We start from the raw sequence: 72,089 nt of genomic DNA, 5'->3' as shown, positions 1-72,089 counted from the left end.
AGTGAGCCGCAAGACTGCCGCTCCAGTGCTCGCTTCGTCCCTTTATACTCGTGTGCCGCGCAACTGCACATGCGGCCACAGATGCAAATGCGCCAGAGACGTTGCTTGGCGGCAGACACGTCCACAATGTGCGAGTTACATCTATGACTCCGCAGTCGATCTTTGCTGATACGTCGATGTATCATTGTGAGCTGCACTGTGACGACGTCTTTGTGAGTTTATTACACCAAGTGCCGGATTCCATGATTTATGAAGGTTGAAACCACTATCTCTACTAATTAAATTGGTCTTCATGCGAATCTCAATTGCTTCCTTCACTACTGAGTCCCAAAAAGATGATGTAGTTGCCAGAATTTCGACGTTGTCGTACAACATACTGTGACAAGTGTCAATACAGTGCTCTGCCACTGCCGACTTGTAAGGTTGTAAAAGTCGTGTGTACCTCCGGTGTTCTGTACATCTTTCTTGGACAGTACGAGTTGTTTGTCCACAGTATGAAAGGCCACATTCACATGTAATTTTGTAAACTCCAGATTTTCGGACCAGCAAATCATCTTTGAAAGAGCCCACGGGGCGAACCTTTGGGATTAAAGACACCACATCGAAACAGAGGTTCCCCTTCCAGAATCTCTATAACATATTGAAATAAGTTTTGACGAAGGGATTTCAGCATTATTCAAACATGTTCTGACCTCTACATACTTCGTATTTAACAACGTATTTTTTGAACAGACGGAAGGAATCGCCATTGGTAGTCCCTTATTCCCTCTGGTGGCCAATTTATTTACGGAAGACTTCGAGGAACAGGAGCTTGAATCTGCTGACTTGAAACCAACGGTGTTCTGGAGGTATGTTGATGATACCTTTGTAGTTTGGCCCCATGGTGAAGATAACTTGCAAGACTTCTTAAGACATCTGAACTCCCTCCACGATCAAATAAACTTTACAACTGAAAAAAATGTTCAAGTGTGTGTGAAATCTTATGGGACTTAACTGCTAAGGTCATCAGTCCCTAAGCTTACACACTACTTACCCTATATTATCCTAAGGACAAACACCCATGCCCGAAGAGGACTCGAACCTCCGCCGGGATCAGCTGCACAGTCCATGACTGCAGCGCCTTAGACCGTCGGACCGAGCGGCTTAACAATTGAAATTGAAAAGGAGAGATACCTTCCATTCTTGGATGTTCTGGTTCGGCGCAGAGAGGATGGCACTTTGGGACATTAAGTGTATTGGAAACCGACGCACACGGATTTGTATTTCCATGCAAATAGCTGCTTCCATCCCGCCCAGACGGTGAGTGTTCTCCGAACTTTGACCCACAGAGCGCATATTATTTCTGACGAAAGCAGTCTGCAAGATGAATTTTCCCACTTACAAAGGGTGTTTGAAGACAATGGGTACTCCCCACAGCAAATACAGAAGGCACTGAAAATGAAACAGAAAGAGGCCACAAAGAAAGCAGAAGAAGACGAAAAAACCTTTAAATCGATGGCCTTCCTGCCATATGTAGGTAGCCTCTCATCAAAAATAGGACGGATTCTTAGCAGACACAAAGTAAAAGTGATTTTTCGTCCTTCACCCAAGACAGCTGCACTCGTGGGCTCTTTCAAAGATGATTTGCTGGTCCGAAAATCTGGAGTTTTCAAAATTCCATGTGAATGCGGCCTTTCGTGCATTGGATAAACAACTCGTACTGTCCAAGAAACATGTACAGAACACCGAATGTACACACGACTTTTACAACCTAACAAGTCGGCAGTGGCAGATTTTTTTTTTTTGTGGTTTTTTAGGGCGCAAAACTTCTATGGTCATTAGCGCCCAGCCCGTGACGTAGGAAACAGGAAAAAAACGAAATTTAAAATCAGCAGCAAGGGGAACAAAGTCATAAAATTTGAGAAACTAAAGGCAGAAGGAATGCTTAAAAATCCACTAGAGAAAGGGGTTGGTTGTCCCCCAAAAAAATCAAATGACTGACGTCATTTCACTGTCACTAATAAACTGTAGAACGCGGTCAGCTGAGCGCGTGTCATCTGCTAAAATCAACGATAGATCAGGCGATAGCTGTAGACGGGATCGTAACGGATTAAAATAGGGGCATTCAATTAAAAGGTGTCTGACCGTCCACAGCTGAGAGCAGTGGGGACAGAGTGGGGGAGGATCACCGCTTAAAAGATGTCGATGGCTAAAAAGACAGTGCCCTATCCGGAGTCTAGCTAAAATTACCTCCTCCCGACGACGCGTTCGGGAGGAAGAGGTCCAAGCGCAAGGAAGGGCTTTCACTTCCCGCAATTTATTATGGCGAAGTGTTGACCAATGCGCATGCCATAAATGAGCAACTTGGCGACATAAACCGCTCCGTAGATCGGTAAACGGAAGAGACTGAATAGCTGGCCGAGGAAGACAGCTGCAGCCTTGGCAGCTATATCGGCCGCCTCATTCCCACAGATACCAGCGTGTCCCGGGAGCCAGAGGAACGCCACTGAGACGCCCCCCAGGTGGAGCAAGCGCAGACAGTCCTGAATCCGGTGGACCAGAGGGTGCACAGGGTAAAGAGCTTGGAGACTTAGGAGAGAGCTGAGAGAATCTGAGCAAATTACGTACTGTATCCGCTGATGGCGGCGGATGTAGTGGACAGCCTGGAGAACAGCGTAAAGCTCCGCAGTATAAACCGAACACTGGTCGGGAAGCCGAAAGTGATTTGGGGTGTCGCCAACAATATAGGCACTCCCTACACCTAACGATGTTTTCGAGCCATCGGTGTAAATAAATGTGGCTTCCGTCATTTGTGCACATAGAGCAGCAAATGCCCGACGGTAGACAAGTGTAGGGGTACCATCCTTGGGAAATTGACATAGGTCTCTGAGCAAGTCGATCCGGGGACGGAGCCAAGGCGGTGCTGTACCCCAAGTTGTCAAGAAGGTTTTAGGAAAGCGGAAGGAGAGAGAATGGAGCAGTTGACGGAAGCGGACTCCCGGGGGTAGTAGGGAGGAGGAGCGGCCCGCATACCCGACATCAAAGGAGGTGTCAAAAGAAAGGTCATGGGCTGGATTAGCAGGCATGGAAGACAGATGGCTAGCATAACGACTCAGAAGGACTGCCCGCCGATTGGACAGCGGAGGTTCAGCAGTCTCAGCATAAAGGCTTTCCACAGGGCTGGTGTAAAAAGCTCCAGACACTAAACGTAATCCACGGTGGTGGATAGAGTCGAGACGCCAAAGAATAGACGGCCGAGCAGAGGAGTAGACGATGCTTCCATAATCCAATTTCGAGCGCACTAAGGCGCGATAGAGGCGGAGAAGGACCATTCGGTCCGCTCCCCAGGACGTACCATTCAGGACACGGAGGGTGTTAAGGGAACGCAGACAGCGCGCCGAAAAATAGGAAACGTGGGAGGACCAGCACAGTTTTCTGTCAAACATAAGACCCAAGAATTTAGCGACGTCGGAAAACGGAAGGTTGACAGGACCTAGATGTAAGGAGGGCGGAAGAAACTCCTTACGTCGCCAAAAATTAACACAAACGGTCTTACTGGGTGAGAAACGGAAGCCGGTTTCGATGCTCCACGAGTGGAGGCGATCGAGACATCCTTGAAGACGTCTTTCAAGCAGGCTGGTCCGTTGAGAGCTGTAGTAGATCGCAAAATCGTCCACAAAGAGGGAGCCCGAGACATCAGGAAGGAGACAATCCATAATTGGATTAATGGCGATGGCAAACAGTACAACACTCAGCACGGAGCCCTGGGGTACCCCGTTTTCTTGGGAGAAAGTACGGGAGAGAGTAGTGTTCACCCGCACCCTAAATGTGCGCTCTGCCATAAATTCGCGAAGAAAAAGGGGCAGCCGACCTCGAAACCCCCAAGAGAACAGTGTGCGGAGGATGCCTGTCCTCCAACAGGTATCGTATGCTCTCTCCAGATCAAAAAATATTGCTACCGTTTGGCGTTTCCGGAGAAAATTGTTCATGATACAAGTGGAGAGAGCAACAAGATGGTCAACAGCAGAACGATGCTTTCGGAATCCGCATTGGGCTGGTGTTAAAAGACTGCGGGATTCCAGCCACCAAGCTAAACGGTAATTCACCATACGCTCCAAAACCTTACAGACACTACTCGTGAGAGAAATGGGGCGATAACTAGAGGGGAGATGTTTGTCCTTTCCAGGTTTCGGAACGGGAACGACAATAGCTTCCCGCCATCGCCTGGGAAAAGTACTGTCGGTCCAAATTCGATTGTAAAGGCGAAGGAGGTAACGCAGGCAATGGGATGATAAATGCAGCAACATTTGGACATGGATACCATCCGGTCCTGGGGCGGAGGAGCGAGAAGAAGAGAGGGCATGTTGGAGTTCCCGCATGGAGAAAACAGTATTGTAGCTTTCGCGATTTTGAGAGGAGAAAGCAAGATGTCGCACTTCCGCTGCACGTTTCTTCGGGAGAAACGCTGGCGGGTAATTTGAAGAGCTCGAAATCTCAGCAAAATGCTGACCCAATGAGTTAGAAATTGCGACGGGGTCGACTAAGGTATCATGCGCGACAGTGAGCCCAGAGACCGGGGAGAAACTAGGCGCGCCTGAGAACCGTCGAAGCCGACTCCAAACTTCCGAGGAGGGAGTGAAGGTGTTAAATGAGCTAATAAAGAATTTCCAGCTTGCCTTCTTGCTATCGCGGATGACGCTACGGCATCGCGCACGGAGCTGCTTATATCGGATACAGTTTGCCAAAGTTGGATGGTGACGGAAAATGCGAAGAGCACGTCGCCGCTCACGTATTACGTCACGGCATGCCTCGTTCCACCAAGGAACTGGGGGGCGCCGGGGCAATTCGGAGGTACATGGTATTGAACGTTCCGCAGCTGTGAGAATAACGTCGGTAATATGTGTGACCTCATCGTCGACGCTGGGAAAGCGACGGTCATCGAATGTCGCTAGAGACGAAAAAAGTGTCCAATCGGCCTGGGCAAACTTCCAGCGTCGCGAGCGCATATATGGCAGTTGAGGCTGCAGTCTAAGAACACATGGAAAGTGGTCACTCGAGTGTGTATCATCAAGGGCGAACCATTCGAAGCGCCGAGCTAGCGGAACAGTACCGACCGCAAGGTCCAAATGAGATAAATTTGTCGTGGAGGCAGACAAAAATGTGGGGACCCCAGTGTTGAGGCTGACTAGATCCGCTTGGTGGAAGACGTCTAGCAATAGTGAGCCACGTGGACAAGGATGTGGAGATCCCCAAAGCGGGTGGTGGGCATTGAAGTCCCCAACCAGCAAATAGGGGGGTGGAAGCTGACCAAGAAGATGAAGGAGATCAGCTCGTGCCATTGGTGTGGACGATGGAATGTATACCGTACAAAGAGAGAACGTATATCCAGAAAGGGAAAGACGGACGTCGACAGCTTGGAAGGAACTGTTTAAGGGGATTTGGTGATAATGGAGAGTATCGTGGAGCAGAATCATGAGTCCTCCATGGGCTGGAGTGCCTTCAACAGAGGGGAGGTCATATCGGACGGACTGAAAATGAGGGAGAACAAAGCGGTCATGGGGACGCAGCTTTGTTTCCTGAAGACAGAAGATGACCGGCGAGTAGGATCGTAAGAGGATCGACAATTCATCCCGATTGGCTCGAATGCCGCGGATATTCCAGTGGATAATGGACATAGGGTGAACAGAAAACGGAGGAACGTGACCAAGGGTGCTGTCAACTCAACGACTGCTCAGAGCTTGCGACCGACAGCATGGAATGGCATTTAGTTGAAGGCAGAGGATCCTGATCCATAGGTTGGTCAGGAGCAGCTCCAGCCACCAACGATCGGCCAGTTGACCGGCCACCAGCAGTGCGCCTCGGCGACACAGAAGACGGCCGAGGGCGATTTCCGCCAGGTGGTGCTGTAGATGGGACACGCCTTGGCGGAGAAGGAGAGGAACTGTGTTTCTTCGTAGCCTTCTTGGAAGTATGATGTTTAGATGAAGGAGGAACCGATGGTTGTGAAGTTGCGGTACGTAAAAACTCTTCACGAGAATGCTTTTTTCGAAGACTTGGCGTCTGACTTTTGGGCTCGAGATTTAGCAGAACCCGACGAAGGGTGAGCCATTGAGTGGGCAGGCGAAAGTGGTGAGGTTGAACGGGCGATCTTTGCGCTGGCCGATCTGACGACCGTGGTACTAAAGGTGAGGTCGCAAGTCTGCGTGGCCGCCTCCTTTGTTGGCCGAGGAGAAGCAAGGACAGCGCTGTATTTTCCTTTCTGAGGCACAGTGGGCTGTCGACTGGCGAGTAACTTTCGAGCAGCAAAGGTCGACACCTTTTCCTTCACTCTTATTTCCTGGATGAGTTTTTCGTCCTTAAAAACGGGGCAATCTCGAGAGGAAGCAGCGTGGTCACCCATACAGTTGATGCAGCGAGGGGATGGAGGTGGACAAGCACCCTCATGGGCATCCTTGCCACACGTAACACATTTGGCCGGATTGGAACAGGACTGGCTGGTGTGATTGAACCGCCGACATCGATAGCAACGCGTGGGGTTTGGGACATAAGGGCGAACGGAAATTATCTCATAGCCTGCTTTGATTTTTGATTGGAGTTGAACTTTGTCAAATGTCAAGAAGACAGTGCGGGTTGGATTGATGTTCGAGTCAACCCTTTTCATAACCCGATGAACATCTGTGACGCCCTGGTCAGACAGGTAGTGCTGAATTTCTTCGTCAGACAATCCATCGAGGGAGCGTGTATAAACGACTCCACGCGAGGAATTTAAGGTACGGTGCGGTTCCACCCGGACAGGGTAGGTGTGGAGCAGAGAAGTACGCAGCAATTTTTGAGCCTGGAGGGCACTGTGTGTTTCCAACAACAGGGTGCCATTCCGTAATCTGGAACAAGACTTTACAGGACCCGCAATTGCGTCGACACCTTTCTGAATAATGAAAGGGTTGACCGTGGAAAAGTCGTGACCTTCGTCAGACTGAGAAACAACAAGGAACTGTGGCAACGATGGAAGAACCGTCTGTGGCTGAGACTCAGTGAACTTACGTTTGTGAGCAGACATAGTGGAAGGTGAGGAAACCATTGCGGAAGAATCCCCCATGATTACCGGCGTCTCCGATGGCGCGCTCCTTCCTTGTGGGGGCCCTCATCGAGGGCACACCCGCCTTAGGTGATTGTTCACACCTCAGGTCACACCTCCCGACAAACGGACGGAGGGACCAATCGGCACTTTCGGAAGGTATCAGCTCGGGTAATCACCCCTCCCTGGGCCTGGCCGTTACCAGGGGGTACGTACGTGTCCTACCTGTCTACCCGGGGCGGGGAATTACGCGTTACCCCGTCACCGGCTACGCATGGAAGTGCGTGGGTCGGCCTTCAGACACGCACAGGGAGGAAGAAAGAGACAGAGAAAGGAAAGAAGAGAGGTCTCAAACGCCGCAGCGGAGAAAAGGGTAAAGAGAAGAGGTAAAGAGAAGAGGTAAGGAAAAGAGAAGGACGAAGAAAGATGAAGACATACAAGCAAGGAAGGCGAAGAGTGCGGTACATTTACAAGCGTCCGTCTCCGGACGTAGGCACAAACCATACTCCCAGAGGGGGAGAAAGGGAAGGAAAGAGCCAGTGGTGAGGGGGGGGGGCGAAGATGGGAGATGGGGAAGGATACGGAAAGGGGGGGTATGCAGCCCGGAAAAGAAGGAAGGCCACATTAGCTCGGGGTCCCGTGCTCGCTACACACGTATCCACAAAAGTGTTGTGGATCCCCTGGGGGGGGGGGGGGGGGGGCAGTGGCAGAGCACTGTATTGACACATGTCACAGTATGTTGTACGACAACGTCGAAATTCTGGCAACTACATCATCTTTTTGGGACTCGGTAGTGAAGGAGGCAATTGAGATTCGTATGACGACCAATTTAATTAATAGAGATAGTGGTTTCAACTTTCATAAATCATGGAATCCGTCACTTGGTGTAATAAACTCACAAAGACGTCGTCACAGTGCAGCTCACAATGATACATCGACGTATCAGCAAAGATCGACTGCGGAGTCATAGATGTAACTCGCACATTGTGGACGTGTCTGCCACCAAGCAACGTCTCTGGCGCATTTGCATCTGTGGCCGCATGTGCAGTTGCGCGGCACACGAGTATAAAGGGACGAAGCGAGCACTGGAGCGGCAGTCTTGCGGCTCACTCTGAAGATGGCTGGACGTTATGCAGCCGAAATATTAGAAGAAGAAGGAGATTTCTTGCGGCTGCACACCCGAAGCTTAATGGAACAGTCTTTGAGCCGCCAAAACCTGAAGATTCACATGTTTCATTATGTTTGTATGGATACGTTGGCTTAGAGGCATGGAGGGAACATTCTAGCCAATCACAGCACTCGTTATTAAGAGAGGCGTATATAGGTTGGGGTGGAGCATCGTTTCCAGAGAGGACACGGGGGAGGTCGGAACGGTGCTGCGCGAAGGACAGTCGCACAGGACACGTAAAGTGCTGGACGCGGAAAGACTTGGAGTGGAGCAGTTTGCGCGTGGTCGCGAGAGATAGAAATACCTCGGAGTGCCCACTTGTGCTCTTGTGTGATTTCCGTGGCTTCTGCAGTGAAGACGTAGTGTGCGTTTAGAAGTGAATGTGTTGCGAGCTATGTTATCGTTCATATCTAATTACGTGCTGTAGGAATCTATTGTTTCCCTGTTATTCAACTCATATTTTATTTAATTGCTGCACCATCGACACCAATAGCTGTTTTGCATCAGCATACCGCATTCTCAAAAGTACTTCTACTACCGTACTCATCATTCAAAGACGTTAAGATAGTATCTGCAGATTTTATTTAATTGCAATCATTAATTTATAAATTTATATGTTACATTCATAATTCGCAATTTCCGAGTGATAGAAACCTTCGACCATTCGATTCATGTGTGTATTCTTATCGTATACTGTACACACAGCAGTACACTAGCCAAAACTCTTAACATTGCAACGTTGAGTCGGGGCGTGCGTAGTCTTTTTGAAAGCCCGCAGCCTGATCCGTTGAACAGGCAGCGTCAAGATGAGACACGTTCTCACTTGTCAGACAGCGTCCAGAGGCGCTCGAGTCACGTTGTATTTACCGTGTCTTTCGCGCATCACGGATTTCGAACATCGTATGGACATTGTGTTTTAATTTGTAAAAAAAAGTACCAAAGAAACGCATGAAATGTTGAAATTAGTGTATGGCGATAATTCTGTAGCTCTGAAGACGTTTAGAAGTGGTATGTCCGATTTAATAGCGGAAATGTGTCGGTAGAAGACGAGCAGCGTTCAGAACGTCCATTAACTTCAAAAACAGAAGAAAATGTGCAAAAAGTGACAAAAATTGTTCGTTGAAAAAGCCGAGTAGCTATTCGAGAGCTTGCAGAAGAATTTAGCATCTCGTACTCGTCCATGCAAATCATTTTAACCGATAATTTGCAAATGAGACGTTACCAGACTTTTGTGATGAAAAGAAGGAAAATTTCGTGCTAGATGATGGATAATCTCCATTCATATCCGGACTTCATGTCTGAAACTGTAACAGGAGATGAATCTTGGATATATATGACGCTGAGACGTAAACTCAGAATTCACAGCCGAAAACCAGTGAATCTTCTCGCCCTAAAAAGGATGCTCCTTTTCTTTCGATATTCAGGGAATAGTGCGATCGAAGTTCGATCGAAGGGGAACATCCAACTCCGATTTTTATAGGGTACGGACAAAGAGACAAGAAAATTGGCCAATGGCCTCCTTGTTCAACATTACAACGCTCTACGACGTGCATTCAAGTTCTAAGGCCTCCGATTTTTTTTGTAATTAACTACTCACCCGAAATCGATGAAACTGGCGTTACTTCTCGACGTAATCGCCCTGCAGACGTACACATTTTTCACAACGCTGACGCCATGATTCCATGGCAGCGGCGAAGGCTTCTTTAGGAGTCTGTTTTCACCACTGGAAAATCGCTGAGGCAATAGCAGCACGGCTGGTGAATGTGCGGCCGCGGAGAGTGTCTTTCATTGTTGGAAAAAGCCAAAAGTCACTAGGAGCCAGGTCAGGTGAGTAGGGAGCATGCGGAATCACTTCAAAGTTGTTATCACGAAGAAACTGTGCGTAACGTTAGCTCGATGTGCGGGTGAATTGTCTTGGTGAAACAGCACACGTGCAGCCCTTCCCGGACGTTTTTGTTGCAGTGCAGGAAGGAATTTGTTCTTCATAACATTTTCGTAGGACGCACCTGTTACCGTAGTGCCCTTTGGAACGCAATGGATAAGGATTACGCCCTCGCTGTCCCAGAACATGGACACCATCATTTTTTCAGCACTGGCGGTTACCCGAAATTTTTTTTTGGTGGCGGTGAATCTGTGTGCTTCCATTGAGCTGACTGGCGCTTTGTTTCTGGATTGAAAAATGGCATCCACGTCTCATCCATTGTCACAACCGACGAAAAGAAAGCCCCATTAATGCTGTCGTTGTGCGTCAACATTGCTTGGCAACATGCCACACGGGCAGCCATGTGGTCGTCCGTCAGCATTCGTGGCACCCACCTGGATGACACTTTTCGCATTTTCAGGTCCTCATGCACGATTCTGTGCACAGAACCCACAGAAATGCCAACTCTGGAGGCGATCTGTTCAACAGTCATTCAGCGATCCCCCAAAACAATTATCTCCACTTTCTCGATCATGTCGTCAGACCGGCTTGTGCGAGCCCGAGGTTGTTTCGGTTTGTTGTCACACAATGTTCTGCCTTCATTAAACTGTCGCACCCACAAACGCACTTTCGACACATCCATAACTCCATCACCACATGTCTCCTTCAACAGTCGATGAATTTCAGTTGGTTTCACACCATGCAAATTCAGAAAACGAATGATTGCACACCGTTCAAGTAAGGAAAATGTCGCCATTTTAAGTATTTAAAACAGTTCTCATTCTCGCCGCTGGCGGTAAAATTCCATCTGCCGTACGGTGCTGCCATCTCTGGGACATATTGACAATGAACGCGGCCTCATTTTAAAACAATGCGCATGTTTCTATCTCTTTCCAGTCCGGAGAAAAAAAATCGGAGGCCTTAGAACTTGAATGCACCTCGTATGTCACGCATCGGTTTTTTCGCGAATTTCTGGCCGGAAAAAGTGTCCCTGTCAATCTACACCCGCCTTAGTCAACAGGTTTAGCACCATGCGAGTTCTAGCTCATCCCAAAAATTGGAACCGTGCTTGAAACAAAAGGTTTTGACACCATACCTGGCACTGAAAGGGCTACTACAGAGCAACCGAACGCCCTTGCAAAAGAAGTCTTGCAGAAATGCTTCAATTCATGGATTCAGCGTGGGATAAGTGCATTGCTAGCGACGGACAGTACTTTGAAAGTGAGTAAAACAAATTCCACGCAAGCTTATTACTTTATTTCTAGTAAAATTATTCACTGTATTTTTTGACAACATCTCGTAGGCCCCACAGTCGAAAAAAGTGTGACTGACACTTCGTTTTGTCCCAAAAATTTTTCGGTCCTTGAACAGGCCCGTCGATCAGGTCAACATCGTCTTGTCGCGAAAACCATTGCTGAAATATTCGACAAGTGTGAACCGGTAAGCAGTCTTGCTGGAATTATATCAGTCGACTGGGGCAGCACGTGCTCACACTCCGCACCATAATATGTGCGTGTTCCATCCGATGGCATCCATTCCCGCACTCTAGACAGTTCTTGTGCAAAACGTCCCCGTGATGTAATCAGTGCTGTCGACAAGGGATCTCAAATCGATACCATATTCCTAGATTTCCAGAAGGCTTTTGATACTGTTCCTCACAAGCGTATTAATCAAATTGCATGCATATGGAGTATCGTCTCAGTTGTGTGACTGGATACGTGGTTTCCACTCAGAGAGGCCACGTTTCGTAGTGATAGACGATAAATCATCTAGTAGAACAGAAGTGATATCTGGCCTTCAACAAGGTAGTGTCATGGCCCTGTGCTGTTCCTGATTTACATGAATGATCTAGGTGATAGTTTGAGCAGCCCCCTTAGATTGTTTGTAGATGACACTGTAGTTTACCGTCTAGTAAAATCGTCAGCCGATCAATTCCAGTTACAAAATGATCTAGAGAGAGTTTCTGTATGGTGCGAAAAGTGGCAATTGGCACTATACAAAGAAAAGTGCGAAGTCATCCACATGCGTACTAAAGGAAATCCGATAAATTTTGGGTATACGATAAATTCCACAAATCTAAGGGCAGCAAATTGGACTAAATACCTAGGAATTACAATTACGAGAAACGTAAATTGGAAAGACCTCATAGGTAATATTGTGCGGAAGGCGAAACATAGATGGCCCTTTGTTGGCAGAACACTTAGAAGATGCGACAAACCCACCAAAGAGACAGCCTACATTACACTTGTCCGTCCTCTGCTGGAATATTTCTGCGCATTTTGGGATCCTTACTTGGTAGGATTGTTGGACAACATCGTAGAAGTGCAAAGAAGGGCAGCTCGTTTCGTGTTATCGCGCAATAGTGGTGAGAGTGTCACTGATATGATACGCGAGTTGGGGTCGTAGTCACTGAAACAAAGGTGGTTTTCTTTGCGGCGAGATCTATTTACGAAATTTCAATCACCAACTTTCTCTTCCGAATGCGAAAATATTTTGTTGACACCCACCTACGTAGGGAGAAATGATCATCGTAATAAAATAAGAGAAATCAGAGCTCGAACGGAAAGATTTAGGGGTTCCTTTTTCCCACGCGCTACTCGAGGAGGAGGAGGAGGGGATTAGCGTTTAACGTCCCATCGACAACGAGGTCATTAGAGACGGAGCACAAGCTCGGGTTAGGGAAGGATGGGGAAGGAAATCGGCCGTGCCCTTTCACAGGAACCATTTGCCTGAAGTGATATAGGGAAATCATGGAAAACCTAAATCAGGATGGCCGGACGCGGGATTGAACCGTCGTCCTTCCGAATCGCTACTCGAGAACGGAGTGGTAGAGAAGTAGTATGAAAATAGTTCGATGAACCCTCTGCCAGGTATTTAAGTGTGAACTGCAGAGTAACCACGTAGGTGTAGATGTAGACAGTGACGCGGCCAACACGAACACTGATAAGGCAAGCGTATACTGTTTGTCATCGTCAGAGGCGGCCACTTATTTAGCAGCACAATGGGCTATAAGGTCAGCATTCCGTAGGTGGTTCTAACCGGTTCCCCAGCATCCACAGCAATTGGAGTTAGTCTTGAGTTGGACAGTGTTTGAAATCGTGCATTATATGCAGGTGTCAATTAACGCAAAGTCTTATTCATGTATGGCCACATTTCATTAGCTCGGTTCTTGTGGCTGGCCAGTTATACATGTCTCGCACCTCTGATTTATCCACTTCTGGACACAATGAGATTGACTTTCTCTAACAGTGTATTGAAACCAGCAGAATATGCGAGTTCGAGGACGTTATCTCTCGTTGCCCGTGTATGCTGAGACATCCTGCCTGTAAATGACTGTAATTTACCCGTCTTTGGCACTGTGTGTTACCGTGTTCGGTATGCCTCTGCTGCATTCGTGTTGCGTTTGCAACAATACAAAACGAAAAGAAGTATTGAAAGAAATAGGTTAAAGTGCGGACGCGAACCCTAATTACTCAACTGGAATTCCAGGATGTCAGACGCTGCAATGAAGCTACCACGGATTTATTCTTGTTTATTCGTGTTGCAGAGAGATAAATAAGTGTTGCAATGCCCGTGCGAAACGTTCTGCGATAATTATAGGCAATACAAAAAATCGAAACGGAATGTAAATAAAATCGTACCAACAAGAAGGGAAGAATTACAGTATTAAAAGTGTGGAGCGTATGGTGCTGCCGCCTTTGCTAGTGAGTGTAGCGTCACAGCTTTTGCGAGCTGGAAACAAGGCAAAGTATCCGAACTTATAGAGAAATGTCGACAGTTTCATCCGATTTCTCAGGTAACTAAATTTTGTGGGTAACTGATTGTCGTTTCGAGATACAGGGCTGTCGCTGGCAACTGTCTGTGACTTAGAAAGGACGTTAACCTCTTGCCATACCATTAAGTGCCCAAGTGATGTGAGACGAACATTGCGAAACTGGCCAGCGTGATGCGCGAGACAACCACAGTATACAATTAGGTGACAAAAGCCGTGGGATACGTCCTAATACCGTGTCGGACCTCCTTAGTGCATCACGTCGACGTGGCATGGACGCAACAACTCGCTGATATCCCCTGCAGAAATATTGAGCCATGCTGCTTTTCTATAACCGCGGAAGTGTTGCCGGTGCAGGTTTTTGTGCAACGAATTGACCTCTGGATTGTATCCCATTAATGTTCGATGGGATCCATGTCGGGCAATCTGGGTAACCATTCACGCCAACTGTCCAGAATTTCCTTGAAACCACCCACGAATAATTATGGCCCAGTGAGATGTTTGGTCCCACGAAGTCCATGAATGGCTGCAAATGGTCTCCAAGTAGCCGAAAATAACCATTTCCAGTTAATAATCAGTTATCGGTTCAGTTGCGGTAGAGAACCCAGTCCATTTCATGTGAACACATCCCACACCAGTATAGATCCACAACCAGCTTGCACAGTGCCTTGTTGACAACTTGCGTCCATGACTTCGTGGGACCTGCGTCGCACCCGAACCCCACCATCAGCTCTTACCAACCGAAAGCGAGGCTCATCTAACCAGACCACGCTTTTCCAGTCTCCTAGGGTCCAACTGATGTGGTCACGAGCCCAGATGAGCCGCTTCAGGCGATATGGTGCTGACAAGGGAACCTCCCCATCGCACCCCCTTCAGATTTAGTTATAAGTTGGCACAGTGGAAAGGCCTTGAAAAACTGGACACAGATCAATTGAGAAAACAGGAAGAAGTTGTGTGGAACTGTGAAAAAATAAGCAAAATATACAAACTGAGTAGTTCATGGCAAGATACACAATATTAAGGACACTGGGACCGCAGCAGCGCCGTGGTCTCGTGGTAACGTGAGCAGCTGCGGAACGAAAGGTCCTTGGTTCAAATATTACATCGAGTGAAAAGTTTAATTTTTTATTTGCAGTTGATGTGACAAACTCTTATGTTTTCATCACTTTTTTGGGAGTGGTTATCACATTCACAAGAAAACCTAAATCGGGCAAGGTAGAAGAATCTTTCTACCCATTCGCCAAGTGTACAAGTTAGGTGGGTCGACAACATATTCCTGTCATATGACGCACATGCCGTCACCAGTGTCGTATAGAATATATCAGATGTGTTTTCCTGTGGAGGAATCGGTTGACCTATGACCTTGCGATCAAATGTTTTCGGTTCCGATTGGAGAGGCACGTCCTTTCGTCTACTAATCGCACGGTATTGCGATGCGGTCGCAAAACACAGACACTAAACTTATTACAGTGAACAGAGACGTCAATGAACGAACGGACAGATAATAATTATGCAAGAATAAAGAAAGTAAAATTTTCACCCGTGGGAAGACTTGAACCAAGGACCTCTCCTTCTGCAGCTGCTCACGCTACCACGGGACCACGGCGCTCCTGAGCTCAGATTCTCCTTTATGTTTCATATGTGGCCAAGATTGATGACCAGTTTGTATATTTTGCTTATTTTTTCACAGTTCCACACAACTTCTTCCTGTTTTCTCAATTGATCTGTGTTCAGTTTATCAAGGCCTATCCACTGTGCCAAGTTATAACTAAATCTGAGGGGGGTGCGATGGGGAGGTTCCCTTGTGAGAACAAAGGCACTCGCGTCGATCGTCTGCTGCCATAGCCGCTTAACGACAGATTTCGCTGCACTGACAAGTTCGTGGTACGGTCCACGTCAATTTCTGCGGTTATTCATGCACTGCAGCTTGTCGATCAGCTCTGGAAACTTTACGCTAACGCCGCTGCTCTCGGTCATTGAGGGAACCACACCGTGGTTCAGCTCGAAATATATCGATTTTCGGTTTTCATCATATTTAGATAGATTAAGGTTTTATTTAAGTTATGTGAAGAGGATTTTGCTGAAAAATATTTTTTACATTTAAACAGCATTTTCCTACCACGTGTGTTTATGTGCCACGTCCACTTTTCTGTCACCCACTGTCAACCCACACACTGTCAACTCTAACAAGGGAACCTCCCCATCGCACCTCCCTCAGATTTAGTTATAAGTTGGCACAGTGGATAGGCCTTGATAAACTGAACACAGATCAATTGAGAAAACAGGAAGAAGTTGTGTGGAACTGTGAAAAAATAAGCAAAATATACAAACTGAGTAGTCCATGGGGGACATAGGCAATATTATGGAGACCGTCAGCTCACGAGCGGCGTGGTCCCGTGGTAGCGTGAGCAGCTGCAGAAGGAGAGGTCCATGGTTCAAGTCTTCGCTCGAGAGAAAATTTTACTTTCTTTATTTTTGCATAGTTATTATCTGTCCGTTCGTTCATTGACGTCTCTGTTCACTGTAATAAGTTTAGTGTCTATGTTTTGCGACCGCATCGCAAAACCGTGCGATTAGTAGACGAAAGGACGTGCCTCTCCAACCGGAACCGAAAACATTTGATCGCAAGGTTATAGGTCAACCGATTCCTCCACAGGAAAACACATGATATATTCTATACGACACTGGTGACGGCATGTGTGTCACATGACAGGAATATGTTGTCGACCCACCTAACTTGTACACTTGGCGAATGGGTAAAAAGGTTTTTCTACCTTGCCCGATTTAGGTTTTCTTGTGAATGTGATAATCACTCCCAAAAAAGTGATGAAAACGCAAGATTTTGTCACGTAAACTGAAAATAAAAAATTAAACTTTTCACTCGATGGAAGATTTGAACCAAGGACCTTTCGTTCTGCAGCTGCTCACGTTACCACGAGACCACGGCGCTCCAGCGTTTCCGGTGTCCTTGATGTTGCATATCTTCCCATGAACTACTCAGTTTGTATATTTTGCTTATTTTTTCACAGTTCCACACAACTTCTTCCTGTTTTCCCAATTGATCTGTGTTCAGTTTATCAAGGCCTATCCACTGTGCCAACTTATAACTAAATCTGAGAGGGGTGCGATGGGGAGGTTCCCTTGTAAGCCATATGGAGATGCCATTATTATCAAAATACAATGATACAATGTGTAGGCCATTTTCAAAAACGTTTGGGAACAAGGCTGAGAAAACTTGCAGATATACTATGGGAAGGCAATTAGGAGAAATAAAGAAAATCTGGAGGCAATGAAGAGAGATGTTTGGGCCATATTCTACCGAAAGTCTACTGATGATAGGCCATGTCATGGATTGTGTGCATCAGGAGAAAATTCGTGGTGCAAATACAATAGGGCTCAGGCCACTGGAGAATCTTATTCTCACCAGCATTCTCTTCTTGCTGCTGTTATTACAGCAATTAAATCTATTTTCGGAGACTTGGCTCGTCCTGACCTTCTAAGGAAATGTCTGCATGGGCAGACACAGAACCGAAATGAGTGTTTCAACAGCATAATGTGGAACCGCCTTACTAAAACTGTATTTGTGGGCATGCATACAATGAAACTAGGAGTTCATGATGCTGTTATTACATTCAATTGTGGTAATACTGGAAAGTGTTGAGTACTGAAAAAGCTGGAAATTAATCCTGTTGAAAGTATTATCATTGGTCTGCAATATTACGATAGCCGATGCGGACAGGTCTGCATCTAATATGGCCAAGAAAGCAAGACAAACATCCAGGAAGGTGAAAAAGAAGCTGGAAGACCTGCTAGAGGCCAAAGAAGAGCCATCATATGCAGCAGGACAGTTGTAATTAACCGTAAGTAACAAATTTCAAAAGTTTTTTCTTTAAAGTCAATTTCTCGCAAACTAAAATTTTCGGTACATATGCCCCAATATATCAGAAACCATCGTAGATAAACGAATGAAATTTTCAGAGGCTCTGCATAACATAACAATCCACCTCTGGTACTACATTCATTAATATTCCCCCATTAGGAAGTACACAAAAAATATTTTCTACAAAAATTTAGAAAAGTATTTCTTAAAAACTGTAAAATGGATAAAGTAGATTTTAGTACAGTTGACTCTATTAGCATCATGTAACATACAGTAAAAATATTAAGGTCGTGCATCAAATAGTTTTTTCAGAAATGGGTCAAATACTTGCCTAAATTAACATGGTTTAGATAGTCAGGGTGAGGTCCCCTTAACTGAAGGCTGCTGGCCAGTGCGTTGACCGGGGTGGAAGGTAATGCCTGAAATCTGAAATTTGCTATTCGCAGCACACTCTTGACACTGTGGATGTCGGAATATTGCGTTCCGCAGTGATTTCCGAAACGAAATGTCCCATGCTTCCAACTCGAATTATCATTCCGCTTTCGGTGTATTCATTCCCCTTGTGCGGCCACAATTACCTCGGACACCTCTTCGCTTGGCGCACCTTAGTGTAAATAACAACTCCGCCAATATACTGTCCTATTAAATCTTGTTTATGCGATACTAGCGCCACCTTTATATGTGCGTATCGCTATCACATGACTTTTGCCACCGTGTAAAACGTTAAGCGATGATTATAGAAGGTCACAGAAAATGAAAAAGGTCTGTAAGCAAAATTTTTGCAGTAGGAAGGGAAGATATACCGTGTTCAAAGGGTGCTTCTGGTGGTGCTTCCGCCTTTGCCAGTGTGTGTTGCGTTACGATTTGTCCGAGCTTTACTCGAGCTCATCAAGACATGAGAACAGAGTCCTCCGAATACTGACGAAACTTTTAATTCCGGAAGTAACTAATTGTGGTTTCGAGAAAAAGGACCGTAGCTGACAACTGTCTGAGTTTCCGCTGTTTTACACCGTGTGACTCAAGAGAGGACATTGTATATATCTGTCTTACTGAGCCGTGTGGCATGATCTCTGGCCCTAAAAACACTGTGTTTAATGCGTTGAATACATTGCGCTTAATATTTTAAAACACTTTAAGTTATTTAATTACAGCAAAGAATTTCCAACAGGTTGTTTTCGACTTTTGTACATGTCACCCCGAGCAGTATTTTTATACACATAATCTGTATATGATATACCAGATTTGGTTGAATAACTCCATGTGTTCTTGAGTTACGCCTGTATGCAACATCATTGCACCGCAAACCCTCAGCCACAGAGCCAATTTAGGTAGAAATTCGTTCAGGCGTTACACAGATATGCTGATATGTCATTGCCGGCCGAAGTGGCCGTGCGGTTAAAGGCGCTGCAGTCTGTAACCGCAAGACCGCTACGGTCGCAGGTTCGAATCCTGCCTCGGACATGGATGTTTGTGATGTCCTTAGATTAGTTAGGTTTAACTAGTTCTAAGTTCTAGGGGACTAATGACCTCAGCAGTTGAGTCCCATTGTGATCAAAGCCATTTGAACCATTTAATATATAATTGTCTTTGCACCCCTCGCCGTACGTCCTACTAGGGTTGAGACGTGCTCGCGACTGTCACCAAACAATCTAGCTATTCCAAAAGGTGCTACTTGGAACTAACACGGGTAGTTATCGAATATTTTTTAATGTCACGTCTTCGTACCCCCATCCTCATCCCTAGAGGTGGCTGGGGCATATTATCCTAAATATATTTTTGTACATGTATTTATACGGGTAATAAGTCATAGCCAAACAAAACCCGATTGAAATTGCTCCAGATATACCTGAGTTAAGCTTCTAACCCTTCTCACCCGCCGGCCGCGGTGGTCTAGCGGTTCTAGGCGCTCAGTCCGGAACCGCGGGACTGCTACGGTCGCAGGTTCGAATCCTGCCTCGGGCATGGATGTATGTGATGTCTTAGGTTAGTTAGGTTTAAGTAGTTCTACGTTCTAGGGGACTGATGACCTCAGATGTTAAGTCCCATAGTGCTCAGAGCCATTTGAACCTTTTGAACCATCTTACCCTACACTTTCGCAAAATTCAAATGGCTTTGAGCACTATGGGACTTAACTTCTGAGGTCATCAGTCCCCTAGAACGTAGAACTACTTAAACCTAACCATCCTAAGGACATCACACACATCCATGCCCGAAGCAGGATTCGAACCTGCGACCGTAGCGTTCGCGCGGCTACAGACTGTAGTGCCTAGAACCACTCGGTACACTTTCGCTTTCCACCCGTATGGGTGATAGCGGCTTCTTAGCCACACAGAAGCCAACACAGCCGCAAGCACAACGAAGCACCGAAATTTGATAGTAATCAGATGAATACTACTGGGACGCATATAAGACGAACAAACATTCAATTATATACATTACCAGCGGACAAACCTGGCCTTTCCCGAGTATTTCTTTATTCTTCAGTTATTTCACCTTCTCCTCCCTCCTCTCTCTATCTCCTTCTTACCCCCTCTCCGTCCATCTCCGCTTGCACCTCTCTGTTCATCTCCTCCTTCCCCCTATATATACCTCCTTCTTCCCCTCTCTCTACCCATTCCTTTCTCTTTATCCACCTCTCCGCCCTCCTCTACCCATACGCATGACAAACACACCTCCCTCTATCCGTCTCCATCAACCCTTATCTTTGTCCATCTCATCCATTAACCTCTCGCTGTCCATCTCTTCCTGCCCTTCCTCTCTCCTCCTCCGCACTCTGTCAGTCTGCTTCTCACCCCTTTGTGTCAAAATTCTCCAATCCGTTCATTTCCTTGTTCTTCGGTTTCTCTGCATCTCACGATGCTCGTTTAAAGTGCCTCGCGCTCTGTGCCTGTTTCGTCTTTTCGTTGTTGTTTATGTTTTGTTTTCGCCATCTTGATTCAGCACTGGGAAGATCTCCTCTTTTGTATTTGGACATTGCGTAAAATATATATCAAATCAACTTTTTTACTAACACATATACTAAGTAAATTTTAAAGACTTTTCTTACTTTATTTTCGATTTAAGTTCAGTTACTGTATCACTTTGACTACTCACACTTCACTGTTTGTCTTCATTGAATACTTTATCTGTTCCTCCCTTCTTTACTGATAAGAAATTGATGTTCATAACTGTAGTGTCCTGCTGTCGGCAGGAAATAAGTAACAGTTAATTTGATTACACTTTATTACAATTAAAGAAAAACGCCTTCTTGGCATACACTGTTTTAAACGCAAGAACAACCAGGAAACCCCACAACTCTTGTGGTGGCAAACCAGATAAGGAAACAAGCAATGGAAGAAAATTTACTGTACAAAATACAACGTGCTACTACAATGCTACGGTGAGTGAATACAATGCTAGGTCCGGCATGATTACTGACCGGAGATGTTCCTAGCGGTTGGTAAACACTGCCGGTCTGACTATCAAGGGGTGTTTATAAAGCCATAAAGCCAGTTAGATGGAGTGCTACATGAGTCATATGAGTTTGAGTTCCCTGTTGTTGGAACACTGTCACATGTTGTCTGGTGAAGTAGTTCCGTTTTTTTTTTTCTGTCAAACGGCGATGTTTCTTTCCTGAAAGGGGGTCTGTTCTTATATATTCATATAAGTATATAGTTCAGGCAATACCGACCATGACCTTCACTCTTATGGAGCTTGGTAAGAATGTCTTCCAGGAGTAATGAGTGTGTTGGAAGGGACACTACGAATGTAGTGTGTGGACATATAGGGGGAGAATGTGGGTCTCGCGGGAGTCGTCCGCGAGATAATCCCTGCAGTCGCCCTATCCTCTGTGCCCTCGGTGGCTGAGATGGACAGAATATCTGCCACATAGGCAGGAGAACCCGGGTTCGAGTCCCGGTCGGGGCACACTTTTTTACCTGTCCCCGTTGATAAGTATCAACGTCCGTCATCAGCTGAAGGTATTAATATACATTTGTAATAACCCACGAAGGGTCTTGCTTTATACATCCCTACCAGTGGGTCACCCCACCAGTCGCGAATTCCAGAATATGTCAAAAAGGCTTCAAATGGTCCACAATGTTCCAAAACATTCCGCAATATTCGACAGTGTCATGGAGTGTTCCACAATAGTCTGGGATGTTCCTGAACATTCTGTAATCTTTCAGAATGTTTCAGACTATTCCCGAACATTTCAGAACATCCCAGTTCATTGTGAAACATTCCGAAACATACTAGAATATTGTGGAAGGTTTTCGAATACTGGCGAATGTTCTCGAATCCTCTAGAAATTTCTAGAGAGCGATGGTTTCCAGCACTTATATGGTCAAAAGCAAGCCCTTGAGGTAAAATCGGGAACATTCACGCTGGGCGATAGAGGGCTAGCACACCATATAACTACTTTGATCGTACCGGGACTCGTTTCTGAGTTTTAGCGGCACTTACGTTGTATACTAACTCTGATTATATATATATATAAACTGAATCACTATTTTCCCTTAGTTTCAGCAGTACTCTTTGGAGAGGTGAAATTTGACTGTCGAAGTGAGCTCATCGTTGCTTTGCGTAGTCATATTCGTATTCTAGCACCACAGTTCTCTTTTCTTTTTTAGATTTGTTAATTAATAGTTCCACGGGATTTTCATGTAAGAGTGCTAATAGTCCTGGTTCAACAGAGATAATCTGTAATTTTTAATGCGCGCTCGGGACCTGGTTCTTGAAGTACTTTCAAACTCTATCAGTCATACAACAAGCGTACCACCACTTGCTCCTTGACCTTTCACGGACCATCTCATCAGTTACGCTACAGAAACGTTCCTCAACACTAACGCACAATTCTTCGTTAGTCTTAAACCGAAATAGAGCCACACTGAACTTGATTATTCTCCATACTGCGTTCTTTGTCGTTGTAAGAGCGCGTTTTTATTTATTTACTAGCTGACAAACCCGGCAGTGTTCGAGTATTAATATTGCCAACTATGTATTAGAAACTAAAATAAAAATGAACCGCATTTATAGTGTAATATCCTGGACATTCTCTCTACGCTAGACGCAGCTGCTGCACGTACCTGCAACACGATTTTGTAAGCGTCTTTCTTGCGAGACCTCTTAATAGCTCCGTAAACGGAAATTGTTTTCATCAAAAGCCTTTAGCGCTCCTTAGCTGAAAGCTGTCAAAAACGAAACTGGGTGTTAGGGATTTCCTTAAGCTGTCGTGGCTGCTGAAGTGCCTTAGAAGTAAATAATAAATCCATTAAAACTTTGTCGATGATGCACTATTTTCTCACTAATCTCGTAGTTTATGACGAAATATCTCTTGAATTATGTGTCATACAATTATATATTTGTGTATGTGCATCAGCGGCATATTTAGACACTGTCTGCAAAATATGTTTCAAAGAGAGTTAAAACCAAATAAGGAATAAATTTAAACGTCACGCACAGTGTAGCAGTTTTTCACGAATGTGATTATGACGTCATATCTGCTGAACTATATGTGGTATCATGATATTTCGTAGGTGCATGTAGCAGCATATGTGGATACTGGTGTGTCTCCGAAATTTATTGCGAATAGAGTTAGTAGCACTGAAGTAAAAAATGTAAACATCATAGAAGATGTGGCATATCATCCTTTGTGACGTCGTATCTCCTGATGTAAGATAGGTAGCGGGTTCTTACCCACAGCGGTTGTTCCACGACAACAAGGGATATGCGTACCAAGTTTGGTTGAAAGTGGTCCATTGGTATAGGAGAAGATTTGGAACTAACATACATTCACATACACACGATATATATATATATATATATATATATATATATATATATATATATAGTAACGACATGTTTTTAAAATGAAAGCTTCTCCCAATTTTTTTTTCTTTAAATTTCTTCTGTGTTACCTAACACTATTTACTAGAAAATGGAGTGCAGCTAACGTGTGTTAGTATTGATTTAACACTGTTTACTTGCTGGGCGAGTTAATGTATAACGTATCATTGTTGAGAAACCTTTAAAAAATACAAACATAAAAAATTCGAGTAGGTTCTGTTTCTGCTACTAAGATAGCCATTAACATTTTTTTGCAATAATAAAGTGTAGCAATTTCAAATATTAATCATGATTCAGGATTAAGGATCATCCTTAGCAGTTGTAACGTCATCCTGTTACGTTAATTGACGAAAAATATGGTAAGACACACAGCATAACTACCGTAACTTGGCTAAATAAATATTCTCATTTGTTTGATTAGCGTTAACTATAGAAGTGATTTTGCGTTCTTGGACGTATTCAGGATCTTTATTTGAGTCGTAGTTATTCGCATTATCCTAAGACTCGTACAAATCATCCCAAGAAAATATTTTCTGGTACGAACAGCTCACGCAGTGTTACAAAAGGCAGCTGTGATTTTGACTCCTGCCGTTGTTTGCATGCACACATCGTGACAAAGTTGCCATTAGCGAAAATCTTAAATCGGAGCTTCCATCTCTGGTTTATCGCTGAACTATCAACTAATGCACGTTACTTACCATGTTATTCATGCGACAACCCTAGTTCTTATCGACCGCTACTTACCTTCTTTCTTTTTACAGTCGAAGCCTTCAACTGTCTGACCGCCCTCTTCAGGGCCAAGAACATTGTTCGCAACTGCACAGAAGTGCTCCAATGTATGAAATGAGAGAAGGCAATGACGTCAAAGAAAGCAGCGTATAAAAGCATTATATTTATAATTAGTGGGTCGCCTTTCCATAGAAACGTTGTACGCCAGTTTAAAAAATCTTGTAATTTAAACAATGTTCGAGTATTATTTGCTCTATTTACTGGACCCAAAACACAAGTAGTTATCAGAGACCAAAGTTTTCAGAAAATCTGGTCGGGTTCACGAAAAATGTGCTGACTCAGGGGGGAAACCAAATTACATTCTAAGACAAATACGAAGACTCAACATGGAGGAATTATCTGAATGGGGCCGAATTCGTTAGGGGTGATGCCCGTTTACAAACAAGTGATTAAAACTTCAGAAAAATTCGATCTTTTATTCAAGAGAAGGTGCTTCATATAATGAGCATGTCAATAACCTGTAGGTCCACCTCTGACACTTATGCAGGCTGTTATTTGGCTCAGCGTTGACTGATGCCGTTATTGGAGGTCCTCCTGAGGGGTATCGTACCAAATTCTGCCCAACTATCGCTTTAGGTCGTCAAAATCACGAGCTGGTTGAAGGACCATACCCATAACGATCCAACCGTTCTCGGTAAATTAGGGAGACATCGGGCGATCTTTCTGGCCAAGGCAGGGATTAGCAACCACGAAGACGCAGTAGTAACACTCGCCCTGTCCAGAAGGCCATTATCTTGCTGAAATGTAAGCCCAAAATGGCTTGTCATGAAGGGCAACAAAACGGGACGTAGAATATCATTCACATACCATTGTGCTGTAAGGGTGCCTGCAATGAAAAGGAATGGCATCCCAGGACATCACTGTTGCCCTCTGGAGAAACTCCAGACAGCAGTCGGATACCGATCGGAGTGAAACACGCAATTTTTTTTTTTGAGTCATCAGTCGTCTGACTTGCTTGATGTGGCCAGCCATGACTTCCTCTCCTGTGCCAAGTCCTTCATCCCAGAGTAGCACGCTCTCTCTTATTTTCTGGATGTATTCCAGGCTCTGTCTGCCTCCACACTTTTTATGCTCTACAGCTCCCTCGAGTACCGTGGAAGTTGCTCCCTGATGCCTCAACAGACGTCCTACCACCCTGCCCCTTCTCCTTGTTAGTGTTTTCCACGTATTCCTTTTCTGGCCGATTCTGCGCAAAACCTCCTCATTCCTAACCTTATCAGTCCACCTCTCTTTCGTCTGTAGCACCACAACCCAAATGCTTCGATTCTCTTCTGCCGACCGCTGTGGCCGAGCGGTTCCAGGCGTTTCAGTCCGGAACCGCACTGCTACGGCCGCAGGTTCGAATCCTGCCTCGGTTATGGATGTGTGTGATGTCCAAGTGCTTAGAGCCACTTGAACCACTTGATTGTCTTCTGTTTCCGTTTTCCCACAGTCCATGTTTAACTACCGTACAACGCTGTGCTCCAAACGTACAATCTCAGAAATTTCTTCGTCAAATTAAGGCCTATGTTTGATACTAGTAGACTTCTCTTGGCCAGTAATGCCCTTATAGCCAGTGCTAGTCTGCTTTTAATGTCCTCCTTTGCTCGGTCGGTCACTGGCTATTTTCCCGCTTAGGTAGTAGAATTCCTTAACTTCATCTACTTCTTGAGAGTCAATCCTGATGATAAGATTCTCGCTGTTCTCATTTCTGCTACTTCTCATTACTTTCGTCTTTCTTACTCTCAATCCATACTCTGTACACATTAGATTGTTCATTTCATTCAGCAGATCATGTAATTCTTCTTGATTTTGACTGAGCATATGAATTTCATCAGTCAATCTTGTCACTGATATCCTTTCAGCTTGAATTTTTATTCCATTCTTGAACTTTTCTTTTATTTTCGTTATTGCTTCTTCGATGTGTAGATTGAACAGTGGCAGCGAAAGACTACATCCCTATTTATACACTTCTTCAAAATGGTTCAAATGGCTCTAAGCATTATGGGACTTAACATCTGAGGTCATCAGTTCCCTAAACCTTAGAACTACTTAAACCCAACCAACCGATGGACATCACACACATCCACGCCCGAGGTAGGATTCGAACCTGCGACCGTACCAGCAACGAGGTTCCGGACTGAAGCGCCTAGAACCGCTCGGCCACAGTGACCGGCACACCCTTCTTAATCCGAGCACTTCGTTCTTGATTGTCCACTCTTATTATTCCCTCTTCGCTCTTGTAAATATTATACATTACCCGTCTCTCCCTAAAACTTAGCCCTATTTCCCTCAGAAGTTCAACATCTTGCACCATTTGACATTGTAGAACGCTGTTTGCAGGTCGACAAATAATATGAACGTGTCTTGATTTTTCTTTAGCATTGCTTACATTATCACCCGCAATGTCGAATTGTCTCTCTGGTGCCTTTAACTTTCCTAAAGCCAAACTGATCGCCATCTAACAATCCTCAATTTTCTTTTCCATTCTTCTGTATATTGTTCTTGTCAGTGACTTGATGCATTAGCTATTAAGCTGATAGTGCGATAATTCTCGCACTTGTCAGCTCTTGCAGTCTTCGAAATAGTGTGGATGATATTTTTCCGGAGGTCAGATGGTATGTCGCCAGACTCATACGTTCTACGCACCAAAGTAAATAGTCGTTTTGTTGCCGCTGTCTCCAATGAGTTAAGAAATTCTGATGTAATGTTATTTATCTCTTCTGCCTTATTTGATCTTAAGTCCTCCAAAGTTCTCTTAATTCTGATTGTAATACTGGACCCCTAACCTTTCTAAATCGACTCCTGTTTCTTCTTCCATCACGTCATGGGTAACATAGAGGCCTTCAATATACTCTTTCCACCTGTCTACTCTCTCCTCTGCATGTATCAGTAGAGCTTCCGTTGCACTTCATGTTACCACCCTTGCTTTTAATTTCACCGAAGGTTATTTTGACATTCCTATACGCTGATACAGTCCTTCCGACGATGTTTTCTCTTCCGATTTCATCACACTTTTCATGCAGCCTTTTCGTCTTAACTTCCTGCTTATTTCATTCCTCAGCGGCTTGTGTTTCGGTATTCCTGAATTTCCCTGAACGTTTTTGTATTTTCTTCTTTCATCGATCAGATGAAGTATTTCCTGTGTTACCCATGGTTTCTTCACAGTTGCCTGCATTGTACTTATGTTTTTCTTTCCAGCTTCTGTGATTGCCCTTTTTAGAGATTTACATTCCCTTTGAACTGAACTCGCTACTGAGCTATTTATTATCACAGAATCTACAGTTTTGCGGAACTTCACGCATATCTCTTCATTACTTAGAATTTCCGTATTCCACTTCCCTGCGCATTAATTCTTCCTGTCTCCTCTGTTAAGCTTCAGCTACACTTGATCATTACAGTTTCGTCTGACTCTATATCTGCTCCTGTGTACACCTTTCAATTCAGTAGCTGATTTCAGAATCTCTGTCTGACCATGATTTAATCTAATTGAAATCTTTCCGTATCACCTGATTTTTCCAAGTAGACCTACTCCTGTTGCGATTCATAAACTAAGTATTGGCTATTACTAGCTGACATTTACTACAGAACTCAGCCAGTCTTCCTCCTCCCTCATTCCTAATACAAAGCCCATATTATCCCGTAACCATTTCTTTTTCTCCTTTCCCTACCAGTGCATTGCAATCTCCCATGACTATTAGATTTTCACCTCCGTTTGCGTACTGAATTACTCATTCAATACCCTAATATACTTTCTCTATCTCTTCCACTTCAGTTTCCGAAGTCGGTATGTATACCTGAACTATCGTTGTCGATGTTGATTTTCTGTCGATTCTGGTAAGAACAACCCTGTCACTGAACTGTTCACAGTAACACACTCTCTGTGCTACCTTCCTATTCATAACGAACCCTACACCATTATCTGGTGCTGTTGATATTACCATACAGCCACCTGACTAAAAATTCTTATTTCATTTCACTAAACCGCACTATATTACTTGCCATGCGGCTCGACAACTAGGAATGATGATCTGGAGTGCAATTTTTTTATAGCAGGATCTCTTTGGTTGTCACTCGCGGTAACCCTACAGTACAGGGGTACGCCGATGTTAGTCTATGCTCCATTTTGTTGCTCTTCACGGTAAGCCCTCTTGGGCTTGCATTTCACGAAGGTAATGGTTGCCCGCAGACGGCGATAGTTTCTACTACTTGTCTCCGTGCTCGTCAAACGCTATCTTGGGCATCAAAGTCACCGTATCTCTCCACAACTGAGAACGCTCGGAGCAATACGGGCAGGACCCTCCAAACAGCCCGGGATTTTGACAATCTAAGCCGCCTATTGCGTACAATTTGGCATGACATCGCTCGGGGGAACCTCTAGTACCAATCTGACTAGTCGAATAATTGCCTTCATATGAGGTAGAAGTAGACCAAAGCTTTATTGACTTTCTCAGTTGTGAAGCTCTTTCTGTTAAACAAATTACCCAGTTTTTCTGAAATTGTAATCATATATTTGTCTGTACTTTTTTACATCATATCGATTTCCTTCCCATTCGGATAATTCCTTCGTTGGGCGCGTTATTTTCTTCCCTTTGTGCTAGAGTATATATGGAAGACTGCATGGAGAAATCACAACAAGTATTTCTTACGTGGGCTGCTCACGAATTCAGTGTTAATGGGACCAAACCACAAACTGTAATCAAAGGAGGAAGTCAAGTTGCGTTCCGGAACAACTGAGTAGCGAGCTTATCATAGAACAGGTTGCGCTACTATAGATTGCAAACCTTATATTTCCCCATCAGCACCAGATAGCTGTCAGAAGGCCAGTTACATGGTGGTCAGAACACGAACGCCACAAAATTTACTTCCTCCATCCTCAACTCTCAACTTTCAAAAAAACTCTGCATGGAGGTGATGACTCCACGGTATTGCTAATACGATAGACGAGATTATCGCTTATGCCATGAAAAAACAGAGGAATGCAGCAGAACGTTGCTACTATTTGTGTATAAAACGCACATTGACAAAAATGAAGTTGGCCTCTTCAAGCGAAGCGTGGTTGTGGGTGACTCAATTCGGCTGCTGTGCTGCTGTGGAAGCAACCGTCATACTCATGCTGGCCAGGTAGCGCTGTTGTGTCTGGACGGTTTTTGTTCGTACAGAAAAGGCAACAAAGCCATACTCAGTTATTTCCTGGGGATGACAGCTGACGCACCGTGATCCAGGTGATAGCTAGGCCAGTGCTGGTTCCGCTCTCGAAAGGGCTAAGCAAGCTGCTGCAGCCCCACATCCGTGAAAACGGCCCATCTCCCTGGTCAGACCTGCCTGTCCTAACAGGACTCACTGACTACCTTCTGCCAACAATATGACTCCGAGACCACATAGGGTGGGCATATTCTCAGCGAGAAAGCCCGCTTGTCCAATATTCTTAATAAAATAACAAGCAGATAGAGGCAGGAAATGAAACAGTATCAGCGTTGTGAGACAAAAATTTCACAAGTTCGTAAGAAAATTTCGGTAATATATTCCAGTAACACATTGATCTATATAACCATAATTTGATCGAAGGACACAATATTAGCCCCAAATACCAGTGAGCATCACCTTGGCCCATGATGGTTTCATCTTGGCCCTTTTTAATGTTGGTGGATCCTTGTGTTTCCACTGCTTGTTTTGTTGTCGTATGGATTGGCCCGCCACAGCTGCAACATTTCCACTGATACACTGTGTGATCAAAGGTTTCCGGACACCCCCAAAGACATACGTTTTTCATATTAGGTGCAAAAATGGCTTTAAATGGCTCTGAGCACTATGCGACTGAACTTCTGAGGTCATCAGTCGCCCAGAACTTAGAACTAATTAAACCTAACCTAAGGACATCACACACATCCATGCCCGAGGCAGGATTCGAACCTGCGACCGTAACAGTCGCTCGGTTCCAGACTGTAGCGCCTAGAACCGCACGGCCACTCCGGCCGGCTATTAGGTCCATTGCGCTGCTACCTACTGCCAGGTACTGTATATCAGCCACCTCAGTAGTCATCAGACATAGTGAGAGCAGAGTCGAGCGCTCCGCAGAACTCACAGACTTCGAACGTGGTCCGGTGATTGCATGTCACTTGTGTCGTACGTCTGTAAGCGAGATTTCCACACTCCTGAACATCCCTAGGTCCACTGTTTCCGATGTGATAGTGACGCGAAAACGTGAAGCTACACGTACAGCACAAAAGCGTACAGGCCGACCTCGTCTGCTGACTGACAGAGACCGCCGACAGTTAAAGAGGGTCGTAATATGTGATAGGAGGACATGTATCCAGACCATCACACAGGGATCCAAATCTGCATCAGAATCCACTGCAAGTACTGTGACAGTTACGCGGGAGGTGAGAAAACTTCGAATTCAAGGTCGAATGGTTGCTCATAAGCCACACATCACGCCGGTAAATGCCAAACGACGCCTCACTTGGTGTAAGCTGCGTAAACATTGGACGATTGGACAGTGGGAAAACGTTGTGTGGAGTGGCGAATCACGGTACACAATGTGGCGATCCGATGGAAGCGTGTGGATATGGTGAATGCGCGGTGAACGTCATCGGTCAGCGTGTACAATGCCAACAGAAAATTCAGAGCCGATGGTGTTACGGTGTGGTCGCGTCTTTCATGGAGGGGGCTTGCACCCTTGTTGTTTCGCATGGCACTAACACAAAACAGGGTTACATTGATGTTTTAAGCACCTTTTGCTTCCGACTGCTGAGAAATTCGGGGATGGCGATTGCATCTTTCAAAACGATCCAGCATAATGCACGGCCAGTCGCGGAGTGGTTACAGGACAGTAACATCCCTGTAATGGACTGGCCTGCACAGTGTCCTCACCTGAATCCTATAGAACAACACTTTGATGTTTTGGAACGACGACTTCGTGCCAGGCCTCACCGACCAACATCCATACCTCACCTCTGTGCAGCACTCCGTGAAGAATGGCCTGCCATTCCTCAAGAAACTTTCCAGCACCTCACTGAACGTATGCCTGCGATAATGGAAGCTGTCATCAAGCCGAAGAGTGGGACAACAACATCCTGAACGCCAGCATTACCGATGGAGGGTGCCAGAGACTTGGTTATTTTAAGCCAGATATCCGGATACGTTTGATCGCACAGTGTATCTTGGTTAGGCATGCTTTCTGAATGGGTGTGGGCAGTCGTAAAGTCCAGTGGGAGGCGTTATTTGTCGCATCCAAAATTTCGTGTCGAAAAACTGACCAAGGGCTGAGTGCCACTTTTTCCACCGCCGACTCGATTCTGATAAGCCACCCTTCAAGGATGAGACGTGCACTTCTCTTGCGATTCTCTTTTCTTCACAGAGAGAGAGTCTGCCGCTTGGTTCTTCGCCATTCACACTTGCTTGATCACGTTGCAAGCATCTGCGCTACGTTACCTCCACACGCTTCCACCTACTGAGCATACGTTATGGCACCAGTGTTCTCCTTCAAACTCAGATGCCTACTTACTACCGCACTATCTTGCGTTTGATCCCTAGCTAGCACCAGCCAGATTCCGTGATATGTTCTTTCTCGATTTTAGTTTCGGTCCTGTTAGTTTTTGGTATTTTGTTCATGTCAGGGAACTATCGCAAGTCACATCCAAATTCTTTGTTACGGATTATGGAATTAAGTTCTCCGTTTCTCATTTTTCTGGTTAGGTGGAATGAGAAATTCTGATTTATTGGGGTTCGGGCAAAGTCTCCGCTCCACGATGAGGAAGCTGACGTTTGGTGTCGCGTTTCCTGTAATCGTTTCCTTTTTTTCCTTTTTAAAACTTTGAAGACTTATATGGGTAGTCAAATGACAGTGAAAAAGAATACAGTTTCATCCAGCAGGACGGAGCAGCGTGTCACACATCAAACATTTCACCAAATCCGCTCATGTACCCTTCACAAATGAACGGATCGTCGGTACTGAACGCTGTGGCCTCGATATTGCCCAGACTTGAATCCCTGCAGTTTCTTCCTTTGCGGTACTGACATGAGAGAGTTTATACGCCTAACACCCACAATATTTGTGAACCGAACGTGAACACTGAACGTGATATCAACGCGACTGACAACATCGTTTTTGCGTCACTCAACACTCCGGAGCACTAAAGTGGAACGACGCTCAGGGTGATCATTTTGAGCACCTTTTGTAACAGTCCTGTCAATAAACCCCACATTTAAGTTATGTACCATTCATAAAATATCATTTCAACATAAGCAGCGGTTGCGTCAGAAGATCGATTATGTGTTGCTGGGGCCGTACAGAGCCATAGGCGATTCGCGCAAGAGGCGTTTTCAAGCCACGCTGGAGATGACAAGATACAGCGTTGACGCGTTCCACAGAGGCCGAGTCTGTGTCACGGTTTCGATAGTAGCGACGCGGTCTGACGGCACTCAACTGCAATTCGCGCAGCAGTTAATTGCCAATCAAGAGGAACAACAGTCCCCTATTATGGGGTGGGGCGCCTGTACGGGACATCGCATCTTTCATTTCATCTAACAGCGTTTCCATGTTACAACGACACCGACACAATCACATACATACACAACACACACACACACACACACCACACACACATACACACAAGCAACGCACACACACGCACACACACACACACACACACACACACACACAAAACATACATACATACATACATTCACACACACACACAGACGATCACCTTCACCGAATAAGACGAGGTAAATGTTCCATAATTCGAATGATGAACTGCTCCATACAGTGAAGTAACTCTAATCACTCAATAAAGGGAAGCCCTCTGGGCCACATTCTACAACAAAAAATGGTTCAAATGGCTCTGAGCACTATGGGACTTAACATCTGAGGTCATCAGTCCCCTATAACTTAGAACTACTTGAGCCTAACTAACCTAAGGACATCACACACATCCATGCCCGAGGCAGGATTCGAACCTGTGACCGTAGCGGTCGCGCGGTTCCAGGCTGTAGCGCCTAGAACCTCTCGGCCACTCCGGCTGGCATTCTACAACAATTACATTCCTTGAAGAGTATTTTAACGTAACAGCTCCGTACTAAGCTATCTCACACAACGGCGCGTTCGATGAAAGAGCCGTACCGAAAGACTGGAAAGTTGCTCAAGTTACACCAATACTCATCAAAGGAAATATGAGTAATCCACTGAATTATCGGCCCATATGAGGATTTACATAAACGACCTGGTTGATGGTATTGACAGCGGCATTAAACTGTTTGCCGATGATGCTGTAGTCTACAGGAAAGTAGTATCACACGAAAGTTGTGAACAAATCAATGAGGCTTTGTAGAAAATAAATACGTGGATTAATGACTGGCAGTTATCTCTCAATATTAGTAAGTGTAACCTACTGCGTCTAACAAGGCGAATATCCCCATTAATGTACTAGTACAAAATAAATGCCCAGTCTTTGGAAGCGGTAACATCAGTCAAGTATCTGGGTGTGACTATTCGAAATGATCTCAAATGGAATGATCAGTTTACACAAGTAACAGGCAAGGCGAACTCTAGATTGCCGTTTATTGGTAGAATCCTGAAGCGATGCAGTCCTTCAACAAAGAAAATTGCTTACAATATATTAGTTCGTCCAGCCTTAGAGTACTGTTCGTCTGTATGGAACCCTTACCAGTTGGGTCTGATCCAAGAGATTGAAAAGGTCCAAAGAAGAGCGGCAAGATTCGTGACTGGTACATTTAGACAACGTGAGAGCGTTAAAAATGTCATAGAAAGTTTGAAGTGGGACACACTTGCAGATAGACGACGCGCTGAACGGAAGGGGCTGCTCACTAAATTCCAAAATCCGATCTTCGCCGAGGATGTAGACCATATATTATTACCACAAACTTTCAAATCGCGCAGCTGGCCGCTGTGACCGACCGGTTAAGGCGCTGCTGCTGCTGTCGCAGGTTCGAATCCTGCCTCGGGCATAGATGTCCTTAGGTTAATTAGGTTCTAAGTCTAGGGGACTGATGTTCTCAGATGCTAAGCCCCATAGTGCATAGAGCCATTTGAATCATCAAATCGCGCACCTTTTTTTCTCGCGCGATGCGCGAGTGGAACATAGGGGGAGGGGGAATATGAATTTGGTGCGAATTGTGCCCACGGCCACACACCGCTTGGTGGCTGGCGGAGTACATATGTAGATGTAGATGAAGATGTAAGGTCGATTTGCTGTAGGATTTCGAACAAAGATGAAAAAACCGTAACACGCACACAAATATCATACTAAGTAATGTAAATCCACCTGATGAGGTAGGTTTAAACCTTTGAAACGCGTCGTGGAGATAAATAAAACGGTGACTGGTAACAGTAAACTTGTTATTTCATTTAACACGTACCGTGTTCGAACATTATGAATTCCCTCGAAGAAATCTACTGGTATGCAGTCAGTACGGATTATGAAAATATCGTCTTGTGGAACACAACTATCTCTGTCTTCGCACGAAACAATGAGTACTATCGCCAAGAGATCTCAAACTGCTTCAATATATGTGGATTTCCAGAATGGTTTTGACACCTTTCCTCACAAGCGGCTTCTAATTGAACTGTGTACGTATAGAGTATCGTAGCAATTCTGCGTCTGGATTCGTGGTTCCTTGTTAGAAATGACACAGTTCGTAGTAACTACCAGAAATTCGTCGAGTAAAGCAGAAGTGATATCGGCCCTTCCCCAAGGAAGTGTTGCAGGTCGTCTGATGTTTGTAAATTATGTAAGTGATTTAAGAGACAATCTGAGCTGCCATTTTGAGATTGTCTGCTGATTATGCTGTCATTCATCGTATACTAAAGTCATAAGAAGACCAAAACAAATCGCAAAATGATGGAGAGAAGAACTCTGTATGGCGTGGAAATAGCAACTCCCCTAAATAATAAAGTGTGAAGCTGTGTATATGAGTACTAAAGGGATTCCTTTCAATAGTAGTTGCATGACAAATCACACACAAATCTGTAGGCTGTTAGTTCAGCTAAACATTTAGGGTTACAATTATGAAGAAGTTAAACCGGAACGATATTTTGCGGGAAGACGAATCAAAGGCTGCGCTTTATTGGCAGAACTCTTACAAGATGCAGCAGGTCAACCAAAGAGACTACCTACACTACGCTTGTACGTCTTCAGTGAAGTATTGCCGTGCGGTAAGGGATCCTTACCAGATAACACTGACGGAGGACATCGAAAAGCCAAAAGGAGAGCAGCTCGTTTTATATTGGTGTGAAGGGGAGAGAGGATCCCGGATATGATGTACAAGTTCAGCTGGTAACCAGTGATTGATGTCTTTGCGGCGAGAACTTGTATTCCTTGAGCTTTTTGAGACAATGAGTATTTATCCAATAACTGGTGTCTTCCTTAGTTTCAGAGTTTACCTACACTCATGTACTCATGTCACTTCCAAGATTCTGTTCAGAAATTCGTTCGCTCAAGGAGAGTCCAGGCTGAACCCTTCCTTTCAGTTTCATGAAAAACCGTTAGAAATTTTGATACTCAACGTGAAGAAAATATATGGTAACCCACCTATGACCATATTTCTAAAGCTGGCCCTAAAAACTGAGGAATGTTTGATACCGTAAACTGACGACTCCAACATGCACCCCCTACTTTAGTTGATGATAGGGTGAATGCAGTTCGTGTTTTAAATCCTGTGCGATGTGGGGACTTCCGCCCAAAATACTGGCTGTGGCATCTAAAAATCTAGCTTTTTTTTGCAGTCGCCTGCCCAGAATCATCTGTCCCGCCTTTAACATGTTCTACGTACTTTGGGAAGACATTTTGACACCTACCGTGCACAACATATGGTACCCTAACCAGTCTGCGTTAATTGTGCCCGTAGTGGCATTTTATTCTTGACTTTTATCTTGTTATTCCTCTCCACTCTGTGTGACAATTTCTTACCGGTATGTGTCCGACGTGAATTCCTCTCCCGTGCCAACCTCTTCATCTCAGAATAGCACCTGCAACCTACATCCTCAGTTTTCTGCAGGTTGTATACCAATCTATGTCTTCCTCTACACTTTTTACCCTTTACAGCTTCCTCTAGTACCATAGAACTATTCTTCGATGGCCCAACAGATGTCCTATCATCCGGTCCCTATTTCTTGAAAGTTTTTTCCAAATATACCTTTCCACTCCGATTCTGCAAAGAACCTCCTCGTTCCTCACCGTATAAGTGCATCTAATTTTCAACATACGTCTGTAACATCACACCTCAAATGATTCGATTCTCTTCTATTCCGGTTTTTCTACAGTTCATGTTTCGCAAACATACAATGTAGCGTTCCAGGCGTACATTTTCAGAAATTTATTCCTCAAATCAAGACCTAGGTTTGATATTAATAGAATTTTCTTGGTCAGGAACGCCTTTTTTGCCAGTGTTAGTCTGCTTTCGATGTTCTTATTCCGTCCGTCATTGGTTATTTTGCTGCCTAGGTAGTAAAATTCCTTAACTTCATTTACTTCCTGACAAAGTTGAGTTTCTCTCTATTTTCATTTCTACATACTCTTCATTAATTTCGTCTTTCTTCGATTTGTTCTCAGTCCATTTTCTGCATGCGTTAGACTGCTCATTCCATTCAGCAGATCATGTAATTCTTCTTTCACTCAGGATAGAGTTACCATCAGCGAGTCGTATCACTGATATCTTTTCATCTGAAATCCCACTTCTGAACCTTTCTGTTATTTCCCTCATTGTTTCTTCAATGTACAGATTGAACAGTAACAACGAAAGAATAGATCCCTGTTTTAGAAGCTTCTTAATCCGAGCACTTCGTCTATGGTCTCTCCTTGTAGCTCACCCATATTTTCCTCAGAGTTTCGAACATTTTGCATCATTTGACATCATCGAACGAGTCTTCCTGGTCGACAAATGCTATGAACGTGTGTTAACAGAATCTTCCGTGTATTTATTTTTCTCTAGTCTTGCTTCCATTATCAACTATATCGTCAAAATTGCCTCTTTGGTGCCTTCACGTTTCCGAAAGCCAAACTGATCGTCATCTAACAGATCCTCAAATTTCTTTTCCATTCTTCTGTATACTATTCTTTTCATTAACATTTATGCATGAGCTGTTAAACTGATAGTGTAGCAATTCTCGCACTTGTCAGCTGTTTTAGTCTTCGGAATTGCGTGGATGATATTTTTCTAAAAGTCAGATGGATTGTCAGACTCACCCAGTCTACACACCAACGTGAATAGTCGTTTTGTTGCCAATTTCCCCAATTAGTTTAGAAATTCTGGTGGAATGTTATCTATCGCTTATAGCGTATTTGATCTTAATACTTCCAAAAAATGGCTCTGAGCACTATGGGACTTAATATCTGTGGTCATCAGTCCCCTAGAACTTAGAACTACTTAAACCTAACTAACCTATGGACATCACACACATCCACGCCCGAGGCAGGATTCGAACCTGCGACCGTAGTAGTCGCGCGGTTCCGGACTGAGCACCTGAACCGCTAGACCACCGCGGCCGGCTTAATACTTCCAAAGCTCTTTTAAATTCTGATTCTAATTCTACTTTTGTCTCTTCTTCTATCAAATCAGAAGAATCTTCTTCCTCATAGAGGCCCATGTTATATTCTTTCCACCTATCCGATCACTCCTCTGCATTTAACATTGGAAATCCCGTTGTACCCTTAATGTTACCTCCCTTGCTGTAAATTTCACCGAACGATGTTTTTTCTACACGCTGAGGGAATCCTTCCGAAAACCTTTCTTTCTATTTCTTCACATTTTTTATCCAACCATTTCATCTTAGCTTCCCTGTTTATTTCATACCTCAGTGACTTGTATTTCTGTGTTCCTGACTTTTCCTGAACTTTTTTATACTTCCTTCTTTCATCGATCAACTGAAGTATTTCTTCTATTACCCACGGTTTCTTCGGTGTTACTTTCTTTGTACCTACGTTTCTTTTTTTTCCAACTTCTTTGTGATTATGATACATGTTCATTTCTCTTTAACTGTAATGCCTACTGAGCTATTCCTTATTGCTGTATCTATAGCTGTCGTGAATTTCAAGCCTATCTCGTCATTCCTTAACACTTACTAACCCCACATTTTTGCGTATTTGTTCTTTCTGACTATTCCCTTGAACTTCAGCCTACTCTTCATCACCACTACTATATTTAATCCTAGGTACGCCTCACAATCCAGTATCTGATTTCAAAATCTCTGTATGACCATGATGGAATCCAACCGAAATCTTCCCATATCGCCTGGCCTCTTCCGAGTAGACCTACTCCTGTTGTGATTCTTAAACAAAGTATGCGCTATCAGAAGCTGAAATTTAAACAGAGCTCAATCAGTCTTCCTCCTCTCTCATTCCTAGTACAAAGCCCGTAATCATTTCATTTCCTCCTTCCAGTACCACTGCATTCCAGTCCCCCAAGACTATTACATTTTCATCTCCCTTTGCGCACTGTATCACCCGTTCAGTATCCTCATATACTTTCTCTACCTCTTCTTCTTCAGCTTGCGACGTCGGCATGTATACCTGAACTATCGTTGTCGGTGTTGGTTTGCTATCGATTCTTATAAGAGCAACCCTATCACTGAACTGTTCGCAGTAACACACTCTCTGCCCTACCTTCCTATTCATAACGAATCCTACTCCCTTTACACCATTTTCCGCTTCTGTTGATTTTAGCCTTTATTCGTCTGACGAGAATTCCTTCCCTTTTTTCCATTTCACTTCAGTGACACTCTCCATGTCTAGACTGATGAGTCTTAGCATTTCCCTTTTCAGATTATCTAGCTTCTCTACCACATCCAAACTTTTGACATCCCATGCCCCGACTCGTAGAATGTTATCGTTTCGTCGTTATTCAATCTTGTTCTCGTTTTCACCTTCCCCTTGCAATCCGCACTCGAAGATGCGATAGGGGGAGTAGTTTGGAATCTTTTGCCAACGGGGAGATCATCATGACACTTTTCATTTGCAGACACATGTCCTGTGGATATAAGCTGTGTGTTTTTAATGCAACGGTTTCCATTGGCTTCTGCATCCTCATGCCGTTTATCATTGATACTTTTTCAGCCTTTAGGGGCAGTTTCCCACTCCAAGGGCAAAAAGTGTCCTGAACCTCTGTCCACCTTCTCTGACGAGGCCGTTGGATGAGTGAGGATGGCCTCTTGTGCAAGAATTCTTCAGCCATCATTGCTGATGATTTTTATTAAAAATTTAAGCCCAGGACTAGGAGTTTTTTGATTACTCGTCTAAAACGATACCCCTACACGATGCGTACGCACAACCTCAAACACACGATACTGACATACCATAACCAGAGAATCATGTGCAGACACCTCGATCCTGCTGTTCGTTTGCTCTAGGCCAGTGGTAATGGAGTATTTGTGTGATCGCGGAGAGGCTCCGCTCTACGATGTCTTTGATAACCATTTTCTCGAGTCGTGAGTGGCCTACAGTCCCGCTACATTTGCTTAACGAATTTGTTTCACTGTCTTTACTGCTTTGTCGAATACCTGTTAGGCGATGTTGCGTCCTACTCAGTGTCTCTTGCATAGCATGAGGAGAGTAACGAAGGCAGCTTGGTCTGCACTACAGTACATAGTCATAATACATCGCCTATTTCTCTTCCCTTTTGTTCGTTGTTCGTTGCCAATCTCGTTTCTGCTACTTTTCGATACTTTCGTCGGTCTTAGATTTACTATCAATCCATTTTCTGCTCTCATTAGACTGTTCCTTCCATTCACCACCTGCTGTAATTCTTCTTTACTTTTAATCACAAACTTGAACGTTTCTTTTATTTCCATGACTGGTTCTTCAGCGTATAGATTGATCAGTGAGGGTGAAGGCTATTTCACTTGTATACACCCATTTTATTCGAAAAATTAGTTCTTCTTGGTCTCCCATTCTTATTGTTCCGCCCTGGTTCTTGTGCATATTGTACAACGTCCGTCTTTCCCCATAGATTACTAATGTTTCTCTCAGAATTTTGTACATCTTACACCATTTTACACTATCGAAAGTTCTAATGAGGCCGTCTAATCCTATGACAGTTTCTGAACGCCAAACTCATCGCCTATTTCTCTCCCCTTTTGTATTGTTCTGTACGTTATTCTTATAAGCTACTGGAATTTCTGAGCCCTTAAACTGATTCTGCGATACATTTTGCACTTAACTGCCCTTGGTTGCTGTTTTCGTGGTTGTGTGAATGATATTTTTCCAAAATTTCATGGTATGTCTCCCGACTCACTGATTCCACACGAAATTTAATAGTTGTGTCGTTAAAACTCCCCTCGATGATTTATGAAATTCTGAAGATATGTTCTCCATTCTTTCTGTCTTATTTGACCGTAAGTGTTCCTAAGCTTTATCAAACTCTGACTGTAATTCTGAATTACCTATCTCTTCAATATCGACCTCCATTTATTCTTCAGTTCATGGCACCAGACAATTCCTCCTACTCTTTCCAGCTGCGATGTTCAGCTGAGGAATTCCCGTAGCTCTCTTAATGCCAATTTCCTTGACTTTAACTTCACCAAAGATTGTTTCGACTTTTACACATAAGGATTCAGTCGTTCGGAGGTTCCTATCAGCCTCATGTTAGCATTGAGGAGTGTTTACCAGCATGCAATGTAGTCCGCTAGTGTAGCGATTAGGAGATATCAAGAATCAAATTAACCGTTCCGTGGAAGAGCTGATCACATTGGTTGGGATCCTATGAGTATCATGTGAATGTAAAATCGATGGAGTCAGGGCAGCCATAAACATCATCATGCAGGATCTCAACTGTCCCATGCGACTAGCGCTAGAGAAGTCACAATTATTACCTACCCACTATCCAGTAGCGTACAAGCCACTAATATAACTTGAATCAGGAAACTGAATACGTTGCATCAGGATTTTCTGCTGAGCTCGGGAGCTGTGTCGCTCAAGAGTGTCGCAGTTGCTGTCTTCCTGACCTAGTTCCGGTGTTAAGATTTTCACGCTGTTGATACTTCTGTGTGACGGTTTACAACTAGCCGTTCGAACTTAGCAAATTTTAGTCTCGTGTTTCCATACTAACTGTCGCAAAAGGATTTTAACAGACAGCCGAAGATTAATTTATGAGTAGCGTCCGTATTTCTTAACTGTTACTGACTAGACGATGCTTAACTTTCATCATTCCAGTACGACAAATTGACAAGTGACGTTGGCCACAGAACATCACCTACCCATTCTTAGAAAGCGATTCCGTCCATTGTACCGTAATATTAATCTGCTTACTACGGACTGTGCATGTGATGTTCGTGTGCACGTTTCAGCGAATAGGTAAACAAAGGATATCGTTGCAAGTGCATCACTGCTTTCGGAAACATCGATGATGCAGTGCCCAGACTTACGCTTTCCTCGCGTGACATCCTGAGAGCCATGGATCAAGATAATCAAGTGGTTACAGTACTTTTAGACTTCCGAGAACTGTTTGACTCGGTACTACTGCAAGGTTTATTAACACATGCACTGTTATGTGGAGTAGCAAACTAAATATTGTTATTGGATTCAGGATTTCAGTGGCCGAGCAGTTCTAGGCGCTACAGTCTGGAACTGCACGACCGCTACGGTCGCAGGTTCGAATCCTGCCTCGGGCATGGATGTGTGTGATGTCCTTAGGTTAGTTAGGTTTAAGTAGTTCTAAGTTCTAGGGGACTGATGACCTCAGTAGTTAAGTCCCATAGTACTCAGAACCATTTGAACCATTTTCAGGATTTCATTTTAGGGAGGACGCAACGCCTTTTCGTAGATGGAGAGTAACCAATAGAGGTTTAAGTAACTTCAGACGCGCTCCAGGCAGTGTGCTGGAACCTCCGTTGCTCATATTGTAGAGCGTGACACGTGGAAGACTGTGGGTCTTTAAATAAAGAGTATTCGCAAATGATAGAGCACAGCAAACAGTCGTTCCATTCTTTTAGGGTTTATTAGGCAAATCTAGATTTCGGCTACTGCCTAGCCATTACCAATGTTCTATTTCATTGTAGCAATGCATGTCCTAGTACGTCGGTCCTCTATTGTTCAGGCTTCTGTTACACTTCGTTCAAGACTTCTGTGTAGTGATGGCCTAGCTGCCATCAGTGGCATCCTTATAGCACAACGCTATGTCGATGATATGTTCAGTTCTGTTTTGTTACTCTGCATAGCAAGCCCTCCTCGGTTTACATTTCAGCAAGGTAATGTCCACTAATACACGACGAGAGTTTCTGCTGTGTCTTCATGCTCGCCAAACATTGCCCTAGTCAACAAAGTCTCCCCAATTGAGAACGTTTGGAGCTTTATGGGCAGGGTCCATCGACCAGCTCAGGATTTTGACGATCCCGGGCACCAAACACACAGATTCATTTCTTAGTGTATAACCGACCTTCCAGATTTAATAATATGATTCCGTGGTAACCGTCACATTTCCAAGGTTAATTCATCACTAATTCAGTTCCAATAATAGACAGCCTTAAGTTGGTGATCCCTACCAGCATCTAGTTGAAGGGACTAACAACATAAAAGCAAGTAGCTCTTAACTCTCTCTCTCTCTCTCTCTCTCTCTCTCTCTCTCTCTCTCTCTCACACACACACACACACACACACACACACACACACACACACACACACACACACACACACATAAACATACACACTCGCAAACAGCAGGAGAAAGACGACCTGGAAGTTACCTAGTTATGTACTCACAGTTTTCAAAGCTACCTGTACTGCTCTGTCTGACATGCTTACCACAACCGATGTCGCACTGATAAATTCACGAAATCTGCGCTAATTAGTCAATTTCATTCATCATATTCGTTGTCTCTGCAAGGCCAGCAACTGTGCCGTTAATTATTTAAATAGTGAAAACTGCATCACTTTCTTCATGCGTAACAGGACGCGTTTCCGCAACCTATTCTGATTATCGAGGGTATTTCCTTACATAATTATTTTTTGTGATGTCTGCACGTGTAATTTTCTGCCTTTATTCCACTTTAATCTTTTTTCTTTCAGGTTCTACTGCAATCGAAAAATCTGCCCAATAAATCTTGAGTTTTTTTGTATGCTAATGTTAGAAATAGTATTATTTTGTCTACTTACAAGTAGGGTGCATCCTCCATTACGCAAAATATCGTACATACAAGAATGACATTTTTAAAATCAAAACATGTTGTAGTGGTATTATCACAGTATGGTTTCACAAAGAATTGGATACAGAGAGGGGTGCTACATTTTACGAGTATGTGTACTACGTTATTCACATACAGTTGTCAATTATAAAATTTACTTTAGCGTTGCAGACTGTAATTGACTTTTTAATTATGGATTGTGCTGTATATTCTACTCAAACAAAATAAAATATAAAGCGTAATAGATAACTTAAAAATCATTAAATGGTAAAATAAATTCTATACTAACAACTCTATGTAAACAATGCAATGTTTCAAAACCAAACGGTGTCAGTAACAGTTCTCGTGTCTCATTTTGTCTGTTGTTTCACAAGACACGGAACAGGATTCCAAACATAATTTAAGCAGAAAACCGCGTCTCTGTTTATAAGGCCCTTTGCTACTTTCATTTCACCTACTTCCTTAATAACACTATCTCAATAGTTGAAAGTGCACGCCATAATCTCTGTGTTCTTGTGTTCCGTAGGACCATCTGTACCAAGGCAATGTTCTGTAACAGCAGAAACGCTGTTGTAAGCGTGTGTGACACTTACTTTCTACTCCACAGTCATCCACGACCATGATGGTCTGACCAACGTATGATATGCAAACCACGTGCCCTACGCAAACTAAGATCATCGTTTACAGGTCATAAAAAACCCCGTATCTTAGATGACTGCCGAAAAACATATTTGATCAGTCCTGTTGGAAATGCTTCCTGTCAAAAGCCAAAAGGCTGTAAACGTGGACGCCACCTCGCAAGTTTCATCACTAAGCAAATTTACGGCGCTCACCTGCCGAAATATCGACGGCAATGGATGACATTACCCGGCTGCATTCTCGCAAGTTGGTTTAGCGGTTTGTATGCTCAGGGAAATTCAAGTTTCACATCTAACTGAGCATGTTCACCGAAGAAGCAAGTGAAAAACACGCCACTGAAGGCTCACAGAGAGAATGCGCGTTACTCTGTGGTGTATATTCGAGTTAATGAAAGTTCCTTCCATTCCGTGTTGTGGATGCGGTTGCAGTGGTTACAGACACCACGTATCACGCGCGATAACCCACCGCACGACTTCCTGTCCCATCCGCACCGCACTGCGGAGTCCGGAGTCACTGGAGTATGTTCTGTGTTACTACCCACATCCTCACGGCCGTAGACTGCCCCTTATCTCTCGGGAAACGCAACCCGCTTTGCTGCCAGCCGTCTGCACCAGCAACTGTGGCCGCTGAAATACACGTTGCTGTTATGACGATGTATATGGTACCTCTGTTCCGCTCTTCTGTACATACCAGGGGGTGAGGGGGGGGATGGGCACCGGCGTGGAGGGGTGGGGGGTGGCCAGAGGAAGCTAAGGAAGCTTAAGTGAACCGTCGACGCTAGTATCATAGGGAATGGTTTCCAATAAAGCGACCGTTCTATATACGTATGTGCAGATTTGAGGATACACTGCTAGGCCATTGAAACTGTATCAGCGTGAAAACAGGATGCTATAAATGTTAAATAGGTATGAAGAGGACGCAGATGATTAGTATTAAATCGCAGTGGCACAATGAAAGTGAGGTTCAAATGGTTCAAATGGCTCTGAGCACTATGGGTCTCAATTCTGAAGTCATCAGTCCACTAAAACTTAGAACTACTTAAATCTAACTAACCTAAGGACATCACACACATCCATGCGCGAGGCAGGATTCGAACCTGCGACCTTAGCGCTCGCGCGGTTCCAGTCTCTAGCGCCTAGAACCGCTCGGCCACTCCAGCCGGCTACGTGAAGGTAAAGCCATCTACTTTCAGTATACAAGGACAGATTATGCGGCAGATTTCTGATTCACACATGAAATTCGGCTTAAATGTCGTCTGATTGTGGCAAGGACGATTTTTTATCGATGCGGCCCGCCACGAATTTCTCTCCTATGCCTACGTTTTCATCTCAAACTAGAAATTCCACCCTAATTCCTCAATTATTTGTTAAATGTTTTCCAGTCTCTGTCTTCCTCTACAGTTTTTACCCTCTTCAGCTGTCTCTAGTACAATGCAGCTTATTCCCTGAATTTTTAGTACATGTCTTATCATCCTGTCCCTCCTTTTTGTCAGTGTTTTCCATGTGTTCCTTTCTTCGCCGATTCTGCAGAGAACTTCCTTACTCTCTATTTTATGTCCACCTATTTCTCAATATCCTTCTGTAGCGCCATGCCTCAAACGCTTCGACTCTCTTCTACATCGGTTTTCCGAGTGCCTACGACTCACTAACTTACTATGCTGTGCCCCAAACGCTTAGAGCGAAATTTCAACTTCAGGTCGATATTTGATACTATTAAACTTATCTTGGCTAGGAATATTGTATTTGTCTGAGGTAACCTACATTTTATATTGTCCTTGTTACGACCGTCATGTGTTATTTTGTTTCCAAGATAAAAACAATTCCAAACTATTTCCGTGTTGTAGTCATCAGTTTTGTTCGTTGCCAGTCTCGTTTCTTCTACTTTTCTATACTTTCGTCAGCTTTCGATTTACTATCAATCCATTTTCTGCTCTCATTAGACTGTTCCTTCCATTCACCACCTGCTGTAATTCTTCTTTACATTTAATCCCACTCTTGAGCGTTTCGTTTATTTCCATGACTGGTTCTTCAGCGTATAGATTGATCAGTGAGGGTGAAGGCTATTTCACTGTATACACCCTTTTTTATTCGAAAAATTAGTTCTTCTTGGTCTCCCATTCTTATTGTTCCACCCTGGTTCTTGTACATATTATACAACTTCCGTCTTTCCCCATAGATTACTGCTATTTTTGTCAGAATTATGAACATCTTACACAAATTTACACTATCGAAAGTTCTTATGAGGCCGTCTAATCCTATGACAGTTTCGGAACGCCAAACTCATCGCCTATTTCTCTCCCCTCTATATTCTTTTCTATTGTTCTGTACGTTATTCTTGTAAGCTACTGTAACTTCTGAGCCCTTAAACTGATTCTGCGATACATTTTGCACTTAACTGCCCTTGGTTGCTGTTTTCGTGATTGTGTGAACGATATTTTTCCGAAGTGTCATTGTATGTCTCCCGACTCACTGACTCCACACGAAATTTTAATAGTTGTGTCGTTAAAACCCCTCGATGATTTATGAAATTCTGAAGATATGTTCTCCATTCTTTCTGTCTTATTTGACCGTAAGTGTTCCTAAGCTTTATCAAACTCTGACTGTAATTCTGAATTACCTATCTCTTCAATATCGACCTCCATTTATTCTTCAGTTCATGGCACCAGACAATTCCTCATACTCTTTCCAGCTGCGATGTTCAGCTGTGGAATTCCCATTGCTCTATTAATACTAATTTCCTTGACTTTAACTTCACCAAAGATTGTTTCGACTTTTACACATAAGGATTCAGTCGTTCGGAGGTTCGTGTCAGCCTCATGTTAGCATGGAGCAGTGTTTACCAGCATGCAATGTAGTCCGCTAGTGGAACGATTAAGAGATATCAAGAATCAAATTAACCGTTCCGTGGAAGAGCTGATCACATTGGTTGGGATCCTGTGAGTATCATGCGAATGTAAGATCGATGGAGACAGGACGGCCATAAACATCATCATGCAGGATCTCAACTGTCCCATGCGACTAGCGCTAGAGAGGTCAAAATTATTGCCTGCCCACTATCCAGTAGCGTACAAGCCTCTAACCTAACTTGTATCAGGAAACTGAATTCTTTGTAGCAGGACAAGAATTCGCACGTACAATATGACAGCATATGGAGCACCAAAGCCATTCAGAAACGTGCCTAATGTTCTGTTTCTCTTGATGCGCCAATAGAGAGAGGAGTACTGAGAATGGTGCGTCCATTGAAAACTCTAGATATAGGTTTAACACCACTTCGTCCTTCCTGAAAAATCCCAGTTGTATGTACTGGGTGAACAGTAATGAAACGAACAAAGTGCAGGGACGGATTCCTGACTGGAACTTGAGCAGAAAAATTCCTGATCAATGAAAGTCTCTCTGACCACGGGCCATGTGTTACTTGTGTGTTGCAGGCTCCGTTATTGGCGTAGCGCACTGTAAGCAGCAGAATGGTCCACTATTCATGTGGGGAGCAAACGGTGTTTGTGTAGGGCCAAGCAGATGGAAATGGTCGAGATGCAGCACAGCTATAGCAAACCAAGTACACTCACCAACACCAACCACATCACAAAACATTTCAAACCATTTTTGGGCATTTGGGCATTTGTGTGGTCGTAGGTCCTTTCAGAGAGACGAACATCCATGAGGGGAGGGGGGGGGGGGGTGGACTTTGTGTACACCGGATTTAGATGACCGGGCTCAAAAGGATGTTGAGGCAAACCCCAGTACAAGGTCCAATCAAGTTGTCCGCGAACACTGTGTAAGTCAAAGCACGTGGATCCTGCATGACAACCACTACTATCCATATTACCTGCAATGAGTCCAAGGATTTGAATATTTTTACCATTGTGCGACAGAGTCAGCAACTGTAAAATGTAATTATATTAAATTTCAGCCTCCAGTTGCATAAGCAAACAAACTTTACCTAGGTTTCGGCTATAATGATGTAGACTTCTTCAGAAATGCCACAATACAAAATAATTAAAACATGCCAAATATAGGCCTTGTAAACTTAAAATGTTAGTACTACAGTACATAGTCTTAAGACTGCGTCACTTCTACTGATGTTTACGACCCAGCGCCCACAGTCCACCTGTCTGGCCTGTTTGTGTGACGTATCGGCAAAACATTAGTGGAAATGACGCAGTCTTATAACTATGTACTATAGTACAAACATTTTAAGGGGGTAGGATGTCAAACTGGCCGACTTGGAGCAGGAGAGGCACCACAGGACATTTTAATTTCCACTGTCTATACTTTTACAAATAAATTCATGAAACTTTGTCAGCATGACCAGGAAGGGTTCAGGATTGACGCTCATAGCAGTGGAAGTTCAAAAATATAACAAAATATATTTTTTTACATGTGAAATGACATCATTTTTTCACTTACTATTCGCTGCATTCGTTGCTATAGGTACACTTTTCTTCATAAGTAAGGGAGATCCTTCGATGAATTTTGTACAGCATACAAACCATACTTACAGGTGTATGAAACTCTAGAAATTTCCTAATCTATTAAACACTGTGCTAAAAATTGAGATAATTAACCGTAAAACTTGAGTTTTTTCTAAACATGAAGTTTAAAATGTAACAGCTCATTCATTTTTTCATTAACTAAATAAATTCTAGAGTTTCAGACACCTGTAAGTATGGTTTGTATGCTGTGCAAAATTCATCGAAGAATCTCTCTTACTTGTGAAGGAAAGTGTACCTTTAGCAAGAAATGCAGCCAATAGTAAATGAAAAAATGATGAAATTTCACACGCAAAAAAAAACTTATTTTGTTATACTTTTGAACTTATATTGCTATGAGTTTGAATCCTGAATCCTTCCTGGTCGTGTTGGCAAAGTTTTATGAATTTATTTGTAAAAGTATAGACAGTGGAAGTTAAAATGTCCTGTGGTGCCTCTCCTGCTCCAAGTCGGCCCGTTTGACGTCCTACCCCCCCGTTAAGTTTGACAATGCCAATATCTGGCATGTTCTAATTTTAATTTTTATTGTGACATTTCTGAAGAAGGCTACATTATTATAGCCGAAACCTAGATAAAGTTTCTTTGCCTATGCAACTGGAGTCTGAAATTTAATATAGTCCAAGAATTGTTGCCGAGGTGGTTGCTCTCGGCCGGCAGACCATAACAATCTGTGAATCTCAAGGTGACCTGTGTAAGTGGAATTCCCCACTTGTGATCCGTATCGTCCACTCCGCTTGTACATTGCTCAGTTACATTATTATGAATATCGCTTATATATACTAAGATGGTATCTGTTCTTTCGGACATGTCCGAAAGAACAGATATCATCGGTGGCCACGCAGCTCGTTAAAATGAAATTACAATGAACATCCTTAGCTGCTTACAGGCGTTGACATACGTCAACGGGGACAGATGAAAATGTTTGCCGCGACCGGGACTCTAACGAGCTGCATTATCACCGATGATATATGTTCCTTCGGACATGTCCCGGGTTCGACTCCCGGTTGGGGCACACATTTTCATCTGTCCCCGTTGACGTATGTCAACGCCTGTAAGCAGCTAAGTGTGTTCATTTCATTGTAATATCGCTTATATTCGACGTCAACGGGCAATAACTGCTTACAAAAGGCAGGTGGCAGCACTAACAGTGGAGAGTATGAATCGCGTCGAGTGGGTGGTGATTTGGAGGGGGGGGGGGGATGTGCATCTGCTGTCGTAATATGGAAACGGAGTAAGTTATATGACGTCCAGAACGGCGAGATCACTGGCTTCCAGGCCAAGGCAGGAAGTATTTCCAAAACTGCAATCATTGTAAACTGTACGCAACGGTCCGTGATTCAAGTATACCGTGCATGGCAAAATGACGCTATCCAAAACTGGCGTCGAGGCAACTTTGGTGCACCACAGGCCATAGATGGCAGTGGTGAGCGACAGCTGCAGAGATGTATACAGGGTGAAAAGTATTTAAACCGACAAACTTTGAGAGGTTGTAGGGGACATCAAAACAAACATTTTTCCCTAGCGTCATTTCTTCCTAGGATTATTTAAACCGGTAGAGGGCGTATTACGCTCTTCAGTTGTAGGCAACTGCTGTCCACCAGTGTATTAGAGCATTGTCTCTGTTTACTAATGGAGCGATACACCTGGAGTGAATACACTGATATGGTTGGTGCGTACTACGTAGCGCACCACAACGGACGAGCTGCACAGCGGGTTTATCAACAACAATATCGTAATCGCCGTATCCCGCATCATAAGACCTTTGCTGTGTACCAACGTCTGCGTGAGACCGGGTCATTTAGCAGATTACCTGGACAGGGACGCCGTCGCACGGTAAGAACGCTGCAATTTGAGGAAGCTGTTTTGCAGCATGTGTAGCCGGATCCTTCAATCAGCACTCGTGCAATTGTACGTAACATGGGGACGAATCAGACGAATGTAAGAACAGTCCTTCGAGAGCAATTGTTACGTCCATTTCACATACAGCGTGTCCACAACCTGGAACCATTTGATTATCCACCCAGAGCACAGTTTTCGCAGTGGTACCTGGAACAGTGTGAAACGCATCCTACATTTCCGGCCTCTGTGTTGTTTACCGATGAAGCAACGTTCGGGCGTGATGGAGTCTTCAACATGCACAATTCGCATGTTTGGAGTGAGGATAACCCACATGCCACAGTTAATAGCGCTCATCAAGTGCGGTTCTTCGTTAATGGATCGGTGTTGCTGGGGACTGCTTAATTGGGCCGTATCTGCTACCTAGGCCATCAATTACAATTTTCTCGCCAGAGCATTGCCAGAATTGCTGGAAGACGTCCCGATCCCTACAAGACAACGCATGTCGTTCCAACATGACGGGGCGCCGGCACATTTCAGTCGTCGTGTGCGTCGATTCCTGGACCGACGGTTTTCAGAAACGTGGATTGGCAGAGGTGGTCCTGTACCATGGCCTGTTCGATCCCCAGACATGTCCCCTCTGGACTTTTTGTGTGGGGAGAGATGCGCAACTCCTATTGCATCAGAAGAGGATCTGGTTGCCTGGATAGTAGTAGCAGCAGCAGCAGCAGGAATAATTCAGGGTACTTCTTGGGTTTCTGCCCGTGTCTGACAGAACATGATCCGACGGTGTCACCTTTGTTTACGTGTTAATGGAGGCATTTTTGAAAATCTACTGTAATTGAAATTGGGTTGTGTTAATGTTTTGTCCCTTGGTCATAAAAAAAAATGGAAAAGTGTTTGTTGGTTTAATTAATTTGTCGCCAAGAAATCTTCCTCTACCGGGTTAAATACCCCTCATAGGGCAAAATGACATTAAGGAAAAATATTTGTTTTGATGTCCCCTACAACCTGAAAGCGTTTGTCGGTTCAAATACTTTTCACCCTGTATAGTCAAATATGGGTGCAGCTCTTGAGCAAGTGACTGCTCAGGTGCCCCAAGGGCTATCAACAGTGTCTTCTCAAGGCCGCTCAGCAAATGTTGCTGCGTATTGGCCTCTGCACCCATGATGACTGGAGTTCACTGGTGACGAAGACTGGAATATGTGAATATGCACATCAATACCGCAACTGGAAGTCCACTGAAATGCGATAGATGGCCATCTCAGATGATACACGTTTAAGCACCATGGGCCAGACGACCGTTTGCATGTGTGGCGCGAAATTCCTGAAGGCAGACACCCTGAATGAGCCTGTGGTAAATATTGCTGTTCTGAAGAGCGCGCCGCAGCGCGTTGTGTGAAGCAGTTGCCCTCCGTATCTAGCGGTGGCGCCTCTGTGGAAATCGCAGCTTTGGTGTCTGGTGGGAAAGGGGAAAGGTTGCCTGTTCACGTGCATTTAAGGGGGCTATGAGCTCGCCAGTTGGTCAGTCTGGGTGAGCCTGGAGTCAGTCTGGGGTCAGTCTCTCGTCCCCAGCTTGCTAGTCTCTCTCTCGTCCGAATTTGTGGTGCAGGGAGAGAACTGAACAAGTGTTCGCCCGGTCGAGGGCTTAGTTCCTGCATCTGAGTCTGCGCGTTCGGCCGCCGGTCTGCTCGAGCTGCTCAAGCAACGGTCATTGGCGGTTGGATCGATCGGTTGGTCGGTCGCGCACTGAGACACAAGATGACTTGTGCGCCTTGAGCGTCCGCGCATGTGAGGTCGCCACGTGAGTCCAGTCAACACCGACTCAAAGGAAGGCCCCGGCGCTTGCTGATGACGTCACGTCAGCTAGGCACGGCGAACTCCAGGTCTGTTGCAGGCAGAAACGGCTGGGCGTGCTTATCACTATGAATCTCTTATTTTTGGACAAAATGTTTGGTACTGTTTTGGATTCTGCAGTTTTATTTAGATGTAAGATTTTCTTACTGTCGTAAAGCTACAAATGAAGATCATATCTCTGTATTACTGAATCCTGTCGAAACAAACGTAGATCAATATGAGAAGACGCTTTGCCCCATTGCAAGCTTCGGAAATTTTACATTCAAGTAACTATATTTACTTGATCCATTTTGTTATCGAAATTTACTCCAACCCCCTTACAATGAAGTCGTTTCTTTTATTTATTTATTTTCGTTTGACATCGTCACTGGAAATGTGAACTAATTTACATGTCTAAATGTCCAACTGTTGCCAGTCATTAGATTACAGTCGTTTTCAACGAAAGGAATTCTAAACAGGAAACAAAATAGCTTAATACATCGAAAATACTGCTGAGCTTAAACTTTTTTAAACATGCACATTAGAAAGATAAATATTCCGTTCTTGCAACTGAAAGGAGAAACTTTATAAGATAAAAAAAATTTATTTGATTTATTTATTTTATTTGAAACTTGTACAATCGCAAGATATTTTATTAACATCCAGTGCTCCTCAACCCATAGTCAACCAAGATACCTAAAGAAGAGCACCAATATGTTCACAGTTTCTTGTAAAAGCAACCCAGTACAAACGTAACTTCCTCAGATTTACAAATAAGGTAAAGAAGCACGAATTCTGTTGCTGCTGGACCATGAAGTTGTTTTTGTATGTCAATCCTTAAAACAGGTGGAAATTTAAGTTCAAGAGCACACTATTTGTTAAGAAGTGTAATGAATTGCACAATTAATTGATTGCAGAAATTTCTCAGAACAATGTGTGTTGGTCAACTACCGCCAATAGATTCACATTTCTCTGTGTCAGGGAGTATGCCTGCAACAGACCTGGCGTTCGCCGTGCCTAGCTGACGTGACGTCACGAACAAGCGCCGAGACCTTCCTTTGAGTCGGTGTTGGTCCAGTAGGCCGCGCCATATAGCTAGGGGTAGTGGCTTCGCGGCCGACACGAGAGGAACGGGAGTCGACCCACGACAGCAGTCTGGCCGGTGCGAGCTGCGACGCCGTGAGACGGGAGATCGGCGCGCCTTCCTGCGTCCGTTGAAGCGGCTAGCAGCGGACGGTTCGGGAGAGCGTTTTGGGGGTGCTGCGCCAGGTCTTCGCCAGAAATCGCAGTTTATTAGAAGTTAAGTGATTCGTGATATATTGTTTCATTTACTTGTTAAATTCTATTTGTTTTCTTGGTGAGGTCACCAGCCGCTTTGTTTTGGGATCGTCCCACCATTCTTCTCCGTTTGCCCACCCGCGGGAAGGTGGTTATTTATGAACTGAATGGTCCGTTTTTCCCTGGTGGAGTAAGGGCGGGTAAGAGCAACCTGCGGTTCGGGTTGTTCGGTAATCTCCCTATCAATCTGCCGTACATTAATAGCAGCCTCTGTCATGTTTGTCGGATCCGGTGTGAACGAATTTATTGCTTGAAGTGTAACGGCCTAATTCCTGAAATATGCTTTTATCTCGTATGTCATCTTGAGAGGCGGTATATGTGCACTGTAGAGCATGTTTGGCCAACCTTGTATAATTTTATTTAAGATTGCATTTCATGGGCTTTTATTTAAGTGGTCATTTTAGTATATAAAGTTGCCACCCTTCCACCGTAAGACCTTTCTTAGAAGTTAAAAACAAGTTGCACCTTCGGTGGCAAGTTAATCTTTTAATTTTAGTGTTCGTACCATTTCCATCCTTCCTATGGGGTGCATAGGTTGTGTCCTTGTGTGAACTGTTAAAACTTTTACTTTAAGCTAATCTGGTGTGTTGCAGATTTGCACCTGCGCAGTCTTTCAGAGGTTGTTGTGAGCGGTCGTGACTACGGCCGTGTCAGAAGGGAGCGGCAAGGTTCTCAGCCCGAAAGCTCATACACTCAAAAATTTGTTACTTTCTGCCTCTGAATAAATTGTAACTTGATATATATAGAGGGTGCTTTCTGCTTATAATTTTAAATCTGTTCCTTAAAAAAAAGCTTTTAGGAATGAGACTCCCATTTGTTAAAAGCAAGTTCATTTTGATTTCATCAGGTACTCCCTGGCAACTACTTCGACGCTCACATGTGTTAATGTTCTTGATAAATCACTAGTAAATAACGTAATCATTAAGAAAATTCTTTGAAAATAAATTCACGCTTCACTGAACAAATCGTCGGTAGGCTCCTGGCCAGAGGCAATATCCTGAGTGATCTCGTCAGCTAGAAACCAAAATGGACCAGAACAAATTTTCATCTATCCTTGCAGACGATGTCCACTCCTACATGCAGTTTGTCTTTCCGCAGCATGCTGACAGCTACCTGTAAGACAATGCAACGCATCACACAGCTCGCAGTGTATGAAACCTGGCAGCCAAGGGAAGGCAGGATTCGGTTACGATTGTGGACGGGGCCGTAATCTGTTACTATTGGTTGCCTTTTACAATTGCACACAATTTATTTTATACCAGTAATTCCAGACTCAACAATAAATAAAAATGCCACATTTTACACTCCTGGAAATGGAAAAAAAGAACACATTGACACCGGTGTGTCAGACCCACCATACTTGCTCCGGACACTGCGAGAGGGCTGTACAAGCAATGATCACACGCACGGCACAGCGGACACACCAGAAACCGCGGTGTTGGCCGTCGAATGGCGCTAGCTGCGCAGCATTTGTGCACCGCCGCCGTCAGTGTCAGCCAGTTTGCCATGGCATACGGAGCTCCATCGCAGTCTTTAACACTGGTAGCATGCCGCGACAGTGTGCACGTGAACCGTATGTGCAGTTGACGGACTTTGAGCGAGGGCGTATAGTGGGCATGCGGGAGGCCGGGTGGACGTACCGCCGAATTGCTCAACACGTGGGGCGTGAGGTCTCCACAGTACATCGATGTTGTCGCCAGTGGTCGGCGGAAGGTGCACGTGCCCGTCGACCTGGGACCGGACCGCAGCGACGCACGGATGCACGCCAAGACCGTAGGATCCTACGCAGTGCCGTAGGGGACCGCACCGCCACTTCCCAGCAAATTAGGGACACTGTTGCTCCTGGGGTATCGGCGAGGACCATTCGCAACCGTCTCCATGAAGCTGGGCTACAGTCCCGCACACCGTTAGGCCGTCTTCCGCTCACGCCCCAACATCGTGCAGCCCGCCTCCAGTGGTGTCGCGACAGGCGTGAATGGAGGGACGAATGGAGACGTGTCGTCTTCAGCGATGAGAGTCGCTTCTGCCTTGGTGCCAATGATGGTCGTATGCGTGTTTGGCGCCGTGCAGGTGAGTGCCACAATCAGGACTGCATACGACCGAGGCACACAGGGCCAACACCCGGCATCATGGTGTGGGGAGCGATCTCCTACACTGGCCGTACACCACTGGTGATCGTCGAGGGGACACTGAATAGTGCACGGTACATCCAAACCTTCATCGAACCCATCGTTCTACCATTCCTAGACCGGCAAGGGAACTTGCTGTTCCAAAGGACAATCCACGTCCGCATGTATCCCGTGCCACCCAACGTGCTCTATAAGGTGTAAGTCAACTACCCTGGCCAGCAAGATCTCCGGATCTGTCCCCCATTGAGCATCTTTGGGACTGGATGAAGCGTCGTCTCACGCGGTCTGCACGTCCAGCACGAACGCTGGTCCAACTGAGGCGCCAGGTGGAAATGGCATGGCAAGCCGTTCCACAGGACTACATCCAGCATCTCTACGATCGTCTCCATGGGAGAATAGCAGCCTGCATTGCTGCGAAAGGTGGATATACACTGTACTAGTGCCGACATTGTGCATGCTCTGTTGCCTGTGTCTATGTGCCTGTGGTTCTGTCAGTGTGATCATGTGATGTATCTGACCCCAGGAATGTGTCAATAAAGTTTCCCCTTCCTGGGACAATGAATTCACGGTGTTCTTATTTCAATTTCCAGGAGTGTATTAGTTAAGGCATAAAAGACAGTGTAAATAATAGTGTTTTCAGTGCGTTACAATTTAGCAAATCACCATAAAATACAGATACAGATAATGGTTAAAAAAAAAAACAAGCCACCGTGATCACGGCTGAAGGCCATACACGCCAAGAATGCCAATAAATTAAAAATGTTTAAGAACTAGCCGCAGTTACAACTTACACGTACTGAAATATTAAAAGGTAAGTGGCTGCAAACACAGAAGAAGGTATCAGACGCCAGGAATGGCCATAAATAAGATTTTAAGGCTTACTGCTAAAATACAAATATCGCATTATTTTTTCAAAGCAAATGACCACGATCACGGCAAGTATATAAAAAATTTAGAAACCCTCTGTAAAACAGCAAATACAAGCAAAGGTTAATTAAAAGGAACAAGCAAATAACCACCAAACTGGTGAAATAAGATGATGGTAACCCTGTAACACAACCGTTACACTGCTAGATTTATTCCAGAAGGCGAACGGAACTGCTAACTGGACATACATAACCCTTAATGTAGGCATTACAAGGTACAGTAATAAATAATAAAATAATAAAACACAAGGACCAGTCACAGACGGCGATCAAGGAATCGATCTCTGAAAAGGTCCGCCAACAAACATTTTCGCGAGCCATGAGATAGGCAGCCTAGATTTGCATTCCCTTCACAAGATGGTAACTCAGACTAGTGGCAGTCTAACGAATGATTACTGATAATAATGCTGAAGCTACCTGACGTTCAATAAACCAAATGCAAGAATGGAACAACACGTCAAATCCAGAACCGGTGGACTTCACTACGCCTCTAGAATACCGTGCTTAGAGCGCCCAGAACGAGAAAGGAATCACTACCACCAAAGTAGAAGAATCACAAACGGCTTTCAATCAAGAAAGCTGTAAAAACTACACGCCTTAGCGGACAGCAGTGGCAAGGCGAGGAAACGTACACTGTTGTTACATACATTGACCCCTGGGTAACTACACTGGAATCGCATTCGGGAGGACGACGGTTCAATCCCGCGTCCGGCCATCCTGATTTAGGTTTTCCGTGATTTCCCTACATCACTCCAGGCAAATGCCGGGATGGTTCTTCTGAAAGGGCACGGCCGACTTCCTTCCCCAATCCGATGAGACCGATGACCACGCTGTATGGTCTCCTTCCCCAACCAACCAACCAACCAACCAACCAACCCTGGGTAACTGGGGCGTTAGGGGCCATCAGGCAGGAAAAATACCGATGATTGAACAAATTGTCACAAGCTGAACGCAATAGATAGTAAAAAGAAGTCGAGGAAAGCTAACCAGATCCGCCTTCCTCAAGCACTCCACTCGCTGCTCTTCGCCTCGGCGACACTACGAGCAGCAATGCGAACCCAGGTCACTGGAGAATCGCAAAATCTCACAATGGTGGAGGTTTCTCTACTTGAATCCAAATGCACTCTACTTAAAGCTTGCTGGATCCGGTTTACGACGAGGTCGTGCACTCTCGTGACCACAGCCCTTCCATCCAGCAGTCCATGCACGCCACCAGCAGTCCCAGCGTGTTCTGGCACTGCGCAGACCTGGCTCCTCCTGAGTCCCCAACCGAACTGGCCCACTCACACGACCCGGAAAAACAACTACGTCATCCCAAAGATAACGCAACATTTACCACAAATCGATAACCGCCGCTGCTGCCACTATCGGACAGGTAACGCTTGGGAAACCGAGTGGCGCCAGTCGACAAGAGAAGAAGACAAACAACCGCAACCATGCCAACCAAATGATACCGTCTGATCTCCAACAAAGGGTGGAAACCTAGAAACAGCACGGCTCAGTGTAGTTGGGACGAGTTTGCGATACTCCCCTGGCCACCAAATACATCAGATTCCAATCCAGTCAAGAATCTGTGCTCCCCCCGCGATCGGGCAGTTCAAGCTGTGGATCCTCAACCGACAAACATAGTAGAGCTGGCCAAGGCACTGGAGTCGCCATGGCTCCACATCCCCGTGGGTACTGTAAAGTGTGTGTTGTTGAATGGAATGTGAATGTGGGTTTTATTATTTTATTTATACTTTATTTTTATTTTGGTTCCACTGCAAAGACATACGTAGGCACGGATCGTTCTTATATTTTACTGACACAGAAATGTAGTTTCGGATTCTGTGTGATTATTAAAATTACTTAGGCGAATCCATGCTCAAAATCAGTTAATTATTATAGGCTACATACATTCACAAGAAGAGTATCTCACCATTTTCAATATGTAAGGACCTACGTGTGATTTAATTACGTTTTAGCGCAGGCCAAACCTGTGTCCTATCGCACGTAACATAAATCGTCTGAATATATCGTTAAGTACTTTGAAAATAATTTTTTTCCATAATGTGGGACCACAGTCATACTATATTTTGTAAGTAAGCTGTTTAGGTTATTATGTTAGTAACGCCAGCTAGCGCTCTGTATGAAAATCGCTGACTGTGCTGTGTGCAGTCTGTGGATGGTTGGACTCATTGTTGGAATATTCGCTTGTGTAGTGTTGGACTGTTGGATGTAAACAGCACGTAGCGTTGCGCAGTTGGAGGTGAGCCGCCAGCAGTGGTGGATGTGGGAAGAGAGATGTCAGAGTTTTGAGAACGGACGATCTGGACGTGTGTCCGTCAGAAAAAGGAAATTTATAAGACTGGATGTCATGAACTGATATGTATATTATGACTTCTGAACACTAACTGATATATCTATTATGACTTCTGAACACTATTAAGGCAAATCCATTGATTGTTCTCTATCAAAATCTTTCATTTGCTAACTATGCCAATCTGTAGTTAGTGCCTTCAGTAGTTAGAATCTTATTTAGTTGGCAGTATTGGTGCTCGCTGTATTGCAGTAGGACGAGTAACGAAGATTTTTGTGAGGTAAGTGATTCATGAAAGCTAAAGTTTATTGTTAGTCAGAGCCATTCTTTTGCAGGGATTATTGAAAGTCAGATTGCATTGCTGTAAAATATTGTATGTCAGTTTAGTGACGATCAAAATAAATAAAGAGAAAACTGTCTGAGTACTAAGAGTTTCGCTCATCTGTTTGTAAATCAAAATAACGTAAGAGGTTTACCAGCACAGTAATTCATAAGTTTTCTAAGGGGACGTTTCAATTTCTTTGAAGTCAGTACCGCCATGAGATTGTTGTTTATTTGCAGTGCTACATTTACACTTACACGATCATGATTTCGGCTTCAGAGTGATATTATCAAGTGTTTTAAGTGTTATACACTGACTAAGTTAGCTAGCCAACTGTTATTGAGTCAAGATGGTATACTCAGTGATGAAGCAAAGCAGTAGGCTTTACCAGAAATATCGACCCTTAGACAATGTGTCTAATAGTGTATTTTAAATACGAGAGTATGCCACCTTAGACACTGTATAACACTTAAAAGACTTGATAATGGCACTTTGAAACCCAAATCATGATCGTGTAAGTGTAAATGTAAGAGTGTAAATAAGCAACAGTCTAATGGCGGTACTGACTTTAAAGAAATACTTTCAAAATGTCAGTTTCCTACAGATCATGAGCCGCGCCGGATTAGCCGAGCGGTCTGAGGCGCTGCAGTCATGACACTGCGGCTGGTCCTGGCGGAGGATCGAGTCCTCCCTCGAGCATGGGTGTGTGTGTGTTTGTCCTTAGGATAATTTAGGTTAAGTAGTGTGTAACCTTAGGGACTGATGATCTTAGCAGTTAAGTCCCGTAAGATTTCACACACATTTCAACATTTTATAGATCATGAATGAAAGAAATAATATCGCCGATCTCAAGCGTCACCTGTGGACAGCACGGGATAATAATTATGATAATTTCAAACTGCCCCTTAATAGCGACCACTCGTCCCCGTCCAGAGATGTTCAGCTTGCTGCCGCGATGGCTTCTGAAATTCTTTTAAAAGTGATGAAACAAGCAAACGGGGTATACGGTGCAGGTTACAGTTAAAATTAACAACTTTAGAGATATTTGGAGCTCACTGCTCAAATAATAAAACATGTACAATTATTATTATGTAGATCGCGCACAATGGCGTCCTATCCTAACAAGACCAAGCAAGAGAGAGTCTGGTGCATTTTGTTTCACGCCGATACCAAAAATAACAAAGACAATAGTAATACACTACTGGCTATTAAAATTGCTACACCAAGAAGAAATGAAGATGATAAACGGGTATTCATTGGACAAATATATTATACTAGAACTGACTTGTAATTACATTTTCACGCAATTTGGGTGCATAGATCCTGTGAAATCAGTACCCAGAACAACAACCTCTGGCCGTAATATCGGCCTTGATACGCCTGGGCATTGAGTCAAACAGATCTTGGATGGCGTGTACAGGTACAGCTGCCCATGTAGCTTCAACAAGATACCACAGTTCATCAAGAGTAGTGACTGACGTATTGTGACGAGGCAGTTGCTCGGCCACCATTGACCAGACGTTTTCATTTGGTGAGACATCTGGAGAATGTGCTGATCAGGGCAGAGCCGAACATTATCTGTATCCAGAAAAGCCTGTACAGGACCTGCAACATATGGTCGTGCATTATCCTGCTGAAATGTAGGGTTTCGCAGGGATCGAATGAAAGATAGAACCACGGGTCGTAACACATCTGAAATGTAACGTCCACTGTTCAAAGTGCCGTCAATGCGAACAAGAGGAGACCGAGACGTGCAACCAATGGCACCCCATACCATCACGCCGGATGATACGCCAGTATGGCGATAACGAATAGACGCTACCAATGTGCGTTCACCACGATGTTGCCAAACACGGATGCGACCATCATGATGCTGTAAACAGAACCTGGATTCATCCGAAAAAAATGACGTTTTGCCATTCGTGCACCCAGGTTCATCATTGAGTACACCATCGCAGGCGCTCTTGTCTGTGATGCAGCGTCAAGGGTAACCGCAGCCATGGTCTCCGAGCTGATAGTCCATGCTGCTGCAAACGTCGTCGAAGTGTTCGTGTAGATGGTTGTTGTCTTGCAAACGTCCCCATCTGTTGACTCAGGGATCGAGACGTGGCTGCACCATCCGTTAAAGTCATGCGGATAAGATGGCTGTCATCTCGACTGCTAGTGATACGAGGCCATTGGGATCCAGCACGACATTCCATATCATTCTCCTGAACCCACCGATTCCATATTCTGCTAACAGTCATCGGATCTCGACCAATGCGAGCAGCAATGTCGCGATACGATAAACCGCAATCGCGATAGGCTACAATCCGACCTTTATCAAAGTCTGAAACGTGATGGTACGCATTTCTCCTCCTTACACGAGGCATCACAACAACGTTTCACCAGGCAACGCCGCTCAACTGCTGTTTGTGTATGAGAAATCGATTGGAAACTTTCCTCATGTCAGCACGTTGTAGGTGTCGCCACCGGCGCCCACCTTGTGTTAATGCGTAGTGTACTTCTATTACAGATAATAGTTTTTCTTTATAATCACTTTATTCATTGACTTTCAGGAGAGTTTCTTTTACATATGATAAATATAATTGGCCAATATCGTGAAAAAATATTTAAGAATTTATAGTTTGCCTAATCTGGGCCATGGGACGTCATAGTACCTTCCAGAACCTCGCTTACTCTCTTCGCTCACGATTCGCAGCGATAAGCGCTGTTAAATGTAATTATTGGGGGATTTAACAGGAGATCACTCTCATGTGACGGGGCTGTGTATTTGGCTTCCTTATCGCATCACATGTTGGCAACACTATCGAGCAGCATGCGAAGCAAGGTGTGGCACCTTTAAAATTCGCTTGTGACATCGTTTGCCGATAATGCTGCCGTTACGGCATACGGCGGCAAATGCAGGGTTTGACGCACGGTCTTTCTACATGCGCCGCCGCACGGGCTGGGAATGCAAAAAAATTCGAGCAAGTGTATCTGGCGTGAAATCGGCTTGAGGGGATGGGACCGCTTCCAAACAGGAAGGCAGGCGAGGCGGCTGTTTACAGTCTGAAGAGGGAGAATTCCTGCAGTGCGGTGGTTTTCTATACACAACCGTGTGGCGCATTTCTGATGCTTCCACCAACAAGATCCAGCGCTGCGCTGCTACATTTTCGTGTTGTATAGACGTTTCGCGAAGTGAAGCCTTGCACTGAGGAAGATACTGATCACACCTGACTCTTGTACTCGCCTGTTTCAGCATCCCAGCAACAGCTAGCGACTGAGACGAATTATCGCTGTTAAGACTCCACGATTCTGTCGTGTAGAAAAATAGATTAGCTACTGTTAGTAAATTACTTTACTAATTGTATAAAACTCACGTTCAGTCTTAATTTTTGCTGTGTTCTCACTGTCTAAAATGTGTATAATTACGTAAACCTCGGGCGTCGTCAGGCTACGTACACCGCTAGTCTTTAAAATTTTAAGACAGCAAAGACGACACACAATATCTCCCAGAGTGGTATGAGGTGTGCAAGCTGGGGTACACACATCATTAGAATTTCACAGAGATCAGTCAAAACTGGCAGCAATTACGTCATCTAAATTCTGTATACACTCCTGGAAATGGAAAAAAGAACACATTGACACCGGTGTGTCAGACCCACCATACTTGCTCCGGACACTGCGAGAGGGCTATACAAGCAATGATCACACGCACGGCACAGCGGACACACCAGGAACCGCGGTGTTGGCCGTCGAATGGCGCTAGCTCCATCGCAGTCTTTAACACTGGTAGCATGCCACGACAGCGTGGACGTGAACCGTATGTGCAGATGACGGACTTTGAGCGAGGGCGTATAGTGGGCATGCGGGAGGCCGGGTGGACGTACCGCCGAATTGCTCAACACGTGGGGCGTGAGGTCTCCACAGTACATCGATGTTGTCGCCAGTGGTCGGCGGAAGGTGCACGTGCCCGTCGACCTGGGACCGGACCGCAGCGACGCACGGATGCACGCCAAGACCGTAGGATCCTACGCAGTGCCGTAGGGGACCGCACCGCCACTTCCCAGCAAATTAGGGACACTGTTGCTCCTGGGGTATCGGCGAGGACCATTCGCAACCGTCTCCATGAAGCTGGGCTACGGTCCCGCACACCGTTAGGCCGTCTTCTGCTCACGCCCCAACATCGTGCAGCCCGCCTCCAGTGGTGCCGCGACAGGCGTGAATGGAGGGACGAATGGAGACGTGTCGTCTTCAGCGATGAGAGTCTCTTCTGCCTTGGTGCCAATGATGGTCGTATGCGTGTTTGGCGCCGTGCAGGTGAGCGCCACAATCAGGACTGCATACGACTGAGGCACACAGGGCCAACACCCGGCATCATGGTGTGGGGAGCGATCTCCTACACTGGCCGTACACCACTGGTGATCGTCGAGGGGATACTGAATAGTGCACGGTACATCCAAACCGTCATCGAACCCATCGTTCTACCATTCCTAGACTGGCAAGGGAACTTGCTGTTCCAACAGGACAATGCACGTCCGCATGTATCCCGTGCTACCCAACGTGCTCTAGAAGGTGTAAGTAAACTACCCTGGCCGGCAAGATCTCCGGATCTGTCCCCCATTGAGCATGTTTGAGACTGGATGAAGCGTCGTCTCACGCGGTCTGCACGTCCAGCACGAACGCTGGTCCAACTGAGGCGCCAGGTGGAAATGGTATGGCAAGCCGTTCCACAGGACTACATCCAGCATCTCTACGATCGTCTCCATGGGAGAATAGCAGCCTGCATTGCTGCGAAAGGTGGATATACACTGTACTAGTGCCGACATTGTGCATGCTCTGTTGCCTGTGTCTATGTGCCTGTGGTTCTGTCAGTGTGATCATGTGATGTATCTGACCCCAGGAATGTGTCAATAAAGTTTACCCTTCCTGGGACAATGAATTCACGGTGTTCTTATTTCAATTTCCAGGAGTGTACAAGGAAAGGGTATGTAAGGTGTTTCTATTTTATAAATCGTATTTGTTGATTGTGATGCCCTGTATTCATGTGCAGTTAGGTTCAGGCTAGGGGCTGTGCTGACGTGGGCTTAATTGTAACAATTTGTGTAACTTGCAAAACATCAGCAAACGAAAAATATACCATTCTGGAGGGAACAATTAATTCTTTGTAGACCTAATAAATCTTGGTAGGGGTTCTAACAATAACCCAAAAATTTCTCTTTACGATAATAATATCAAATACAGAATAACTAATTTGACCGGGAAACCAAATACAACGTCCCATGGGGAATTATACCACCCCTCGCCACTCAGACGCGACACTAGCGTGCCCTTATACTAGAAAATACTCAGATAATCTGAGATACACACTAATTACTACTTACACCCATTCGCCAGAGCATCAACTACTAACAACACCGCTCAGATACCCACGTTTATATCTGAATGATCAGTAAACCATTTACGCAATATGATAAATCAGTAACATAAGCCATTACAACAATTTTCAGTGTAGTTCGATAACAACAAAATCATCGCACAATTCAAAACCACTGTTTACAGAATAGAAGCACTGTCGTTATAAAAAAGACTTTCATCTCTCATTTTAGCTGTACAGTCGCGCACCGATCGTATACTGTCTCCACAGGCTTGGTTAGTGATATAACATGCATTATGTTATGCTTCGGCAACGGCCTTGCCGCAGTGGATACACCGGTTCCCGTCAGATCACGGAAGTTAAGCGCTGTCGGGCGTCGCCGGCACTTGGATGGATGACCATCCGGGCCGCCATGCACTGTTCCCATTTTTCACGGTGCACTCAGCTTCGTGATATCAATCGAGGAGCTACCCGACCGAATAGTAGCGGCTCCAGTCAAAGAAAACCATCATAACGACCGGCAGAGCTGTGTGCTGACCACATGCCCCTCCTATTCGCATCCTCATCTAAGGATGACACGGCGGTCGGATGATCCCGATGTGCCACTTGTGGCCCGAAGACGGAGTGCATGTTATGCCTGACGTGCAGTCCACAAACGAACCGAAACAGAATTCTCGAAACCTTCCATTGTAGAGTGAATTATATCTGGTAGCATGACCCAGCTATACATGATGCTGTGCCTCGATTTGAACCCTACGACATTAAGACACGAACATTAAATCCAAAAGCTCACTACCTGTGCTCTTCGTAATCTGCTTAAGTTGTTCCACAACTTCACTGCAGTGTTGGAGGCGTGACCAAGGAATACAGCACCGGACCATTCAGGTTGCTGTCCACAGGATTACCGTTTGTCCTGAATATTGTCCGCCGGTATCGCTCCATATCGTTTCAGTAAGACTCCTAGGTCTAGACCCTAGGCAGACAAAAGACAAGCCTCGTTCGTGTCTCTCCAGAAACTGATCGAGTCACCCATAGTGACCACTTGGACCACCTACGCTGACGACAAACAAATGTGGCCCGAGTACCATACAAAGCCCAACGCCGGGCTACAACTTGTTAGTCACTTCCTCCAGGGGTCTCCACTGCTGGCTCAAATTGTAGGTTCCATATTCTCTCGGTACAGTAGACTGACCGCCTCCGTACCTGCATTCTTCTAGATTTGCGATAACAATGATCACGGCGGTCACATGTCGCGCAGCAATGTCACATACTCAGGAACATGATCACAGGCGTCAGGGGGAGGACAGCCCTACTGTTCCATACAGCACCACTGTTTTTAGGTATATACTCTTATGCCCTGTGTAAGAAAGACAAGCTTCTGCCAGAAAGTGCTGGAATTCGACAGGGGTGGGGGTGATGGTCCATGGAGTCTCTGGTACATCAGCTCACAAAATCACTACTCACGTTGGTATCTACACCGCGACTACCGTGGTAGTTTGGAAACTGCGGGTTTAAATGGGCCATTACTTGACTAGCGCACGATAGGACAGACGTACCACACTGAAGCGCCAAAGAAACTGGTATACACATGCGTATTGAAAGAGATATATAAACAGGCAGAACATGACGCTCCGGTCGGCAACGTGTGCATAAGACAACAAGTGTCTCGCGCAGTTGTTACATCGGTTACAGCTGCTACACTGGCAGGTTATCAAGATTTACGTAAATTAAAACGTGGTGTTATGGTCGGCACACGAGCGATAGGACACAACATCTCGGAGGCAGCGATGTAGTGGGGATTTTGACGTACGACCACTTCATAAATGTACCGTGAATATCAGGAATCCGATAAAAAAACATCAAATCTCCGACATCTCTGCGGCTGGAAAAAGATGGTGCAAGAACGGGACCAACAACGACTGAAAAGAATCGTCCAACGTGACAGAAGTCCAATCCTTCCGCAAATTGCTGCAGATTTCAACGCTGGGTCATCAACCATTCAACGACACATCACCGATATGGGCTTTTGGAGACGAAGGCCCACTCGTGTACCCTTGATGACTACGCAACACAAAACCTTACGCCTTGCCTGTACCAGTCAACACCAACATTGGACTACTGGTGACTGGGAACGTGTTGCCTGGTCGGGCGAGTCTCGTTTCAAATTGTATCGAGCAGATGGACGTGTACGGGTACGGAAACAACCTAACGAATCCATGGACCCTGCATGTCGGCAGGGGACTGTTCAAGCCAGTGGAGGCTCGTTTACTGTGTGGGGTGTGTGCAGTTGGATACGTCTAGATACCACTCTAACAGGTGACACGTACGTAAGCGTCATTTTTGATAAACTGCCTACATTCATGACGATTGTGCACTTCGACGGGCAATTCCAGCAGGAAAATACGACACCCCACAAGTCCAGAATTCCTACAGAGTGGCTCCAGGAACACTCTTCAGATTTAAACACTTTCTCTGCCCAGCAAACTCCCCAGACAAGAACATTATTGAGCATATCTGGGATGCCTTGCAACGTGCTATTCAGATCTCCACCCCCTCACATTCTTACGGATTTATGGAGAGCCCTGCAATATTCGTGGGCCCGCGGGGCCCTACACGATATTAGGCAAGTGTACCGGATTCTTTGGCTCTTCAGTGTATTTCCTGAGTCATCTAGGATCATACAGCAAAGCCGAGTCAGGAACCGTACTTGTTTGCAGTGAGACAGTTGTCAACACGGGCAGGGTGATGTTTAGAGAACAGTATGGACTACCGGCATGGATACCGTTGCTGTATCTTCCCTTGATGCGGCAGCAAAAAGCGATGCACAACGGTGATGCAGACAACAACACTGAGGACAGGAGCGATAACACCGCATCTTTTTTAACGACTTCTGCGTGCATCATATGAAACATAAAAATGTGTAAACACCGCTAGAAATGCATGCTTGATCATAAACGCAGATGCTGGCCAAGCCAGCCTGACTGCTCTTTGTATTTACCGCGAAAGGCATCTCTGCAAGGACCTCAATACGTTGCAAGTGTCACTCGTGGTCAGAACAGTCTCACTGTCTGTTTGTCCATCTTTATACATATTGTTGCGTGGCCTCAGCTGTTCGGTGGAGACTATCGAATCACAACATTTTTCCAACTGTCTAAATTTTCAGTTCACTGAGAATCCAGTTTCGGCGATATATTACGCTATCTTCAGAGCCCTTGTCCGCAGGGTAGGAGGGTTCCCATCTCTGGTCCACTAAAAACAGGGGCTACCATTCAATGACCGCTAGCTGTAGATTTTTGATACCTTCGATCACAACTTTTCGACCCACACGTCAGTCATGGGGCCTGAAGATGACGCAATATGACGCCAAAACGTGTTGCTCAATAAAATAGCAATCGGAAATTTAGATGGCTGAGAGGTGTTTCGATTCGACATTCAGTGTTCTGTGTAGCTGTGAGTGCAGTTGCCGGAGATAAGTGAATTCGAGCTTAACTTGTTGGTGTTCGTATAAAGGACGCTGCCGTGAGCAAGATAGCCGAAATGTTTGATGTTTCAAGAGGCACGGTATCGAACATTTATATCGCTTAAAGGGAAGCGGTAGTACATCATCCCCTAAGTCACCACGCCGACTGATGTTGAGTGGTCGTGATACACAACCATTGTAGAGGATTTCGACGAAAAATAAGTCACTGCAGAGCCGAATGTCGCACTCGTACTCCTTGCCAGCACCAAAAAACCACGAAGGAAGCTCCAGAAGCTGGGAGACCTCGACGTCCAAAACCACTCATCAGCAATGCAACTCCCGAAACAGGGTGCCGAACCCATAAAACCTGGACTCTGGAACAATGGAAGAAAGTCGTCTACCGGAAGAGACTTGTTGCACACTGTTTTCAAGTTCTGGCCGAATTTACATCCCAAGAGTGAGAAATTGTGAGAGTTCGGTAATGATTTGGACAGGCGTACCGTGGTACTCCAAGGACCCCATGGGTACTCTGGGAGGCTGCATTACTGCCAAGGATCAGAAAAATGGTTCAAATGGCTCTGAGCACTATGGGACTTAACATCTGAGGTCATCAGTCCCCTAGAAATTGGAACTACTTAAACCTAACTAACCGAAGGACATCACACTGTAACACGCCCGGGAGTACGAATGGGTGGGGGGGGGGGGGTGTACCTTTATACTGACTTCTCATTTCGTGGCCGTGCGCCCTGTCCACACCACGTACCTGGTAATCCCGCGGCGGTCGTACTGTTCTGCTCCACAGCTGGCTGTTGGCTTGCCTGAAATTATCCATCGAAAAAATGCAAGCGGATTTAGGGGAGCCACTCAGCGTTTAAACACAACACTGTCCTATGTCTGATATGAACATCTATATTCTGAGACGATATTGAAACCACAGGTTGCACTATTTACACTCTAAATCGTAAATGTTTATCCCAATTAACAATCTTGTTGATTAACAGTCCAAAATATAATTCAGACGAGCGTACGCGTAACCGACACGACGCGGGTGATTGTTGATGATGCGGAAGCCGAATGATGGAACGAAAGTTCTTACGCTCGTCACACATACAGATATCTGGTAATAGTCATCCTTGCCACTAGTAATGATATAACACTGTTCGTAGTTAGTTTTTCAGTTATCAGTTCTCACTTGTACGAGCGTGCGCGTAACCTTCGCGGCGCTGCTAATTGTTGATGATGCGGAACGCGTTGATCGAACGCACGTTCTCACGCTCGCTACAAATCACTGGCACTTGATTGCACTCTTTTGTGGTAAGTAGTATTACTGATTCACATTTGTTCATTCTTGGAGACCGAACACGGCGCGGATGATCGATGCTATGCGACACGCAACGAGATGATACATAAATACGTTATTAATGCCACTGCTCATTTTCAATTTCTTCTTGGCGCACTTTCCTCTGAACCATTTCCATGTGTCATCACTTTACTATAACAGCACTTGTAGCAACACTTCAACCTGAATACTAACCATGCTTCTGCATGCAGAGCTACACACTACACGACATAACAGTTTCGTGTCCCGTGCTCGAATCACTACAGACGCTGCTGCCCGCAAAGATACTCCACTACTAAGCCAGCGATATGACAATACGCTTACAACACATCCGTGCCCGAGGCAGAATTCAAACCTGCGACCGAAGCAGCAGCGCTGTGCCGGCCTGAAGCGCCTAGAGCCGCTCGGCCACAGCTGCCGGCTGCCAAGGGTTACGTAACGATTTTAGCAGATCATGTCCATCCCATGGCACAGTGTTTGTTCCTCTAAGGTAATGTTCTGTTCCGAGACGACTGGGACCCTGTTCAGACAGCTCGTATCGTTCCGGTCTGGGTTTGTGAGCACGATGGACGTTCATCACATCTCCCATGCGCATCGTAGTCAGCTCCTCTCAACATTATTCGACCTTCTTTGTGATCTACATTGGAGAGAACGTTATGTGATCGCTAACCACTTCCATCATTATTACCTGAACGCGCCTGTATTTTGAAGGAATAATGGTATAAGATTCCACAGAAAACAATACATAACTTTTACTTATCTATTCCCGTAGGACTGCAAGCAGCTTCGACCAGCAACGGTTTCTCTACATCGTATTTGGCACGGTAATGTGTTTTTGGTCTTTCCCTATATTTGTCTATCCCCTCTACCTTCATGCACAAAGCTTTTGCGTCAGTGGTGATGGGAGTATCACGGAAACGGCCACATTGTGAAATATACACGTTGTAGCGGGTGCTGCAGTCTTCAGTCCCAAAACTGGTTTGGTACAGCTCTCCATACAACTCAGTCCTGCGGAAAAGATTTTTTCTTCTTTTTGTGCCATCAGTCTCCTGACTTGTTTGATACGGCCTCCCACGAACTCATCCCCTCTGCAAACCTCTTACCTCAAAGTAGCACTTGCAACCCACCTCCTCAATTATTTGTGGATGTATTCCAGTCTCTTTCTTCCTCTACAATTGTTACCCTCTACAGCTCCCTCTACTACCATGGAAGTTATTCCGTGATGTCTCAAAAGATGTTCTATCATCCTGACCTATGCTCTGGTCTGAGTTTACCATATATATTCCTTCCCTCGCTGATTCTGTAGTGAACCTTCTCGTTCCTTACCTTATCAGTTCACGTAATTTTCTATATACGTCTGTACCACCACATCTTCTGTTCCGTTTTTCCCACAGTCCCTGTTTCACTACCATACTATGCTGTGCTCCAAACATACATTCTCAGAAATTTCTTCCACAAGGCTGATATACGATACTAGTAGACATCTCTTGGCCACAAATGCCCTTTTCGCCAGTGCTAGTCTGCTTTTTAAGTCCTTCTTACTACATCCGTCATTGGTTATTGTGATACCTAGGTAGCAGAATTCTTTATCTTCAACTGCTTCGTGATCACCTATCCCGATGTTAAAACTCTCGCTATTCTCATTTCTGCTACTTCTTACTACTCTCGTCCTTCAGTTTACTCTCAATCTATATTCTGTACTCACTAGACCGTACAATCCATCCAGCAGATCCTGTAATTCTTCTCTACTTTCACTGAGGACAGCAATGTCATCAGTGAATCTTATCACCGATATCCTTTCACCCTGAATTTTAATTCCATTCCTAATCCTTTCTTTTATTTCCATCATTGCTTCTTCGATATACAAATTCTAAATTACCCATCTTTCCCTGTTTAAATTATCACAAATAATAAACAGAGAACTTGTCTTTTCCGGTTTACACTCATTTAATTGTCTGTACTCCTTATGCTGTTTCACACAATTTTTCCCATAATTTCGAACATCTTGCACCCTTTTACATTGTCGAACGATTCTTCCAGGTTGATAAATCGCACGAACATGCGATGATTTACCTTCAGCCTTGCTTCTGTTATCAGTAGTAACGCCAGAACAGCCTCTCTTGTGCCTTAACGCTTTCGAAAGCTAAACTGTCGTTTATCTAACATAACCCCAATATTCTTTTCCGTTATTCCGTTCATCATTCGTGCCAGCATCTTGGACGCTTGAGCTGTTAAGTTTATTGTGCGATATTCTCGCACTTGTCAGGTCTTACAGTCTTCGGAATCGTGTGAATGACGTTTTTCAGATACCATACCGCGAGATCATACATTCTACACACCAACGGTAATAGTCGTTCCGTTGCCGCTTCACACAACGATTTTAGAAATTCAGTTGAAGTGTTATCTTTCCCTTCCGTTTTATTTGATCTTCAGTCTTCCAAGGTTTTTTTTTGGAAATTCTGATCCCAATACCGGATCCTCTGTCTCTTCTACATCGACTCCTGTTACTTCTTCTATGACGTCATCACACAAGTCTTCCCCATCATAGGGGCCTTCACGATTTCTTCGCAGTTATCTTCTTTGTACTTATGGTTTT

Source organism: Schistocerca piceifrons, chromosome 9 (genome assembly GCF_021461385.2).
Source record: "Schistocerca piceifrons isolate TAMUIC-IGC-003096 chromosome 9, iqSchPice1.1, whole genome shotgun sequence".
Taxonomy (NCBI): domain Eukaryota; kingdom Metazoa; phylum Arthropoda; class Insecta; order Orthoptera; family Acrididae; genus Schistocerca; species Schistocerca piceifrons.
The sequence above is the reverse complement of the archived record's forward strand: the minus strand, read 5'-3'. Positions refer to the sequence as shown.